Source organism: Oryctolagus cuniculus, chromosome 11, assembly GCF_051225735.1.
Source record: "Oryctolagus cuniculus isolate XC-2025 breed Fujian yellow rabbit chromosome 11, ASM5122573v1, whole genome shotgun sequence".
In the NCBI taxonomy this organism is placed as follows: domain Eukaryota; kingdom Metazoa; phylum Chordata; class Mammalia; order Lagomorpha; family Leporidae; genus Oryctolagus; species Oryctolagus cuniculus.
This window is the reverse complement of record NC_142877.1, coordinates 94,977,451-95,048,544: the sequence shown is the minus strand read 5'-3', so window position 1 is coordinate 95,048,544 and position 71,094 is coordinate 94,977,451. Positions and strand designations below refer to the sequence as shown.

The window sequence follows — 71,094 nt, the reverse complement described above, 5'->3', positions numbered from 1 at the left end:
TTTACAAGCAGCAACATTATCAAAATCTCAATTCCTGGTAAAAATTCTTCCCACCTTCTTTATCTGAGGTTGTTAGGCATTTTATTTCTTTGTAAAAATCTGGTAAATACTTCCTTTATATCAAGTTGCCTTGACTTTTGCACAAATTTTATCTTGATTTTGTTTGAGAGTTGTAATTTTTTTCATCTGAGTAAGTCCAGAGAATTACAAAAATAGCACCTCTTGGGCACTCTCTGAGCATTGGTAAGAATGCGCACTGTAGAGGGACTCAGGAGGTTCAACAAGTCCTGACTGAAATTACAGTCAGCCTCTTGTCCGTGAGTTCCACATCTGCAATTTCAACCAACCACCAATTGAAAATAGAATTAAACCTGTAATCATTGCGTGTGTCCTGAGCGTGTTCTGACTCTTTTTTCTTTGTCATGATTCCTTAAACAATACAGTATAGCAACTATTTACATAGTGTATACATGGTGTTCAGTGTTATAAGCAACCTAGAGGTAATAGAAAATGTATAGGAAGATGCATGTATATCCTGTGCAGATACCACATCATGTTATATAAGGTACTTAATATTATCTTGGATGTTGGTATCTACAGGATTCCTGAAGCCAACCCCTAGAGGGATGACTGTGTCTGGCTGGAGCATGAGGTAGAAGAGTAGAAGAGGAGCAGTGTCCTTGGAGGTACTATTTTTTTTAAGGCAATAAAATCAACTGAAGCAGGTTATCCACTGTTCATGAAATATAAATAGCATATTAATGCACTATGGCATCAACTAGGCGAAACTGCTCTCTATTCCAGAACTGCAGGGTGCAGCCTTATGTGTGGATCTAGTTTGGAATGCAAGACTTCCTAAGCCCCTTTTTGCTTCTCCAGTGTGCTGGTTCCAAATCTCTCTGCCAGGGAGAGGAGGTGAATTAAAAGAGTTCATCAGTTTAGGAGGTGGGAGAATTTAATCATAAGTATGCACTTCCTTCAGATGATTAAACAATGAGTGTTTATGAAATCAAGAAAAATAACTCTTCCCCCTAGAGTTTTCTTTTCAAAGGCTTCTCTGTGCACACTGGCTAATTTAAAAAGAGTCCCATCGGGTGCTTATTTTTATACACATATATTGCCAGAGTAGTTCCTGTTTTGGTTTAAATGTGTTCCTTCTTTTTGGTCAGATGAAAGAGAACTTTCTTTCAAAAGGACTTGTCTGCTGATCATGTTTGTGAGAATGAGCTTCTGTAAGAGCCTAACTATTTAGTTAAATCCCCCTGGCTAAATCATTGGGCAGCTCTTTGTGCTTGGACTGTGTAACTATAGCGTTCTCCTCACCCTCTTCCCAACCTGAACTGTGTGCCTCCCTTGAGGATGTCTCTCAGTGAATGTCTGGAGGAAGCAACTTTCTCTCTCATTTGATTGGCTTATTCCTTGTGCAGTGAAATGTTGGGGAGTGAGTGGATAAAATGTTGGGCACCGAAGTCAGTAAGCAATGAATTCTGCAGCAGGAAACAGGCTAGGAGAAGACTGTGTTGAGCAATGGGGAAATGGCACCTTGAAGGCTTCCGTGGAAGAATGTTAAAGGCTATGGGCAACTGAAAGGAGAGGTAGAAGCAGCCTTCCAAAGTTGGCCCAGGTCAGTTTGGCATACAACTATAAGATTGTTTTCCTAATAGGCAGCTTCCCTGCAAAGGAAATTCTGGGCAGAATAACAGGAAAAATGTAAATACACAAATAAACGATGACTTACTCATACATGTTAAATGTAGGAGTAGGCATTTGTCCTCATGGTTAAGATGTCCCTGGGGATACCTGCATCCCATATCAGAGGACCTAAGTTCCAGTTCTGGATCCACTACTCATTCTAGCTTCTCTTAAAGTGCACCTTTGGGAGCAGCAAGTGATGGCTCAAGTGATTGGGTCCCTGCCACCCACCTGGGAGACTGGGATTGAGTTCCTGGCTCAAAGCTTTAGGGCATTTGGGGGTGAACCAATGGGAGAACTCTTTCTTCCCTCTCTCTCTGTTTCTCTATTGAATCAGTAAATAATTAAATAATTTTTTAAAAAGGATGAATCTCAAAAATATTATGCTAAACAAAAGAAGTCAGACACAGAGACCACACACTGTATGGCTTTATTTGCGTGAAATGTCCACAGTAGGCAAATCTGTAGACATAGAAAGTTGATTAGGAGAGCCCTAAAGGGGATGGGAGCAGTGGGATTTTTTTTTTGAAGATGATGAAAATGTTCTAAAACAGTGATGGTGAAGGCAGCATACTCAGTTAGGTTATGAAAAACCATTGAATTATACAGTCAAAATGGGTGGATTATTTGATATGTAAAAGATATCTCAATAAAGCTCTTTTAAAAAAAGGTGAGAACATCGTCTGTTCAAAGGGACTAAGGATAGAACTTTTCTAGTATAAAGACAGAAGTATTCCTAACCATAACCGTCTCATGCCATCTAAATATTGCATAGACAGCTTTGTTTCCAACAAGAGAGAAAAACCAAGAAAAGAGCCATTCCTTGAGTACTCTAAGCGTATACCTTTTCTGTGGCTTTACTGTTTGAAATTTACTTGTGAAGTCGCCAGTAGGATCAGATATTTAACAAAATGGAGACCGTTCCTTGAGTTTGAAGATCAGCACCACAGCCAAAATTTATACCAGGTTTCAGAAGATGGGAATATTTCCTGTGTTCTGTTTTGATGAAAAAATATACAGAAAAAGCCTGTACTAAACATCTTGCAAATATGCTATGTTTTTAACACATGCATTATTGCTAATAAGAGGATTCTTTACTTTTCCATTCAACTAAACCAGGTAAGACACTAGGAGGCTAGGAATATTATCTAGGCTGAAGATGGCTTCTGCTTTGTCGCTCCCCCTTTTCATGGAGGAACGACACTAAACCCTGCCTAGGCTTCATATCCGAGTCACGGCACCATTATGTCGCTCCCTCTCTTCGTGGAGGAACGACACAGGACCCTGCGCTGTTCTTTTGTCTGCTCGGCCCTCCCCGGGTTTGCTGCTGGTTCTTCCCGGGTTGGCTACCGACCCTTCCACGGAGGTTCCCCCTGCCACTTTCCCCACTTCCGCGGGGGAGCGGCACACCGCCGGCTGGCTCTCTCGGGGGCTGCACAGGTGTTCCTTCAGATAGATGTTCCTGGTGCATGTTGTCTCTCTCCTCCTTTATAGTCCTCCTCCGCCAATCCTAACTCGGCTGCCCACACGCCGAGTACGCTGCTCTCCTCCAATCAGGAGCAGGATCAGCTCCTGCAGGTCATCACTCAAGCTGGCGAGAGGCAGCTGCATAGAAGTTTACTCCTCCTCTCCCAGCGCCATATTGTGGGAGAGCAGATGCATAGAATAAGTCTTAATTCCAGTAACTTAGTCTAGTCCGAGTTGCTCCCCACACTGCTTCACTTAGGGAAAACAATTATTTATTTACTAAACAAATGGACAGATAAGAACACAAGATAAGAAGTCTCTCACTTTGCTCCCATTAGAAAGTAAATGCAGGGGCCATGCTGTTCCATGGTGGGTAAAGCCACCACCTGCAGTGCCGGCATCCCACATGGGCACCAGTTCTAGTCTTGGCTGCTCTACTTCTGATCTAGCTCTCTACTATGACCTAGAAAGCTCCTGACTCCTGGCTTTGGATCGGCACAGCTCCAGCCGTTGCAGCCATTTGGGGAGTGAACCATCAGATGGAAGACCTCTCTCTCTCTCTCTCCCTCTGTCTCTATAACTGTGCCTTTCAAATAAATAAATAAATAAATCTTAAAAAAAAATAAAGTAAATGCAGTTGGCATAGCAGGTTAAGGCACTGGTGGTTTAAGTCCCCACTGCTTTGCTTCCAATCCAGGTTCCTGCTAATGGGCACTGAAAGGCAACAAATGATGGCCAAGATATTTGGGTTCCTGCTACCCATGTGCAAGACCTGGATGCAGGTATTGACTCAGCCTGGCCCAGGTCTGGTTATTGAAGACAGTTGGAACATCTTTCTCTGTTTCTCCTTTCTTTGATGCTCTGCCCTGCGCATGCACACACACACACAGATTCATCTTTTAAAGAAAGCAAATAAATGCAATTTGATAAGCCAGTCATACCATCTTTTTTCTTCAGAAAACCTCTCCATGGCTAGAAAACAGTTTGTTTTCAAGAATTTGGATCAGTCTACCTTGCTATGTCTCATGAAGTGAATTGCATTTTCCAATGAGGTTTCAATTCTTGAATTCCTGCTTAAGTACATCCAAGTGCCTGGTAGTTCACATCTTTTCCATAATCGTGTTGGGTACCTACATGTAAAACCTCTATATTTGCTTGCTTATTATTACTTACTTTTGCAATGTGAATGTCTTTTTTTAATTGACTACCTAGTTTCAAAGAAATGCATCACCTAATGCATTTAAATGCCAATCTACGTTTCCACAAAAAATACAAGCAACCACTTTCTTAGAAGTGAAAATAACAGCACAGACTATATCAACATTTGACTAGATGATAATTTTACCAAACTTCCTGAGGATTTCTTAAGCACAAACTGTAGACACCATGACGTGACAAGATTAGTTCTAGCTTGGTTAATGTCTCAAAGGCTGGAAAGAATGGAGTTTACCAAACTGTAGAACTTTGGGAAGCTGAATTCAACTCACTTAAAACTTAGTTGATTTTAAAGGAAGCTTTTACCTTTTAAATTGATATGCTTTTTACTTTTAGTGGAAGAAATTTCCATTTGAGATAGTATACACCCGGGGGAAAAAAGGTTTTCTTTTTAATTATATAATTGTGTCATTACTTTTTCAAAGCAATGTATCTCAAATATTAACGCCTAGACAGACCCTAGGAGTTTCTGATTCAGTATGAGGTCTAAAGGCGGGGCCAAAATTTCTTTTTGTCCAAGTACCTGGGCTGAGGCTGCTGGTTTGGGGAGCACATGTAGAGAACCATTGAAATGACCCAATCCCTGGCCTTGTTTGGTTGAGAAGGGAAAGTCCACATGCTCTATCTTCAGAAAGGCAGTTTGCATAATTCTTTCTGGCAGTTTGAATAATTCTCCAAAGATGATGATGTTCCCAAGTTGATTTTTATCATCAGCCTCTTTCTCATTCTGTTGAACCTTGGGCAATTAAAGTTGGAGACAAACCCCCTGGAAGCCTGACCCCAGGAGGTTGTTTCCAGAGTAGCTGGGGGACCTTTAGAAGAGATGAAGAGATAGTGACAGGGTTCTGCTCAAGGAAGGATGAGAAGGTTTGGAAGGGGGCTGGGTTTGAGCAACGGCCCTGAGGCTCTTCAGTAGTCAGTGGGAATTCCTAGAGGGGGCAAGTGATGAGGTTCTGTAGACCAGCTTTCCTCCCTGCCCTCCAGCCTCCTCCATGCAGCCTTCCAGGGATCACAAGTTTCCCCTCAGTCTCTGGGCAGAAGGTATTGTGGAACTGACCCACTCCCGGTTCCTCTTGCCAATTTAGGCCAAAGGGGAAGTGAGAAGTTTAAATGGTTTTGAATAGAGGGCATGTTTGCTTCTTTTTCTTGTCTGCCCCTAGGGCTATTTTTCATTCCAGTGAAATTATTTTATCTGACAGATTAACTTTTTACTATGTCCTTTCGTTCATTTTCTAGTGAGCCTTTTAATAAATGTAGCTGTATTTTTCAGAGTACATCAGTTATGTCTTTCAAATGCCTTGAGTTTTGTTTTTTTTTCCTTCTGTTGTCTCTACTAATCTCCAAGTGGTTTTCTAACTTTATAAGTTTGTTTATTTTGTTTCAAATTTATTTTTTTCATTTGAAAGTCAGAGTTACAGAGAGGGAAAGAAAGAGAGAGAGAGAAATCAATCTTCCATCTGTTGGTTCACTCCCCAAGTGGCAGCAATAGCCAGGGCTGAGCCAGGTCAGACAGAAGCCAGGAACTCCATCCAGGTGTCCCACATGGATTCAGGGAGGGGCCCAAGGACTTGGGCCTCATACCAAGCAAAGCAAGGCAGGATGCCTGGGAGAATCAACTGAAAGTGCTCTCCTCCTTTCTGTGGATAAATAAAGTAAATAAATGCACAGGTCTCTAGTTGAAGAGATAAAACTCATAAGAGACATTAAATTATTTAAAGATTTCAGTAACAGTTAGGGACAAAAATAGAAGTCATTTCAACATTACTCTGCTCCACCGCCTCAGGTCTTTCTGAAAAATAAATTTAGTCATATTACTTCAAACATCCAGACGTACCCTGTGTCCTTCTCCATCTGCTGGTGTTTTCAACAACATTTATCCTCCTTGGTGTAAGTCTTCTGGATGCTCCAAGATCAGGCCCCCTTTTTTCTTCCTTCCAAGGAGGTCTAATCATGGGTGGCCTTCCCTGGCTTAGAGACATGGTTCACTTTGTGGGCTTCCTTATCCCCCAAACACAAACAAAAATAAACACCTTGGCTCTGTTTGCCATTAACACACTGGAGAACTCCCCCACGTGACCCTGAACTTGCTGGCTAAGCTGTGTTTTAGACAGCCAGCACACTATCTGAAGGTAGACTCACAATAAATACAACTGTAGGAACTGCAGGAGGCTGACCAACACAGTGAGGCTGTCTCCAGCTCAGTGGAACTGAGTGTGCCTTCAGGGGAGGGGAGGGAACATTCAGAGGAGAAGACAATCCCTGGGCTAAGTGGAATTTTGGAGGGAGATAGGGGCAGCCTTCTGGAAAAACTTGTGACCTGCTACAAAGCCATTCCAGAAATTCTGGGAGTCTCCTCAGTATGATCTAGGAATCCTGGTGTAGACCTGGCCCACAGGGAGGGTGACTCATGAGCACTGAATGACCAGTCGGAAGTTTAAAGGATATTAGGAGAGGGCAGCAACTGGGCAGGTGACACCCACAGGTAAACTGATGTAAAACGACTATTATGCCCACACAGCAGAAGCAGAGACGAAACAAAACACATCTAAAGTGCACGCAGTGTTAACCTTACCCGGACATTCCTGAGCAGTACGTTCAAGTCACTTTTGCCTCCGTTGCATTTGCTTTGAAAATAGTCTAAAACAAAGTATATCTATAAAAACAATGATGGCCAGGATGTATGCCTATGTACTAACACATTGTTAACACCATAAATATACATATATATAATTTTTATCTGTCAAAAAATTAAATAACCAATTCCTTGTGCAGCAACCTCACTCTTACGGCAAGTAGGAAAAAAAGACCACACAGCTGAGTTACTCATCTTGTTGCCTCCAATATTGACTGTCCAATTTGCAGCAGCAAATAACTCTCTGTTTCATTTCTCACCTGACAAATTGCAAGTAATGGTTTTGATCTGATTCATTTGTGTTTTGATTTGTCTTTTCACAATCATTTATCAGCATTTACTAGGTGTCAGGCTGTTGTTGTTAGGCCTTCCGGGTGCCATTGGGAATGACATGAAATACCTGCCCTTAGAGAGCCAACAGCCTACAAAGGAAGAGAGATTAGTAACTATAGTAGGATAAATATCACAGCTTGGACAAGGGAGAGTAGAATACTATAGATAGTTGCTCAAGCCTGGAGGGTGGGGAAAGTCTTTTGGACAAAGTAACTTCATTCAGAAAGGATGAGCAGTTATTAGTGACTGAAAGGGTAGAGAAGAGCTCTCTATGGCATATAACATGAATATTATAATAGCTTAATTTAGTGCTAACATATTTATAGATTAATAATTTAAATGAGTTCTCAAATGTAGGTCCATGATGACATGTAACAAGTGATGTTAAGTGACTTTAAATCAATTCACTTAAAAATATCATGCCTTATTCTGATATTGATATCTTTCCTGCTTTGAGTGTTTAAAAAATGTCTTTTCCTCCCAAAATGATAGTAATAGCAGATGTTCATGTGACTTAAAAAAAAAGTTCAGCAAAATAAAGCGTTTTCAATCCTGTGTTCATCTCTAAATTTTACTAGTCTACAAAATACAGAAGTTTGGTCCCCTCTCTTAAATAAATATTTTTTCTCCTCCTTTTGGTGAAAAAAATACCATAATCAGTAAGGCTAACGGAAGCTCTGATTTGTTAGTCCAGAGTAAACCATCCTAGTAACATTTGGACTGAGGGGTACAGCATAAAGCCCTAGGTCTTTGAAACGCTGGCTAGCTGTCCAGTAGTTACCTCTACAGAAAATACTTTCTGAACTGGTAAATACCATCCCCAAAGGTCTGACTTAGGTGCTTTTTCCTTTTATCCAATTTACTTTGGAATCTCTTTTTGCATTTTAAATTTGTTTTGACTAATTTCTAAAATTTTTAGTGCTTTGCAAATGTTCTAGGTTTCAGAAATGATCAAAATTGCATGGTAATAATATGAGAAGCTGATGACCATGTGAGTGCTTACTTCGTGCTGGCCACAGTGCTCATTAGTCTCTGTGGTTTATCCCACTCCATGCTCACAACCACCTTCATTTTCTTTAGGAGATCACTATGCCAAGAGGGCAGATAACTTGCCTAAGGACACCGTGCCTGGTGCTGGGTTTGTAAACAGCTGAGACAGCGCTCCAGTTTAGGAGAAAGTGCCTTTATAATTCAAAGGCTGTCTGGACATTAGGGCTTCTTTCCTGGAAATGAAGGCCTTGAAAAAACTTATGGAAAGTGTAATCATACACATATATATGTCCAGAATTGAAATGTGTTGGTAATTAGCACTGCTGGCTTGCGTTTAGGGAGAGTATTTATTTCCATTTTCTTCTGACGAGCCTCTAGACCCCACAGGTCAAATAATAATTTCTTAAGTCCATATGTTTCTTAAGGAGAGGATGTAAAGTGGGATACACACATACGATGAAAAACTCAGTGGGGGGAATAACCGGCGCGTGTGTGTGTGGGTTAAGCCTTGTGTTAACCCTGTTCAATATAAAGCTCTCTAAAGCAGTCCTGCTGCTGCTTGGGAAGGCAGTTAAAAAATAGAGAAAACTTAGAGTTGGGAGAAGTCTGAGTTGTAGACTTTATTAATTCTGTTCTGCAGATGAGTCCCTTTAAACTGGAAATTATTGGGACTTGAAGTGGGAGACCAGGCACGAATGATGAAAACTTTCATTTGATTGCTAACCTGTGCTCTCATGACTGATCCTGTAAGAGCAAGGGACAGAGCATGTGACGAAGGGTGAGTGGGATTAAGAGGGACACCTAGGACTGGTACCCAGAGGGCTAAGTTTCCTCTAGGTCTATGGTGACTTCATGGATCTTTCCCCTTTTTGAGTAGTGAAAGAGGTTTCATATCCCCCCCCCCATAATGATGTTTATTTATAAGTACACTTCTGTCTGAAAAGTTCTAGAAGAGGGGAAAAGGCATCTTATTTGTCATTAGTTATGATGAGAAAGAGAAAATTAATACTTCCAACATTATCCTCAAAGCACTTAAGTTACTTCACATGTAACTACCTATTAATGAAAAATAACCTATATTCTTTCAAATCCAGTGTCACGTTCTTTCAGTTAAAAAATCCTTTTCTTTCAACTTTATAATAAGTGCTACTTTGCTCCTTTTCTATACTGTTTGATTCAGTACTAAAAAGAAAGAATTCACAGCGGTGTGTTTTGCTGTACTGATGACCAAGGAAGCTCAGACTATTTGTTTTCCATCTGGTAGAGTTCAGCTTCTGCCTCTTGTTTGCTTTCTCCATCTGGCTGCGTAGACTTCATCCTTTATTTTCCCCTCCTCCGTAATGGAGTTGCTTAACCCTGTCTAGACCTAATCGTTTTAGCAGGATCACGCCTTCTTCCCGCTCTGTTTTCCAAAGTTTTGCAAGCGGAGTTTTAAATAAATCTAGACGTCTTCATTCATAGTTCTACCAGCTTCCAGTTTTCCTTTTCTTCCGTTTTTATAAGGAGCAGCAGAACGCGAAGGCTTGAACCACATTTGCACTAGGGGGAAAAATACACGTTTTAAAAATGCATCGTGCAGTCTCCTTTTTAATCCGTAACGGGGCTCTACAGGATCCGTGTTGTTATAACTGGGTTTCCTATTCGCAGTAAACCGGGTACGGTAACACGTCCCTCTTCTCTTCGCCTCCCGAAGCAACCACAAATGGCCTTACTAACCTACTTACGCTGCGACTGAAGTTCTCCCAAACACATCCCCGGACTCCCGCCCCGGAGGGAGCGGACGAGGACCCCGGCTCGCAGAGGCTGCAGTCGGCTTCCTCCTGGCTTGCCCCCCCCCCGGACCCCGACTTTCCCAGGCGCCCGCACCCCGCCGCGCCGTACACTCCTGGGGCTGGTGATCCCGAGCTGAGACGGCGTGTGAACGCGGAGTGCGCCCGTGGCCCCGAGCTGCGGGCCTGCAGCCCGATCGCGGCGGCCGCGGAGCGCGCACACACAGCCAGCTCCGGGAGGCTCCCAGCACACCGCACTTCACCCCGCGGCGCAGAGAGGTCCGGCAGTGCGTGCTTGCTGAAGGATGCACTGGCGCCCGGCCCCGACTCGCTCCAGCGAGGCGGAGCTCGGGGTGGTGGGCGGAGCTTTCACACGCGCACCCTCGGCTCCCTCGGTTCCCCAACACGGCAAGTCGGTCTCCGGCCGCCTCTCGGGGTTTATTTGTTTACAAGCGGATTACGTCAACTCCTCCCTCTCTTCTCCGTCTCTGGACCCACCCCCCTGAGCCCTTTTCCCGCCCCCTCCGTCTCCGAATCTGCTTGCGTCACAATGGTGCGATCTCCGGATTGGCTGGAGCCGGCCGTCACGCTCCAGCTACGCCACTTCCGTTCCGCGGCGCTATAAAAAGTGCTGCACGGCGGCCGCATCTCTTCGCCCCTCGGAGCTGGAAATGCAACTGTTGGGGTTGTCGGAGGCTACGGAGCTGGAGGCGGAGGCGGCTGGGGAGGTCCGAGCGATGTGACCAGGCCGCCGTCGCTCGTCTCTTCCTCTCTCCCGCCGCCTCCTGTCTCGAAAATAACTTTTTTTACTCTTAAAAAAAAGGGGGAAAAAAAAAAGTAGCCGACTGCCCCTCACGTCCTCTCTTCCTCTCAGCCCTCTGACCTGTGAGGGAGCCCGGGGTGGCCGCTCCGCTGTCGGGGCCGCGCTGCCGAGCCCCGGCCGCCCCGGGCTGCCCCCGCCCGCCGCCCCCATGCATCCCTTCTACACTCGGGCCGCCACCATGATAGGCGAGATCGCCGCCGCCGTGTCCTTCATCTCCAAGTTCCTCCGCACCAAGGGTCTCACGAGCGAGCGACAGCTGCAGACCTTCAGCCAGAGCCTCCAGGAGCTGCTGGCAGGTGAGCGGGCGGCGAGGGGGCGCCGAGAGGGGTTCGCGGGACCCCGCACCCCGACTGCGGGAGCCGTGGCAGCAGCCGGGGGCCGGCGGCGCTCCTGTCCCTCGGCGGGACGTGGCGGACGGCAGCCGGCGGCCGCCAGCGGTGGGTCCCAGGGAGGGCTCGGGAGCCGGGCTGGTCAGCGGAGGGGAGAAGGAAACAGACTCACAACAAAGAAACTAAAGCCGCCCGAGGTGGGGGGGTGGGGGGGCCGCGGTCCGAGGACCGTCGGCGGGTTTGGGGACAAAGGAGCTGCGGGGCTGGGGTGGTTCGACGCCCCCTCCCCCCACCCCAAGCCCCTTTCCGACCGTTGCGGGGTGGGCGCCCGGGCCCCCCGGGGTGGTGCCCCGGAGCCTGCTCGGGACGGACGTGCCGTCTGGCCGCACCTCCTGCCCCTGCCTATTAATCATCAGATTTGTCACCGGTACAATTAGAGCCCTGCCCAGAGCGTGGTTTAGGGTTGCTTGTTTTTCTTCCCTTCGGGGTTCACAGTCCGGTGGCGCTTCTCTGCTCCGGAGCCATAAACTCCATTGTGTGAGGCCAGGGTGGGGTGGAGAAAGTAAACAGGTTCCCGCCTGGCCGCCGGGGCCAGCCGGCTCCCCGGCTGGCGGAGGCTGCGCGCCCGAGTCCTGTTTTGGCGGCTCGACCGGTTGGGTTCCTGGAGACGGATGTGTCCCGTGCTACTCCCATGGTCTTTCCAAAGCCCTGCCCACTCTTGCCCCATCCCCGCAACAGCCGCGAGTGCGGTCCTGGCCGTTTGCAAAAAGTTGGTAGTTTTTCACGTCCGGCTCCGCGAAGGAGCGGCGCCGACAGTCAAGATGTAAGCATTGTTTTCTCTGTTCTTTTCTCCTGTAGAACATTATAAACACCACTGGTTCCCAGAAAAGCCGTGCAAGGGATCAGGTTACCGTTGTATCCGCATCAACCATAAAATGGATCCTCTGATTGGACAGGCAGCACAGCGGATTGGACTGAGCAGTCAGGAGCTGTTCAGGCTTCTCCCAAGTGAACTCACACTCTGGGTTGACCCCTACGAAGTGTCCTACAGAATTGGAGAGGATGGCTCCATCTGCGTGCTGTACGAAGCCTCACCAGCAGGAGGTAGCACTCAAAACAGCAGCAACGTGCAAATGGTAGACAGCAGAATCAGCTGTAAGGAGGAACTTCTCTTGGGCAGAACAAGCCCCTCCAAAAACTACAATATGATGACTGTATCAGGTTAAGATATAGTCTGTGGATGGATCATCTTATGATGGATGGATAAATTTGATTTTTGCTTTGGGTGGGCTCCTCTTGGGGATGGATTATGGAATTTAAACCATGTCACAGCTGTGAAGATCTGGCACAAGATAGAGTGGTAAAAAAAAATTTTTTTAAGTGACAGTGCCATAGTTTGGACAGTACCTTTCAATGATTTAATAGCCTGTGAGTCCAAGTAAATGATCACTTTATTTGCTAGGGAGTGAAGTCCTAGGGTGGTTTCAATTTCTCCCAGACATTATATCTACAATTTTACATCAGTCCCTTTAATGAAAATCTGTATTTCAATGAACCTTTCTCTGCAGTAGATCTTGGCAGAGGAATTTGCACTATTAACACTTGGAAATTGTTATCGTTAATCTTTTTGGCAGCTCAATAGGAAAGCCCAACGTTTTAAAACATGGTAGTACTGGAAATTTTACGACAAGACTTTTACCTAGCACTTAAATATGTATAAATGTACATAAAGACAAACTAGTAAGCATGACCTGGGGAAATGGTCAGATCTTGTATTGTGTTTTTTGGCCCTGAAGGTAGCAAGTGACCGGAATCTGCCATGGCAACAGGCTTTAAAAAAAAAAGACCCTTAAAAAAAAGACACTGTCTCAACTGTGGTGTTAGCACCAGCCAGCTCTCTGTACATTTGCTAGCTTGTAGTTTTCTAAGACTGAGTAAACTTCTTATTTTTAGAAAGTGGAGGTCTGGTTTGTAACTTTCCTTGTACTTAATTGGGTAAAAGTCTTTTCCACAAACCACCATCTATTTTGTGAACTTTGTTAGTCATCTTTTATTTGGTAAATTATGAACTGGTGTAAATTTGTACAGTTCATGTATATTGATTGTGGCAAAGTTGTACAGATTTCTATATTTTGGATGAGAAATTTTTCTTCTCTCTATAATAAATTGTTTCTTATCTTGGCATTTTAATCAATCTCTTGTCATGATTATAGAGGTTCAGCTAAAAGAATATTTTTCTGGGAATATTTAGGTTCAATAAGCTATGTGAATGTCAGTTGCACACTGGTCATGGGGAGAAAACATTCGATGAGGAAGATCTGTGTGTACATATTTAGGTGTTAGAAGAAACACAGAAGTAACTTTTTTTTTTTAAGTCAAAACATGGACACATTCACAGGCTAATAGTCTCATGAAATGAGGATAAGAGACAAAGGTAACATCAATCAAAACAGTGATACTCAAAGGATTACATTTTATTGCTTCCCTGTTGAAGTGAAGATATAAAATGTCCATTCTGACCCGACCCACCTTTGAAAAACATTCTGCCCCTCGGATTCCTTGTTTGATTAGAAAATCCTGGGGCAGGTGACCCATAGTTTTAAAGAACAGGCTAATCACTGCAGAGAGATTGGTTGACTTTTGATTTCATCACCTGCAAGATTTACATAAAAATCACTTAAGCTGGGATTCAACAAAAGGTACGTCTACAAACTTTTATTCTCAAAGATTGAAATGCTTTCTCGATTCCTCATTTTCAGGCGTTGATTGCAGTTTCTGAGAACCTAAAGGGACATAGAAAATGCCAAAGTATAGTGACTTCCCTACCCCAAATAAAGATTTGCTGTAATTCTTGGGTTACAGAGGGTAACATGATTTTTCAGTGGAAATTGAAAGTGGAAAACTTTATTTTTACACAGTTAAATAACTTACAACTTAACCGTGTGTTGGCTCTTTTTTTTGGGGGGGGGGGTTGGTATACATGTAAATATGTTCATGCTAGAAATACATTATGTAATCTAAATTATATAAAGCTTAATTACTTGATATTAGTAACCACAAATTCGAGGATTTCTCTCTACCTGTAAGATTCTGATTTTGTATACCACAGGAATACACAGCTAAGCATGCAGATTTAAGAATAAAGATGTTTCTATATGAGTACTTAATTGGCAGGCCATTCTTGGGAATCTGAATTCTCAGGACCGCAAGGCGTAGACTGCTACTCCCTACCAGTTGTTGTGGTTTATTTTTCAATTGTTTCTGTTTAAAGGCCCTCAGTTTTTCAAAGTTAAGAACGATTGCTGGTAGAATTCTCATCCCAGTCAGAGCTGGCAGTGATCATGTACCAACTGCATTTCTTCTGGAAACTCCTTTGAGGCCAAGTAAATGTTGCTGAAGCTTTGCGTACTAAATCATTGAGGCAGGAAACAAGAGGAGGATGGTCTTGAGACAGGTTGGGGGGCATGTCTTCATCCCTAAAACTCTTGGCATAAAATCTTTTCTCAAATGGAAAAACTTTGGTGGGAAGAGAACAGAGTGTTTATTTTAGAATTCAGATGATGTCTGGCATATGAGGAGCTGTTTATTAAGTTCCTCTCTAAGAAGCTTGCTAACATCACTCAGACCTAGCTTCCAGCTGTTTCCTGTGACTTTAACCTTAAATTCCCCAGACAATTAAGCTGAGCCTATGCCTGCAGTACAGTAGCTGTTTGATATTTCTTGTTAACTGCTTCTGGGGAATGTTTTGCGTAGGTATTTTGACAATAGCATTTGCGTGTCTGCTGTATGCATGTGCAGGTGTGTGCCACGCCTCCATGTGTCCAACAATTGTGTATTTCTTAATGGAATAGTATAATTTTCAAAATGTTTTATACTTTATACTTTTTTATACTGAGTAAATCGTTAAATCCTTTTAAGAGAGAGTGACTGCTGATTAGTTACCAGTGGCACCAGGAATTCATAGTTAGGATTGGTAATAAGTTTGAGGAATGTTTTCCACATTTTAACAGGTAGTTTTAAAATCATTTTCTCTTCTCTAGGTATAAATAGTGTCCCTGTAATGGTGTGTGTTCTGTAATGCTGAAACCAAGGCTTGAAGTGGGTTTTACAGCTAGAGTTATTCTAATTAATGCAGGATAATGTAGCTGTTCTTTCTGTTGCCTGTAACGGGAATCATGTCTTTTCTCCTTATTTGCAATATTTCTGCAGTAGTAGACTGGAGAGGCCACCAGAAAATGGCTTTCTGGTACAATTACACAAATGGTTCCATCCCTTCAGCCACTGGGATTACTTACAATGCAAGTAATTTTGTTTTGTATAGGTGTTGTTTTGTGTGGTGTTGCAGATGATGGAATTGGCCTTCAAGTTAAAAGGAAGGAAGCAGTATTCTTGATATCTAGTGTATAATGACGAAAGGCTTCTAGGCTCCCTTTAATCTTAGGAATACATAATCTACTGTTAGACTTTTTTCCCTCAGTGATTTTTAATGTTTCTGATACTCTTCTTCCTCTTTACAGAAAGATGGTGACTAAAGCTGTATCTCACATGGTGAAGTTTAAAACTATTTGCTCTTCTTTTTTCACCACTATTTCAGATGATGTGATGATGAGATAGATGGGACTCGATAAGCTACATGGGGAGAATTTTGTCAATAGTTTTATCTGTGCAGGGGCTTCAAACAGTATCTCAGATTGCCTGAAACAGTAGATTTCGTCTTTGTCTGAAGGTATACAGACTGGAAGTAGTTTAGACATCGCTCTCAATCTGTGCAGGTGAACTTTGATGTAAAGCTGCTTGTCAAAATATAACTGGCTTCTTTTCATGTTTGGAACATAATATTAAATCTTTTACAGTAAAATAGTTTGTACTACTAATAATACTAAGTTGTTTGAGTCCATAAATCATTTGCTTTTATGTGTGGGACTGTAAATGGATTAGAGAAACCTGTTATGAGTTAGGATTGCTGGTTGTATGGAGGAGTCTATATTTTCTTGTGGGAAATAGAAGGTTAAAGGAACTTTGTTAAGATGTTAAATTTTGTATTTTTGAGGTTCTCTTAAACAAGTAAGCCTTAGATTGTATTAATATTGAGGATTGATAAGATTTTTCTTTAATAATTTTTTGAGTATAATTGATACCCAGAATTTTTTGACTGCAGTTTTAATTGGTTTATCAATTTCTTGTGTTGCTCCATATGTCAAACAGGAATAAACAATAAGACTTCCATCCATAGGATTCTAATTTTTTTTTAATGCTTCTTGTCATATCATGATTGGTTTGGAGTTCAAATTTTGACATCCTTATGAGCCTTTTCTTGATATTTATCATTGTGATGCTGAAGATACAGTGTCCTTTTGGGAATTCTGCATGGCTACAGGGAGGACTGATGTTGAAGGGTGAAATAATTTTGAGTCTAGGGTTATATAAAGAGAGTGGTGGGAGAAATGAAAAGTGGGAAGCGAGGAATGTAAAGGTTTGGTGATAATTCACTGGCTGTGGTCATAGGTGTATGTTAAGAGTGGTCTGTGCAGCAGAATGTTTGGAAATCACTACTGTAGGGATCCTGCACTTCATGAATCTGAGGCAAAGTCTGCACTCAATTTGTTTCTGTGAGCCTACAGGTCAAAGTGGTGGTACAGGTTTATTGACTGTGTGGATTCTGGGTTTGGAGGAGGTGTGGATGGGAAACATAAATAAAGCATACTCCTACAGGCTTTTTAAGGAAAGTCAAACAATGCTTATGCCCTTTTCTCTAGTATTTTATGAAGGGAGAATATGTTTTTAAGCTAAGCCACTCAGATGATAGCCTCTTTCCTTGTACTTTGAAGTTGTGTAGGCCATTTGTGACCCTGTTCCTGGGGGTGGAAGGAAGATCATAAGCTATACTTCTGCCATCACAATAGGGACTGCCAGACAGGAGAAAAGTTAAGTGGATTCCTCTGCTTGGAGAATATCACACAAAACTACTTAAAATTCCAAACTGGAAGATTGGTAGAAGACATTCACCCATGGGTACTTTACTTTTAAAAAATTTTTCAATTAATAAAAATGGTGTGTGTGTGAATGATAAACAAATGCTTAAATTGAGGATACACTAAAAATTTTATTGATAGATGTATCTATTGGAAAATGTCTAGAGACTATTTCTCTAGATTATCACTAAAGTAGGTTGAATGTTTGCTCTCTTCCAAGAATAACTCATAATTATGAAATTCCTCCTCTAAGTTGTAAGTCTCAAAATGAGAAACTGTCGTAGCAATACAAAGATAGTTGCCTTAAATAATTTTATCTGCTAACAGATTTTCAAAAGCAAGTGTTACTACCAAAGTCCTCGATTTTTTTAACTATTGCTATGCATTGAAATTCACATGTTTCTTAGAGAAATTTTATAGGATCTTTGTAATACTGATTTATTCAATTGAATTATTAGAGTTTTAGATTGATAATTATTTTAGTGGTTATGGGTTAGTTGCATGTCCCTGTATCTTATCCCTTTTGTTCTAAGCCATCTCTAAATTTTTATAAGAAAAGATGGCTAACAAACTGGACTTTGAGAAGCTTCCATAAATGAGCATAAACCTAAACTGATTAGACTTGACAATTGCATTGTAAGCAGGATTGAATACATTTTCTAGGCAAGATTTATGGCAGTTTTGTCCCCTGAAGTCAATAGACTAAATGGAATTGTATTTCCTGTAAATTATACTCGTGAGCCTTCAAGTTATCAATATACGTATCTGACCTTCCAGCAACTGGGTGAGGTTGGCAGGTAGGTCAGTGTTTTTTAATCATGCCATGTTTAGAAAGAAGAAGTAGAGCCCAAATAATTTGCCCTAAAACCAAACAGTAAATAGCTGATTACAATTTGAACTTACTCCTCTCTGACTCAGAATCCAAGCTCTTAACTATTGGTACATTTTGGTATATTACTTATTCAACTGTTTCACATTGTCAGACCCTATCTTCTAACTTCTCATTGTTAGTTGGCCATCTGTGGTCATTTGTATTCTTGAAATTTTTCCTGTTTGCCCAGGACGTGTGCAGGTGTCTACAACTAGACATCCATGAAAGGCTATTGATCTTTAGTGCAGAGAATACTAGTACTGGACTCATGCAAAAATGAGTTGGAATCCCTGGCCTGAATCAGCCTGTGACTTTGGGCCAGTTACTTAGCCTTTCTGAGCCCATTACTCAATGTATAAAAATAGGGCTAACAAGTCAAAAGAACACATGAAAACATGTAGTAGTGAATGGTTGGATTCTTGGAATTTGAGTTCTCTGTCATGATGGCACGTTTGGAGTTTCTTCTAAGTTTGCTTTGGCAAAAGCTGCAAGAAATGCGCTTGTGTTTCAGAAATAATATGTGAAAGAAAATGAACTTCTTCCTGCTTATAGATAGGCCTTATAGATTTACAGACTTTTCTGAGCTGGGTCTTTAAAATTGTGGTTTTCAGAGCCATTTTCTAGGTAAAAAGGAAGGACTCCTTCAGATCCTTTGTTTATATTGAAGACATCTTAAATTGAGAGATGGCCTAATGCTACTTAATGTGCATAACAATGTATCCTGTACAAAGCACCTTTGCATCCATTGTGGTGTTTAATCCTCACAGTAACCTTTGCTATATGTAGTAAGTTGACTTTTCCCAGGATTTGCAGGCTTCCAAGTCATTTGTATTTAGCTCAGGTTTTCCAAGAGGTTTTCAAACTTTTTTAAAGTAGAACTCCATGGTTCTCAATCTCAATCTAGAGTGGTACGAATCCTTCCTTTACCGCAAAGAAAAGCAGCCTTTTTATAAGTTATCAGCTTGGGTTTGAGTTTCTTCTTGTGATGTAACCTGGTGCAACATTTGCTTGAATCACAAATAATGTAATTGATTTCCCCTAGTTGATCATAAGGGACTCAGCGACCACAGGTTCTTTTGGTTTAAACTCAAGCCCTGTTTTCTATGTGAAGATACCCCATTGGATAGCTTGCCGCTGGCTTATGTCACACTACCGCATACCTCAGTGAAGTAGACACTCAGCAGAGCTTCATGTTAATTTATTTTGCAATAGTATAGGAAACAAAGGGCTCCATTCTTAGAGGAACCTCAAGAGACTCATTGGCCAAATTCCCTTTGACCCTTTCAGAAGTCTTGCATCTGAAAGCCCCTCTGTGGTTTAGACCCTGCTTGGAGTTGTGAATAGCCTTATAAATCAGAGTGCTCCTATCATTTTCAAGATTGTGATGTATGAAAAAGAATTTGGAACTAATTAAAACAAGGTTAGGTGACCAGTGTTGTCAGAACATTATCCCTTGGGACAGTAGTTATGGTTGCAGAGTTAGGAGTGGAGTGCTCCCGTACTATTTGATGCCATCAGATACAAGCTCTTTCCCACTAACTCCTAGATTTTTTTGCCTTTTTTCTCACTACCCTTTAAAAACCAAGTTGTCTCCTGAATGCTTTTCTGATGGTTAAAATGAGACTGCTATTTCATTCTGGGTCTGTCATCTGTCTTTCAATTATTGATTCTCACTGTGTGCCTTGCACCATGCTGAGCACTGAGGATGCAAAAATGGGCACCGCCTCTGCATTCAAGGAGCTTAGAGCCTAGTGGCAGAGAGTTACCAAGCAAATGTAAAAGTTGGACTGAACCTGAGACATGCTAAGGAAAGGAAATTGGTGATGTCCTGAGAGCTATAAAAGACAAGACTGCCATGGAAAGATTTCCCAGAGGCACTTGAGCTGAAAGCTGAGGATGCATGGGAGTTTAAGTGGAGAAGACAGGCAAGAGCCAAGAGTTTGCACAAAATCTGGCTGGAAAGTGATTGTGAATGGAGGGGTTGAACAAAGACCAGTGCCACAGGAGTGGAGGGGAATTGTGGAGTACACTAGTCATGGGAATTCACAGTAGAGTAACCATCTTTTTTTTTTTTTTTTTTTTTTTTTTAAGATTTATATATTTATTTGAAAGGCAGTGTGAGAAATAGATCTTTCATCTGCCCATGTCAGCCAGAGCTGGGCCATGCCAAAGCTAGGAGCCAGAAACTCAATCTGGGTCTCCCACATGGGTGGCAGGAACTCAAATAACCTAAGCAATCATCCTCTGGCTGTTTCCTAGACACATTAACAGAGAGTTGAATCAGAAGCAGAATATTCAGGGCTTGAACCAACTCTCTGATCTGGGATCTGGGATACAGTCATTCCATGGTGGCTTAACCCTCTTCACCACAATGCCCATCCTAAGATCATCTCATCTGTTGGATAAATTCATCGATAAAATTGAGACTGGGGAGTAAAGGAGGTACTATTAATAGTTGAGTGCATACCACAAGCATCAGCCAGGTCCTGTGCTCACCTCACTTTGATAACTGTGTTAAAAGTACAATGATCTGTTAAGGATTTGGCAACAAGCAGTGTGTCTACTTCCTGGTGAATATGTCAAGGAGTTAGAACACTGTATGCATTCCAGAAGTGACCAACAGAACCCCATGAATGTTTTGCTAGACAAGTAGTTTGTATGATTTTTTCTGGTAGAGATATAAGTATTTCATGTTTTAAACATTTGACATGAAAAGATGGCTTCTAACATGAGCTACTAGATAGGTTATTCACTTTAGAAAGATTACTTTTCTAGTGAATGAAATAATCCAATTCAAACATCTTGAATATTCTCCATATTTTTTGTTATAGCACTTGTCATTTTTTAAACTTTTTAAATATTTTTTAAAATTTTTATTAATAATTATATATTATGGGATACTTGTCATTTTTACAAGGAATGTTTTATTTAAATAAGATTAATAGATAAGTTTTATTCTAGGTTTACATTTTGAGTGTTAATATCTCTCCTGGTTGTAATTTCTTTTTTTTTTTTTTTTAAGATTTATTTATTTATTTGAAAGCCAGAGTTACACAGAGAGGCAGAGAGAGAGAGAGAGAGATTTTTCCATCTGCTGGTTCACTCCCCAATTGGCGGCAACAGCTGAAGCTGTGCTGATCTGAAGCCAGGAGCCCAGAGCTTCTTCCAGGTTTCCCAAAGCTGGTACAGGGGCCTGAGGATTTGGTCCATCTTCTACTGCTTTCTCAGGCCATAGCAGAGCGCTGGATTGGAGTGGTAAAAGCCAGGACTCAAACCTTTGCCCATATGGGATGCTGGCACTGCAGGCGACAGCTTTACCTACTATGCCACAGCACCAGCCTCAAGTTTTTTTCTTTAAATGTATATAAAACTCTTCTCTATAGCTAAATTCATAGCAATCAGGGAATTTTACACACTGTAATCCCCACCCTGATGAATATAAGGGATATTTCTTACTACCCAAGAAAATTCCTTTTTGGGCCACTTAGAATTTGATTAAGAAATATGATTGTGGGGGGCTGGCATTGTGACTCAGTGGGTAAACCCACCGCCTGCTACACTGGCATCCCATATGGGCATCAGTTTGGTTCCCAGCTGCTCCACTTCCAATCCAGCTCCCTGCTAATGTGCCTGGGGAAGCATCAGAAGATAGCCCAAGTGCTTGGGCACCTGCACCCATGTGGGAGACCAGGAAGAAGCTCCTGGCTCCTGGCCCAGCCCTGGCCATTGTGGCCTGCAGATGAAAGATCTCTGTCTTTCCCACTCTCTCTGTAACTATGATTTTCAAATAAATAAAATAAATCTTAAAAAAAAGGAAATATGATTGTAGAGCCAGGCCTCAAGTTAGAAGTGAGTTGTTTCCTTCTACTTTTATAATTTCATTTTTTTGCTTCCTAAACATGTGTCAATAGTTACTTTAAACATGAAGCAAATTGTCAGCGGAGGAAACCATTGCTTTTCAACTACTTAATGATTTAGCGGTTACTAATATAGTACATCCCTACCCAATTTGCTGGGGCTTTTTAGTCCTTTAACGTGAGTAGTAAACTCTGAGTCATATCCCCAGTTGCTGATTCACAAGCCTACTAAGGGTTGCCTGTTTATTACTAGGCCTAAATTTTAGAATCTTGATCAGCTAAAAAAGATGGAGATAATGCCAAATTTACCTCTTCCCATTCCCCCTGCCCTTTTTCCCTTTTAGCCTGATAATTTCAGTCTACCTTGAACAACTTCCTTTCAACTCAAAATTCTCAACACAAGTTACCAAAGATGGACAACAACAGTGACCTAAGTTACAGCATATTTGTTGTGTAATGGATTCAACTCAAGAGTTCTAAGTTGTTGTTAAAGAGTCTTGAATCAGAGGCAAAAAGACTTGTCCTAAAAAGACTGTTCTTAATGAGTTTGAGATCTTCTAGGGGATAGGGAGAGGAGATGATTCACTACTGCTTGAAAAAGAGGGATTATTCCTTTTTTTCCTGTAGGTTTAGAGTTCCAATTTGGAACCTGATCTGCAAATATCTTAGGTTAACTACTTTTTCTTGAGAAAGACCATGTATTCTTATCAAAACCTTTGCTGACAAAGTAGCAGTGAAGTGAATTGTGATGGTGGTGATGGTGGCTTATAGACATTTCTTCACCAGTGTAATAATACTTAACATTTCATGCCAGTAGGACAATCCATTTTAGAAAGAATGGCAGGGGCCGGTGCTGTGGCTCACTTGGTTGATCCTCCACCTGCGGCGCCAGCATCCCATATGGGCACCGGGTTCTAGTCCTGGTTGCTCCTCTTCCAGGCCAGCTCTGCTGTGGCCTGGGAAGGCAGTGGAGGATGGCCCAAGTGCTTGGGCGCCTGCACCGGTGTGGGAGACCAGGAAGAAGCACCTGGTTCCTGGCTTCGGATCGGCACAGTGCCGGCCGTAGCAGCCATTTGGGGAGTGAAGCAATGGAAGGAAGACCTTTCTTTCTGTCTCTCTCACTGTCTAACTTTATCTGTCAAAAAAAAAAAAAAAAAAAAAAAAGAAAAAGAAAGAATGGCAGATCAGTGAAGATGTAAAGGGGGCAAAGCCCGATTTGGTTAGTGAAAAGACTTTTCAAAAACTCATTTGCAGTTGGAGAAGCACCTATTCTGATCACACATTAATACTACTATGTTCATTCTTCAGTTTTAAATAGATTAATTCATTCATTCATTCATTCATTCCTGCCAATGCCAGAGTAATAGAAAAAGGAGGAGAAATAGAGTGCTTTCATCCTCTGGTTAGTACTCCCCAGTGCCTGCAACAGCTGAGGCTGAGCCAAGCTGAAGCCAGGAGCCCAGAACCCCAACTGGGTCTCCCACTTGAATGGCAGGAACCCAAGTACTTGGGTCAACACTTCTGCCTCCCAGGCTCCTTAGAGGTAGCTCGTGGGAAACTGATTAGCTGAGACTTGAACCAGCCATTCTGATAGGGAATGCAGGCATCCCAAGTGGTGACTAAATCTGCTGTGTCACATGGCCTGCCCCCATTTTTCATTTTTAAAAAGTTCTCTAGGGGCCGGCTCTTTGGCACAGCAGATTGAGCTGCCAGTAGCTGGCACCCATATGGGTGCCAGTTCGTGTCATGGCTGATCCACTTCCAGTCCAGCTCCTTGCTAATGTGCCAGGGAAAGCAGTGGAAGATGGTCCAAATGCTTGGGCCCCTGTTCTCATGTGGGATACCTGGATGAAGCTCCTGGTCCTAGCTTCTGGCTGGTTGTCACAGCTGGTTCAGGAGCCCGAGGATTTGGGCCATCTTCTACTGCTTTCTCAGGCCATAGCAGAGAGCTAGATTGGAGTAGATCAACAGATGGAAGATGTCTCTCCTCCCTCTCTCTGTCTCTCCCTCTCTTGCTGTAACTCTAACTTGCAAATAAATAAGTAATAATAATAAAAAGTTCCATGCACTCAGCACAGGAAAAGGCAGTGTGACATTTCATTGTCTGTTGAAAACAATTTTCCTTCATTCCTACCTCAGTTTTCTCCCCAGCACCACCAGGCAGCTCTTGACACCCTGTTTTGCCTCTCTACTTCTGTAAAGCTCTGTCCTGATGCTGCAGCCACTTCCTGCAGGTTTCCTGAGTGCCAGGCCTGTGCTGAGCACCTCTGTGCAACCCTTCACTGATTCCTCTGCACAAGCATCCAAGCAACAAGCATCTACTATGAGAGTAGATGTTGTTACAATCATCTTTGACTTTAGGGTTTTGTGGTACAGAAATGTTATTTAACTTGCCCAAGGTCAAACAGCTATGACCTGATTTGGAGCTAAAATCCAGGCTGACCAATATTAGCTCCCTGAGCATTGCTTTCTGATCCATTGCATTGTAATTGCTTGTATTCATAGCTGATTTTCCCACTAACTAAAATCTGTTCAATTAACAGATTGTTCATTTGTAAGTTGTTCATTTGTTGAGCACCTACTGTGTGTCCTGTGTTACCATAAACTAGAGATATAATAGTGAAGCAAGCAAAAGTCCTTGACCTCATGGAGGAAAACAAGCCAGGAGAATCTGTAGGATATCAGATGGCAACAGGTGCTAAGGAACAGAGCTTCTGTGTTGGTTATTTGAGCGAGTGTTGCCCCCTGGAGTTGTGCAATGCCATTCAGGGGCTCTGCAAAAAAGGGAGATAGGCAGTTAACTGCTAGGGTAAGGATGAGAGGGCATGTTGCTATTTTAAGTAAAATAGGGGAAGGCCTCACTGATAAGGTGACATTTGAACAGACACTTGAAGGAGACCAGAGAAAACAGTTTTAGGAGATATCTGAGAAGAGTCCATTCCACTCAAATAATTGAGTGAATTGCAAAATCCTTCCAGGTTCATCTCTCCTCAAATACATACTCATAATATAGTATTCTCAAACATTGTATCACAGGATCCACTAGCCTGTTTGTGACAATTGTTTTTGTGACCATTTTTTTCTTGTTTATTGATTATTACTAAGTATAGGAATCAGTACAACTTTCATTACTAGAGATCACAACAGTTTTTTCTTTCTTTTTTTTCTCTGCACTTTAAAATTGCAAATCATCATAAACATACAGAAAATAAGACCCGAGAAATGTCTTCCATCCAGTCCTTCACTCCTCAAACAGATCTGGACCAGGCTAACACCTGGAGCCAGGAACCCCATCCAAGTACTTGGGGACGTCATCCCCTTCCTTCCCAGGTGCATTAGCACAAAGTTGGATTAGAAGTAGAGTAGCTGAGACTCAAACCTGCACTCCGATATGGGATGCTGGTATTGTAAGTGTTGACTTAACCTGCTGCACCACAGCACTTGGTCCAAGATGCTCAATATTTTGTTAGGATGTATACACTAGATGCACTAACAGACAGATGTTGAAAACAACTGGATTACTGAAAAATTCAGTTATCTAAAATGACCTGTTCTGAGATGAGAGTGCAGACTTGCTATCATTTAGAGCCCATGACCTTTTGTGTGTGGGCCTGGAGATAAAAGCCAGGCTACATTACCTTCATACAGTCACTTCAAGATCAGGGCACACTTGCTGTATCTTAGGTGATGGCAAGTATTTGGCCTGTTATTGGGCTACAAAAAGTTCCTGGTGATAATCAGAAAAAAAAATTTCTGATTCTGTTTTACTTATCAGAGAGGAATGAAAAGGTACTTTCTCAAGTATATTTAGCCCAAGAAATGAGACAATAAATAGCTTAATTTGCTGGATCCAAACAGTATGGGTTGTCTTCCTTTTGCTGCATAAAAACTGGGGAAGTCCTTTAGGTATGTGAAGACTGCATCCAAATCATGATCAGATACCATCCACTCCCTCCTCTTGAGCTGAGCAAGGCTGAAAGGAGACGGAAACCTCTCTGGGTTTCACAGTGGATCCCTCTTGAAGCTCCCAAATAAACATCAACCAGATAATTCTGGCCATTTAGTTAAAAATGAAGGGATGGGATTGTGGGGAAAGGGAGAGGAATGAATGAAAAAAAGGTATGGAAGTACACTGCAAAGCAATAGTGATATGTTGGGTTTCATCCAGAACCAGACATTTTATTCAAAGTAAATGTTTATGAAAGGTGACTTGAGAGCTTTCTGGGAGTCATCTAAGTAGACTTGTAAACCTCCAAACTTGTTTTTGTAAATACTGATCAATTGTGTAGTCCAGTTCTCAAAATTCTCTCCCTCACACACATGTACACAGACACGCGTGCACACACACACACGCACACTTATCTAAAGATGATAGACCCACAACCAAAAGTCCCTAATGTTAAATTTGGGAACACAAGTAAAATAACTATGTTAATTTGAAACTCAGTACCATGGATACCGATAGCAATGATAGCCTTGGGAATCTGCTAATATTTATTGCAGTAATCTATGGCGTCTCTCCCAGAAGATTGCCCAGATTCATCAGAACAGATCAAAGTTCATTCTGTTATCAAAATGCTGGCTGCAATTCTCAGCTGCGGGGATGTGCTTGCCCTTGTGTTGTGCTGAGAAGTGCCCTGCCTTCATTTCTTAATGACTATCCCTTTGTTTTTCTTCTTTCCACCTACTCACTCTGAACTTGTCAACCTAGACAGGAAAATACTCTGTAGAAAGAATTGAAAACATCTAAATGTGTGGTTGGACTAACTTATTTTTAAACTTAGTCATTTGGTGTTAAACTCTGTGTTAGAAAAAAATTAAACTACAAAATGAAATGAAGTTACTTAGTTGGCTGTTTCATAATTCAAGATTTTAGGGTGCTACAGGAAAAAATAAGTTTCAGGAAAAATTTATCTATTTTGAGTACAGTTCTCTGGTCCAGAGTAGTATATTGTGTGTGTGTGTGTGTGTGTGTGTGTGTCTGCGAGAAAATTTGTACCAAAATTTATTTTTAGGAACAAAATACAGACTTGTGGGTATACGAGTGGGTGTGTTTGTTGGGAGAAGAGTAGAGTGAATAGAGTTAGAGTTTGAAAGAGAGTAAAATACAAGAAATATTGAAAAGCATTTGTGCCTTTGCCCTTCTTAAATTAGTGCAAGGAAAGAAATGTGCTGATTCATTATTAATGCACATATTTTAAAATATGGCTTATTTGTTGCCCTGGCCACTGATTTTCACAGTAGAGAAAATTACACTGAAAGAATAAACTACTTCATTTAATATTATATGTCATCACACCAGAAACGTATGGCCCTGTGTACATAACATGCAAAGCTTTATTCTTTTTTTTTTTATTTAAACTGAAGTATTTGACAATAAACGTTATGAAACAGAAGAGTAGATATTTCACATGCTTTTCTATCTACCAATGTTTAGGTACTTCCTCAACTGCACGTTGCATAGGGCCTCTCCTTGGAATTGACTTCTCTTCACGTTGGCAGCAGGCAGTAGGCAGGGAAACAAGTTGACAAAACATTCCCTGTATGTTGTTGCTAGCACCAAGAGCCACAGGACCAAGTGGCAAGTCGAGCCTTGGATTACAGACAGGAGTGATGTTAAACTCAACCCTTAACATTAGACTGAGATCAGTTTTTCCATTTCTGACCTTAGCGCTCTCAGTGTTAGTGTAGAAGCACTCACTCCAGGACAGCACACCATGATCTGAGGATGGAAGACAGACAGACATCGAAGCTGTGTGCACACTCAGGACTCTGACCTGTGGGCTCGATGTGTGTGTGTGTGTGTGTGTGTGTGTGTGAGTTGGCCACCAAGCTCAAGTTCAGCCATTAAGATTTTAATTTAAAAACACTAACAATGCATGTCAACCTTTTAACTGCATTGGTTGGTGTGCCAAAAAGCATTCACAAAACAGACACTTCATGGGCTTTTCAGGTTTTCATGTAATTCCAGGCATGCTCAGTGAGATGCCACTTCTCTCTCTGGGAAAAGCATTGTAAGATATAAGAGGGTAAGGGGCCGGCGCCGTGGCTCACTAGGCTAATCCTCTGCCTTGCGGTGCCTGCACACCGGGTTCTAGTCCCGGTCGGGGCACCGGATTCTGTCCCGGTTGCCCCTCTTCCAGGCCAGCTCTCTGCTGTGGCCAGGGAGTGCAGTGGAGGATGGCCCAAGTGCTTGGGCCCTGCACCCCATGGGAGACCAGGATAAGTACCTGGCTCCTGCCATCGGATCAGCGCGGTGCGCCGGCTGCAGCGCGCCATCCATGGCAGCCATTGGAGGGTGAACCAATGGCAAAGGAAGACCTTTCTCTGTCTCTCTCTCTCACTGTCCACTCTGCCTGTCAAAAAATAAAAGAAAAAAGAGGGTAAGGGTGAGGGCTAAAGGCCCTGATTTATGTATATGCATGCAAACAGTTAACCCTAGTTTCAGCTGGGGTCACCCTGTACCTTAAATGCTGGATTAACCAGCCTCCTAGTTCTGCCCTGATAAAGTCCTGTGCCATTCTCAAGTTTCGGCACAGTCCCAAGTGGCACACGCTCACTTCTGACCTTTGGCCTTGAGCCCCTGCCACTGTAGGATCTGGGCTGTCCTTTTGCATGCATCCACCCTAGATAGTGAAGCTGGACCTTGTTTTCATTTTGCAAAGAGTCATTTAGACTGAAGCAACCTAGACGTCTTGAATTATCAGCAAATGATGCTTTGGTCCTTTTTGGATTCCAGGGTCCAGATTCTTCCTTCTCTTTTGCCTTCCTTCTCCTCACCCCCTCATCTCCCCTTCCTTCCTTACCTTCTCAACTTTGTCTCTTGGGCACTCGAATTCCTGAGGGAATAAGAGGATCACAGCAGATGTTGTTTTCCTTTGCTATCACGGAAGAAAAACAGTGTTTTCTACTTCAACTTTCTGGGTGCGGTTACAGAGAAGACACATGAGGAACACAGAGCACATGAAGCCTTTAGGATGAACAGACTTGAGAGACGCCAGCATTTGCTTGGACACCCAGAGCCAGCCTGGGGGGAAGGAGGGTGATGGGCATGTAGGCTCAGGCTTAGGAATCGGAGATTTCCTGGTTGAATCCTGGCTCCACCACTGCTATAGGTGCCAAGAGGCAAGGCATTCCATCCTCTCTGAATCCCATCTCATTTCCTTTGTGGTAAAATGGAGTCCATGATACATCTGATCTCCAACTCCAGAATTCAGCCTGTGAAAACGTGTGTTTCCAGACTACCTGGGTTAGACAAAAACACCTTGTGTAGTATAAATACACTTTAAAAGATTCACAGAATGATGGAATTAATAGATTTATTTGGATGCCATGTGCCATTTTTTTCCATAATGAGCCTCTTCTATGAGCTGTTCCAATGGCTCTTGTAAAACTTGCCCTGCCCTGATGTGAGCTGTTTAATTCAGGCTCCCTCTTTTGCATCTGTTCACACATTTTACTACAGCATTAATGTGCTTGAGTTTTAGCTCATGGAGGGGATTCACACCACATGGTACATGTTCCATATTGTCTTTCGAAGATTTGAAAAGTGGCAAATTCTGGAAATACAGCTGACCCTAGGGTTTGGGATAAGGACAGCTATGTCAGAGGGTATTTGTGGTCCTACATGGATAAAACCTATATGGAACTAATATAGGACCAAGCACATAGATAACTCTACTGCTGTTACTGTTGTCACATTGCAGTATTTTCTTTTTTAAGATTTATTTTATTTGAAAGACAAAGATACATAGATAGGGTAAAACCACACATACACGTACACACACACACAATCTTCCATCTGCGAGTTCACTCTCCAAAACAACACAGTGACCAGACTGTGTTCAACCAAAGCCAAGAGCCTGCAACTATGGAATGTGGGAGGCAGGGGTCCAAGTACTTTGACCATCTATCTCTGCTTTCCTAGGCACATGAGTGGGGAACTGGATGTGAAGTGGAGCAGTTGGGACTGCTATTAACTGACGCTAATATGGAGTGGTTGTGTCGCGGGCATCAACCAACTCACTATGCCACAAATGTCAGAGTCATTTGGGTTGACTATTGCATTCTTGAATGGCCTCTATGTGTATCTCGTATTTCCAGGAATAGCTACAAAACTCTGTGATTGTCCTTAGAAGTACATAATACCCTGTACTTGCACATCAGCTTCTTTTCTATCAGTCAAGTAATGAAGTTGCTTCCAATGTTCTTTTTAGATGCCTTCTCAATGCCTTCTAATTTTACTTTTTTAACTGAGGGAAAATAGCACTTTTTCTTTCTCTCATCCCCCTTCTGGCATCTTCCTTCACTCTTTCTCCTCTCTCTCCAATGCCCACTTGCCCCTGATCTCAGGGAACTAGAGAAGCTGCTGATTCCGGAGACTGTAGGCCCTTTCTCTGAGAGTGGTGATTAATGCTCAGGAGATGCTAAAGGGGAATCATTCATTGAAGTTCTCAGCACATTTTCTCAGGAGCCAGGTGCTAAGAACTCAGCAGAACAATTTGGGGAGGTGGGGCGGGGGAGAGGTTGGAGATGGGAAATGAACAAACACAACATTAAACTTCAGCTATAAGTATATCATGATTTGGGGAAACTAATTTTTTTGTTTGATATTCCCTTCCTTTTAAGGCCTTATAGTCTGAGGCTGGGAAAATGATTTTCCTGCACATGAACTTAGGAAATTGAATATAAGGAAGAATAGTTAGCACTAGCCTAGAAGAGCTTGATTGAAATAAAAAAAATGGAAAATTTTTTGTCCTATGGTGATAAGATAATCAAAACATCCTTCTATTGTAAAACTTTGATGTTTAGTTTTTTAAAAAAGAAAGAAAAACTGACAGCAAGTTGTGGACTCATTTTCACTACTTGTGCCAGTTTCCCAGACTCTGGCAGAATGGAGCTTGCCTAGTGTGCATTCCTTTAAGTATGTTAAGTGGCTAGAAGTAGTTTTTGTTTTTGTTGTGTTTTATTTTGCTCTTAAGGTGGATTCTCAGAACCTAGTTTAAGATCTGAATTTCTGTGTTGTTGTCTTCATTAGAAAACCAACCAACCAACAAAACCCATGACAATGAGTGGAGTAAATCATTCTAAGTGAAAAGAAGACACAAACAGAGCATTGAATACCTAAAGTTTTAATAATATCTTGTGTTTATTTTGCCCACTCAGCCACAGGTCATTTCTTGTCGACAGTTATTTTGGAGGTCAAAGATGTTGTCTGGCTCACAGTTGGTATGAAACTTTTATAGCATCCACATTTTTCCCTCTAATTGTCCTGGCATTCAGGGTTCTATATGGCACTTGCTGCTCAATTACACTTGCTCAAGACCTAAATAGAGAATTTGTAGGAAGTTAAAACATTCACATTTGATGTTAAGAAAAAATAGAAGGAAATCACAAGAAGCACTTCTTATTCTGTAACAGAGGAGTGCAAGTATCCACATTTTTTAGCCTTCACTGAGGACACTCATGGCCAGTGGAATGCACTTGAGAATAAATCAGCAGCCCCCAGGTGTGGTGCCCCAGCAGGCAAAGTCAGTTCCCCTCCATCAATGTAGACTGTAATCTACTTCTGTTGTCTGAAATTCCTTTCTGCACCTTCTAAATCCCTTTGTTCCCTAATTTTTTTCATTTCAATTTATTTCAAAGGTCTAGCTTCTGGTGTACCCACTCTTCATACAAAAAACTTGTGCATAACAACTTTCTAAAGAACAAGGAGAAAATGGCTCTTTTGTTGAGTGATCTGTAGAAAAAGAAGTTAGGATCAACAAAAATCCTGCATATGAAAGGATCTGGAATTCCCTTGAAGGGGGACATTGAGAGAGAGAGAGAGAGAGAGAGAGTGAGTGTGTGTGTGTGTTGTAATATTTATTTATAGGAGTCAGAGCGAAGGACACAGTGAGAGCTCCCATGTACTAGTCAATTCCCTAGTGCCTTCAGTGGTGGTGGTGGTGGTGGGGGGCACTGAAGCTGGGAACTCAGTCCAGGTCTCCCATGGGACTGTGGCAGGAACCCAATTACTTGAGTCATCACTGTTCCCTCCCAGGATCTGCATTAGCAGGAAATTGGAACTGGGAGTCTGAGCTGGGACCCAATCCCAGGCATTCCAGTTTGGGACACTGACATCTTAACCATGAGACTACACACCCAACTCTGAGGCTTTATAACCTTTGTTTTAAGCTCTGCGCAAACCCATATTAGTGAGTCTGAGAACATTCATTAGACTATGCCTCTGTTCCTTTCCAGTCTTTTTATGCATTCAGTATCTTGTTTTTGTTTTGCTTTGTTTTTTTTTGTTTTTGTTTTTGTTTTGTTTTTTGTTTGTTTGTTTGTTTGTTTTTTGAGTGTCAGTCAATGTGTAGGATTTAGCTAAGCCCTAAAGGGAATTGAAAGGTGATGAAGACCTAGTTATCACCACTGGCAGTTTATAATCAAATCCAAAAAGAGATTTACAAAGTCATATTTGTAAAAAAAAAATAATAATTAAAGTAACGTTTGTGTCTTCATAAAGGTACAGTGAAATGAGTTTAGGAAAGGAAGCAAGGAAGGCTTCATGAGGAAAGTGGCACGTAGCAGAACCTGGGGCGGTTGAGGGCTGCCAGTTGTGGAAAGGGAACCGTACAAGTAGAGCTGCGTTCAGTGCATGGAGAATTCTAGTTTATCTAGAACTCAAGATATGTGAGTAAATTAAGCCCTTAAAAACAAAATCAAAACAAAACAATAAAAAAGCAAAAACCCTATAGCCCTGTTGGGAAGCAATGTAAATAAGCAAGTGAATAAGTGCATTTTGTTCCCTGGAGCTGTGCAGAAAGTGCTTTGCAGCTTAGAGGGAGAAGCCCTTGCTGTGCTGGTGGCCAAGGACTGGGGTCTGAATCCTGAAGTACTATGTTGCCCAATGGAGACAAGAAAGCCTATACAAGCTCTGCTTATCCTTTGTACTTGGACTTAAGCTGCAAGCTTTCTGGGGGCACCGTAAGGAAATTTTATTTCATGATTCTGCTGGATGGAAGTTTTCCTTTCTCTAAATTGAAATGTAAGAATGCCAAGTTCTTCTTTTTCTTTCAGTTTTTATTTATTTTCACTTTATTTGAAAAGCAGAGAGACACAGAGAGAGCCAGATGGAGAGAAATCTTCCATCCACTGGTTCATATCCCAAATGCCGGCAACAGCTTGGGCTGAGCCAGGTGGAAGCCAGGATGGTTAAATCGCCATCTGGGAATTTCAGAGTTGGCGGGGACCCAAGTACTTCAGCCATCATCTACTGCTTTCCCAAGCACATTAGCAGGGAGCTGGGTTTGAACCAGAGTAGCTGGGACTCAAACCAGGCACTCTGATCTAGGACATGGGCCTCCCATGCAGTGGCTCAACTTACTATGCCACTACACCCACCGTATTGGCTTTTTTTTCCCACTGATTTATCTTAGTATTTGTTTTCTCACCTGTACTTACCAACATGATACTTTTCCCTCCTTAGTAAAGCTGTATTTACTTTTCTCCCAGTCTGGTCTTTGTAGGAAGCACCAATGTTGTTTTAAATTTCATAGAATACTCCCAGTCTGTCTTCCTCAACGTCCCTCCAGTCTCACGAAGCAGAAATCTAGTTGTTATAAAAGCGTGGCAAGTCCCCTGCTTTGCATAGTGTGGTAGATTAACACATCCTCCTCACATTTGTACCAAGAAATGATGTTTTGAGTCGAGGCTCTGAAGTTTGAGTCTGCCCCTTGCTAACTGTTTAATCTCAAATAAATTACCCAGTCTCTCTGTACCTCAATTTCCTCCTCTATAAAAAGGAAATAACATAGTATTTACCTTACAAGGTCATTGTGAGAATCAAATAATCCACAGACAGCAGGATATAGTCAACATCTAAGTACATATTAGCTATTACTTCTAATTTTTTGGCCAGCCAGTTACCCCTTTCTCGCTTAGTATGTTGTGGGATTGCAAAAGTTAATTTTATGTGTCCACTTGACCAAACCCCAAGATACACATCTATCTGGATAAACATTATTTCTGGATGTGCCCACGGAGCTGTGTTCCAGAAGAGATTAGCATTTGAACTGGTGGACTGAGTAAAGCAGATTGCATCCCTCCCCAGTGTGGGCCTCATGCAATCTTTTGAGGGCCTGAGAAGACCAGAAAGACAGAGGCAGGCTGACTTCTGACCTGCCTGGTAGCCTGAGCTGGGACACTCATCTTCTCCTGCCCTTGGTGCTCCTCTTTCTCTGGCCTTGCATCTACCCTGCCAACTTTTGGGTCTCCAGCTTGTAAACGGATCTTGGGACTTCTTAGTCTCCATAATTGAGTGAGCCAATTCTGTATAACAAATCTCTTCATAAAGAGTCTGTGTCTCTGTTATTCTCCTTTTTTTTTTTTTATTTTTTTTATTTCCTATTCTGTTTTTCTGGAGAACCCTGACTACTGTGTGGTTTGCAGCCCTTACTAAGAATGCAAATTCTTAGGCCCTGCCCTAGCAATTTTATCAGGGTCTCTGAATGAATCCCACAGACATCAGGGCACACAATTCCCATATCCCCCATGGAAATCCCATGTTCATATGGGGTCATATTCATTGCCATGAACTAGGGAACAGCCACCATCTCATGCCACACACTAAGAATATCTGCAAATTAATGAAAATGCCCTCAGTGACAGAGTTCATACAAATCTAGGCCCATTTCAAATGGCAGGATATAATCTGTAGGACTTTTAAGAATCGTTCACAACTCTCAGGGAGGTGAGGCCTTGGGAGAGGATCCCCACTCTGCGCATAGCTTCCACATGCAGAGAAGGGAAAGTAGATGGGGGAGGGGATACTTTGAGAATCAAGAACATTGTTATTTGCCTTGCTCTTAAAGATGGAACACCCTAGAAGGAAATATGAGTCGGACAAGGCATGGAGGTGGGAGTACTGGGAGTCAGGCATCTACTGGGAAAAGTTGAAGAAACAGAAGTAAGAAGTAACTACTAGCATAAGCCTTTGAGCCGATAGCTCTCAACCTTGTGTTTTATGGAGTTGACTTTTCACCTTGAAGGAGAGAATGACTAGAATTTAGGAGATATTTTTTGTTGGTAAAATGATAGCGTCTTCCTAAGCCCAGCCTGGCTTACTAGAAATCAGGTGACCAAATGGCCCAATCACAAGCGTCAGCTCCACCCCCACCCTAACGGGATTTGCTGCTCCCACTTCCTTACCTCTGCAAAGCTATATAAGTCCTGTTCTCCTAGTATAGGCTGTTCTCTTGTGCATGGGGAGGCAGCCTGTCGGGTTTACCCCCACCCGACAATAAACCCTTTCCTTTACTCTGGTGTTTGGTGTGTTTTGTGGTGACCTTTCATTTTTTTCTCTTAAGATTGGCTGGGCTGAGAATCAAGAAGTTTATGAGGGAGGTCCCTTTAGGCACCATAACCTTACGTCGATGTAGCTACTTAACCACCTATCTCTACTGTTGCTTCCTTCCTTGGTTCTCTGAATTACTGAAGAAAATATTGTAATCTCTCAGTGTCCTGCTTTCCAGCTTGGGCTTTAAGGAATGATTCAAAGGACAATGTTTTGGTAAACATTGAATGGTATGACATTGACTGGATATGATGGTAATTCACCATTGTTGTTGGGCAAATATCAGGACCAGATAAAAGCATGCCTGACAAAAGATGAACAAGAAACAGAGAAAATGGGACTTCCTTGCAGATAATAAAAAAAAGTTAATGAAAAAGAAATAATACATGTAGAAAAAAAGCAAATAGTATGTATTGAAAAAGAATTATATCAGGAAATAAAAATAAACGGCTAAATTTCTTGTGTACTGTAAGAGAAATTAAAATCATGGTGAATGGAAAAGAGAGCTGGAAAGCTTAAGGAAGAAATTTAAGGGGAAATAGAATCAGTTTGGAAATGAAAATGGTTCTAGAAGCAGAGGGACAAAATCACTATTAGAAGTGATCAGAGATATGGCCGGCGCCGCAGCTCACTAGGCTAATCCTCCGCCTAGCGGTGCCGGAACACCGGGTTCTAGTCCCGGTTGGGGCGCCGGATTCTGTCCTGGTTGCCCCTCTTCCAGGCCAGCTCTCTGCTGTGGCCAGGGAGTGCAGTGGAGGATGGCCCAAGTGCTTGGGCCCTGCACCCCATGGGAGACCAGGAAAAGCACCTGGCTCCTGGCTCCTGCCATCGGATCAGCGCGGTGCGCAGGCCGCAGCGCGCCAGCCGTGGCGGCCATTGGAGGGTGAACCAACGGCAAAGGAAGACCTTTCTCTCTGTCTCTCTCTCTCACTGTCCACTCTGCCTGTCAAAAAAAAAAAAAAAAAAAAAAAAAAAAAAAAGGAAGTGATCAGAGATATGGAGGACAGGCATGAGAAGAAACCACAGAGAAGGCAGTGGAAAAATACGAGATAATGAAAGAAATCAACTCTGAGTTCTTGAATGTGGAGACCCAAGGCAGGGGTGATGGGTATAGTGTAAGATGAAGAATTACAATGAACTGGAGCTAAACAATGCATCAATATTTTCTGACTGTACTGTTATCCCAAACAAAACAAGGCAAGAAGCAGAAGAATGCGTTAACAGATTTACATTATTTATAGGGATCTTAAAATATGTAAACATGTCTCTGTAACACATTGTGAGAATATAGAACAATGATTGACAATTTTAGTAGAGTAACTACCTCATGGGGTTAGGGAATAGAATCTAAAATGTGTACACAGTGAACTTCAACTTCATTGATCATGAATTTTCTTCAGGTACGATAGTGGGAAGATGGCTGATCAATGTATAATTTTTTTATAGCTTTGTTTTGTTCTGGTGAAGATGTGGGAGAACAGGCTTTCTCATACTTTATAAATGGCAGTGTGAGCTCTATTGAATTATTTCTGGAGTTTTGTGGGCATCTTTCCAAGTTCATATTCAGAAGTTCCTTTATTCAGGAAATTTTTCTTCTAATATATTCTAAAATTTCGTATCATGAACTATTTAATGTACAACAAAGATTTAAAGAAATCCTTTTGAAATTCTAATTGTAGTTACATTAAATTTATGCTCTTGGGGCTGGTGCTGTGGCGCAGCGGGTTAAAGACCTAGCCTGAAGTGTTGGCATCCCATATGGGCTCCGGTTCTAGTCCCGGCTGCTCCTCTTCCAGTCCAGATCTCTGCTATGGCCTGAGATAGGTGGCCCAAGTCCTTGGGCCCCTGCACCATGTGGGAGACCCGGAGGAAGCTCCTGGCTCCTGGCTTCGGATCCGCGCAGCTCCGGCCACTGTGGCCATCTGGGGAGTAAACCAGCGGATGGAAGACCTCTCTCTCTGTCTCTACCTCTTTCTGTGACTCTGTCTTTCAAATAAAATAAATCTAAAAAAAAAAAAAAACTCATGCTCTTATTTGGGAGACAACATTTTAATGCTACCAATACTGAGTCTTGCCATCTAGGAAAGCTCCTATCTTTCATTCGTATCTTCCTTCTGTACATACAGCATAATTTTTCCCATACATGCCTTTCTTATTAAGTGTATTTCTACTTTATATCTTTATTATAAATGGAATAATTGTTTATATCTACTTCTAAATTTATAATATTAAATAAATTATTAGTTAACATTTTTATTTGTGTTTTGATGCCTTGCTAGGTTTTCCTATCCATTTTAGTCATTTTTGTTAGTTACATTTCTTGGATTTTCTGAACATATGGTAAAAGTGCTGTAAATAAACATAATTTATCTTTTATATTGTTTTCTTTTATTACCTAGGGTTTCTAAAACTAATTTTGAAAGCTATTAATGCTAATTGAAATTTGTGATTTTAATAGCATTGACTAAAATTTTATCATTTATAAAATATTTGCTACTGCTTTCATTTAAAGTTATTTAATAAAAGAGAGTACTTCTAAAAGTCCATGGAAAATGGAATTAAGAGATTATTATTTTATTGCACAAATATGAAATTTATGCCTAGTTTTTATAATACATTCATTCGTGAACTTTTTGAAGACTCATATGCATGAATTTCAAAATTTTTCACCAAAATAAGCTCATATTTTAATTCCACTTTTAAGATTTTATTTATTTATTTGATAAGTAGGGTTATAGATAGAGAAAGTCCTCCATCCACTGATTCACTCACCAAATGGCTGCAGTGGCCAGAGCTGAGCTAGAAGCTTCTTCTAGGTCTCCCAACACGGGTGTAGGGGCCGAAGGACTTGGGTCATTTTCCACTGCTTTCTCAAGCCATGAACAGAGAGATCTAAAGGAAGTACAGAAGTGTGCCATAAGAGTGTCTGGAGAAAGACTTATGCAGACAGAAAAACAGATGCTTGTAAGTGGCATATGATACACACACACACACACACACACACACGCAATGTAATATAATGCATTTTATTTATTTGAAGGACAGAGAGAGAGAATAAGAAAAAGAGGACAGAGGAAGAAAAAAAAAAAAAACAAAAAGAAAACAATGAAAAAAAAAGATTTTCAATACACTGATTCAGTACCCAAAAAGCTGCAACAGCCCTGCTGGGTCAGGGCAAAGCCAGGAGCTGGAAACTCCATGTATGTCCACTGGGTAGGTGGCAGGGACAGAATTATTTGAGTCATCACTGACTGCCTCCCTGGGTATAATTAGCAGGAAACTGAAAGACAGGCTAGAGATGGGACTTGAACCCAGGCACTTCAATATGAGAGGCAGGCATCCCAAGTAGCATCTTAATTGCTTATCCGGGGATAAGAAATGTTGATAGGTGATTCAAATTTAGTTTGTGTGATCAGGGGATCCCTATCTTAGAAACTGACTTTTTAGTTAAAATTAAGGGTCTAGCATTTAAGTAAAATTTTCACCACCCATACTACAGAGAAGACTGAATGACTTTCTAGTTACCTCTATAGTAGCATATATGACAATGGTTGTGGCATGAAAAGGCAATCAAACATGTAGGCAAAATTTGCACTAAATAAGATAAGTCAGACAGTAACCGTAGTGTGTCATTTCTTTCCTTGATTCTATGATGTTTATGGTTTTTCCAGCTTGTTAGAATCTTAAAATTTTATGATTTTTTTGTCATTCTAAATAAATGTAAACTTGCAACTAAGTTTTTAGCCTAGATTTACATGTTCTTTAAATGTGTTTCCCACTCTCAAATTATATAAGTTTTGGGGCACTTCTATGTTGGGTCTATTTCTGAACAAAGTGTGATGTTCTGCAAATCAAGTGAAGAAAGCATTTCTAAGAGGAGGGATGATCAATGATGGGGCTAAATGGTGCTCAGAGGTCAAGTACAATGAAGATGGAGAAGGGCCTGCTGAACGTAGCACTGTTTGGCCACTGGGGACATGGTCTAGAGCAGTTGCTGTCGAGGATGGCAGAGGAAACCTGACTGGAATGAGGTCATGTGAAAGTGAAAGAATTTCTTGTAGGGAGTGTGGACACCTCCATTCTAAAGGGATGAGAAAAACAGAGAGCAGCTGGTAGGGGGGTGGTATTATTATTATTATTATTTTTTTTACGCATGGGAAAGATAATATGTTTATATGGGAACGAATCAGTAGACAGGGAAATCTGATGGTGAAGAATTGCATTTTTATTTTCTCTCTGTCCTTATTTTTATCTACTTGATCTGTCAAATTTTGCTGCAGAATTCCCCACCATGACTGAATTCTAAGGAAGGTTGTATCTGTCTTTGTCAAGCGTTTTGTTTCACATATTTTGCTCATGTAGATTTTGGTGTGTAAAAACTCATTAATTGTACTTTCAAATTTCATAATATGCATCTTTTTCCTGCTTAATGGTCTTGGTCTTGAATTCTTGTTATCTGATTTCGATTTTGCTATTCCTGCTTTCTGTTGGAATCCATGTACCTGGTGTTATTTTCCACATGCCTTTATTTTCAAACTCTCTTTGTCATTGTTTGGTCATGTTTCTTGAATGAAGCATTGAGCTGGTGTGTCCATTAAGATAATTTGTGTTACAGATAACGCACATCAAATTAAAAAAGTGAAGTGGGATATATTTACGCTTATAAACTTCCAAGATGGGTCTAGTTTCGTGTATGATTTGTTTCAGTGTTGCTGCTTGATTTCTCTCCATTCTTTGAGCTCTGTGTTCTTTTGTGTGTGGGTGCTTCTCTTGCGGGAGCAAAATGATCACAAAGGTTCCACTCTAGTCACTTTAGTGAAGGGATTAGTATTATGACAGATTGTTAGTTTAAGTGAATTAAGATTTGAGACTCATTCCCATCTAAGCCAATGCACCATTACTTGGAAGGAGATAGTAAGGAGTAGCTATACTCTGAATAAACTGGCACAATTCTCACAACTAAATGATAATTCTATGTCTTCAAAAGTCATATGGATCAACTGATAAACATACCACAAATAAATTATTTGAGAGGGAGAGTTACTGACAGTGAGAAGGAGAGACAGGGAGAAAGGTCTTCCTTCTGTTGGTTCACTCTCCAAATGGCCACAACGGCCCGAGCTGTGCTGATTCGAAGCCAGGAGCCAGGTGCTTCTTCCCGGTCTCCCACACAGGTGCAGGGGCCCAAGGACTTGGGCCATCCTCCACTGCTTTCCCAGGCCATAACAGAGAGCTGGATTGGAAGAGGAGCAGCCGGGACTCGAACCAGCACCCATATGGGATGCTGGCACCTCATGCAGCGGATTAACCTACTGTGCCACGGCACAGTACCTGCCTTGCACCGTGGAAGGCAGGAGACCAAGGACCTTCGCCACTGAGATCCTGGAATATTCATGTCTGAGGGTCAGGGGTAACTGAGCTTCTGTCAAGCCAGGCCATCAGCAAAACTCCGTCATATTCCAGGCTCCAATATGGATATATTTTTAAAAACAGGCCTATGAAAAGTGGGTGAGAAAAAAAGTTGGTGGATGAAGGAAGAAATGGACAGCACACAGACAGTTTAAGTTATGTTTTTGAGATAGCCTGACTCTGTACTGAGGACTGGCACAGAATGGGATGGATGGGCCAAAGAGTGTCAAACACATGTGCTAAAACTAGAATTGGAAAAATGGGATTAAGGAAATCCTGCAGAATACTTTGAATGGATGTCGTATGTCATAGCTTTGGTTATGATTTTAGTCACTCAAAAACTGGTATTGCTGTTAGTGGTAGTGAAAATCAGAATTGAAAACTTGTCATTATCAACTCCATTAACAATTGTAGATGATTAGAATAAGTCTATTGTTGCTATAAGTGTTAAAGTTTTCAATAATAAAACACCATGTTTTCCTTAACCAATTGCAGGTAGTGTAGCAATGGCTAAAAGCTTTGGCTCTGAGAATTTGCCTGGGTATAAATTCTACCCTCAAATTCTGCATCCAGTTCTTTCTGGTTGTAAAACCATGGGCAGAAACTTTCAACCTCTCTGTGTCTTTCTTCTTTGTCTATAAAATAAGAACAATAGAGAAGAACATAACCAACAGAATAGGTGTAAGGATTAAATAAGTTAATATTCATAGTAATATGAGACTGATGAGTGGTTCATAATAAGTACCCAATAAATGGCATTATTTTATTGTTACTATGATTATAACATGGTACAGTTTTTGCTGTCTACATTAAACTTTGGGCAAATCCAAAGACATGAGCAACCTAAAACAGCCTCTTTTCTGGCCATGCTCTGTACTCAACCTTTGATTATGATCCAGGAGCTTAGCCATGTGTTATGGGGCTGGTCTCTCATGCCTGGAATATATTTGCTAAAATCCAGCAAATGATGGAGTCCTTCTTGGGCCCTGTGGTCAGCCTTGGGAATGTTCTCCAGTAAGCTCTGATACCAGGGAGTCAAGGACTTCCATGCAGTGCACGATAGCAAAGGAAGGGGGATGTATCCCAGCACAGAACGTGAAGAACGCACTTGGGAAGCAGGGAAGAAGGACAAGGATGTTTCTGTCTGACAAATGTTTCATGAGATGAGCTGGATCTTGCAAGGAGAGGCAGGAGAGGCTTTGGGGGATGAAGAATAGCATCAGCACAGAGGTGAATGGCACGGAAGTGCAGGGCATGCTTGGGAAGCAGCATGCTGTACCTTGTATCTGACCATCATGCGGATAAAATTGGAAGTGGCATTTGGGAAGCTGAATTGTGAGTGCTTTTTTTTTTAAAAGGAATTTAGAATTATTCAGTTATTTTAAAAGCAGTTTTTAAAAAGATTTACTTATTTGAAAGGCATGATAACGGAGAGAGAAGAGTTGAGGGAGAGAGAGAGACATTTTCTATCCATCGGTTTACTTCCCAAATGCATTCAACAGCCAGGGTTAGGCCAAGCTGAAGTCAGGAGCCATGAACTTCACCCAGGTCTTCCATGTGGGTGGGAGGAGTCTAAAGACTTGAGCCATCCACTTTTTCCCAGGTGCATTAGCAGGAAGCTCGGTCAGAAGTGGAATAGTCGGGAGTTGAATCCGACACTGCAATATGGGATGTGGGCATCCTAAGTGGTATTTTAAGCTGCTGTACTATAATACCCCCCTCAAGGCAAATCTTTTATAGTAAACTTTCATATGAAGTCCAGTTTACAGTAGCTATATTTTGACTTTGTGAAGAAATTCAGTATGGATGTTCTCTGAATAGTCAAATAAGTATTGATAGGAATTTGGGTGGTTTGCCTAGGTTGAAAACTGGTACTGAATTTAATATTCTGGACAATGCACAGCGGGTTTTTTTTTTTTTTAAGGTTTATTTATGTATTTGAAAGAGTTACACAGAGAAAGAAGGAGAGGCAGAAAGAGAGATGTCTTCCATCTGCTGGTTCACTCCCAAGTTAGCTGTAATGGTCAGAGCTGCACCTATCCAAAGCCAGGAGCTTCCTCCGAGTCTTCCACATGAGTGCAGGGACCCCAGGACCTGGGCCATCTTCCACTGCTTTCCCAGGCCGTAACAGAGAGCTGGGTTGGAAGTGGAGCAGCCGGGACTCAAACCAGCAACCATACAGGATGCTGGCAGTGCAGGTGATGGCTTTACCTGCTACGTCACAGTGCCAGCCCCAAAGCACAGAGTTTTAAGAAGGCTGGAACTTTTTTCTTTTGTGTCTGCTTATCCAGGCAGACTCAAAGTAAGCAATCTCATGTTTGTTGATCATTCCTCTTCCCACTCACCATATTTGCTCAAAAACAAATACCAACTCAAAGTAGTCAGCAACTTCCCACTTAGGAACACTTACCTGATTATGGGAAAAAAAGAATAAACATTTGAGATTTTCAAGCAACCTCAGGATTCAGGATGATGTTGATGGTCAATCCCTTAAAATCAGAAATTTATTCCACAGGAAAGTGATGGAGAAATAGTCAGTGTAGACAACTTAAAACTTTGTGGCTCAAAAATGTACTAAGAAAGCAACTCTTGGCAGAAACGAGTTTGTTTCAAGTTCTTAGCAACTGTGAGTCCACAATTTTCACTAAATGAGAGGAAAGGAATTATATGTAATTTTCTCATCTGAACTCGTTTCCTTTTGCCTACTCCTTTCCAAATCTTAGTTACTTAGCATGTCACCCAGATTCTGCAGTGAAATACAGTTTTTAATAATCAGAATGCGGAAAAACCACAGAGCCCCACTTCTTTAAAATTATGCACCAACAAATCCAGAATAATCAGAGGAAGCACTCTACTGATTAAGGTATAGTTAAAGGGAAATGTAAGACATGCCACAAGTAATTTGATTTGAGGACAAAGGCTTATTGGACTTTAACACATTAGCCAGTCACTGCTTTAACATTAATGCAGGAATAGGGAAGACCTTTTGTGATATAATTGACCTATTATTTTTCCTTTTTGCCACCAGATACTGCCCCCTTGATTTTTTTTTTTTTTTATTTTTTTGACAGGCAGAGTGGACAGTGAGAAAGAGAGACAGAGAGAAAGGTCTTCCTTTGCCGTTGGTTCACCCTCCAATGGTCGCCGCGGCCAGTGCGCTGCGGCCAGCGCACCGCGCTGATCCGATGGCAGGAGCCAGGAGCCAGGAGCCAGGTGCTTTTCCTGGTCTCCCATGGGGTGCAGGGCCCAAGCACTTGGGCCATCCTCCACTGCACTCCCTGGCCACAGCAGAGGGCTGGCCTGGAAGAGGGGCAACCAGGACAGAATCCGGCGCCCCAACCGGGACTAGAACCCGGTGTGCCGGCGCCACTAGGCAGAGGATTAGCCTAGTGAGCCGCGGCGCCGGTGCCCCCTTGATTTTTGTACCTGCTGCTCTCTGTGGCAATGCTTCCTTTAAGTGCCTTTACCATTCAATGGTAAGTTTCTTGGGAACAAGAGTTTCTTCTTGTTTGCCCTTATGGAAGGCATTCTCTCAATATTTGCCCCAGAGTCTGGAACATGGTAGGCTGTCACCCAATGCTTTGTGAGTGAGCACACACCACAGCAAGAGCAATACATTAGTACTTAGAAGCCCTGGATTCCGGTTCAAGCTGTCATTAATTAGTCTACTTTGAACAGTTGATTTCATGTTTCTTCAACTTCAGTTGAAATTTTCCTTGAGCAAACATTTATTTCCATAGATTTATTTCCACAGCCAGATTCGCAGCATCTTAAAAATGTGAAGTGTGAAGCACATGTGATGAATGAAAAACTCAAGGATGTAGTATCTGATTACCATGTGCTGGAAACTAGACTATCGTAGACCTTTTTTTCTTGCTTTACCAAAGATTCAATTATATTCCATTCCTGGCTTGTTTTGTCTCCTCCTCTCGCACCCCCGCCCCCCAAATTCATAGGGAAAGAAGTGAGAAAAACAGTTATTGTGTACTAAAAATAGTCAAGATTTGGTACACTTTTTTTCCTTCTTTTTCTTTTTTTAAGCAAATGTTTATTAACTTATTTAAAGAACAGAGTGATAGAAAAAGAGAGAGACAGAGACAGAGAGCTTCCGTTTGCTGGATCACTCCCCAAATGCCCAAAACATCCAGGGCTGGGCCAGGTAGAAGCCAGGAGCCAGGAATTCCACCCATGTCTTCCATGTGGGTGGCAGGGACCCATGGAGTGGAACCATCATTTGCTGCCTCCCAGCATGCAAGTTTGCAGGAAGTTGGTTCAGAAGTGAAGTACCCAGGACTTGAACCTGGCACTCTTTTATAAGCTGCCGAGCGAGTCCCAAGTCCCAAGTAGAGGCTTAACCCACTGTACCCCAACACCCTCCCCTGTTCTTTTTTTTTTTTTTTGACAGGCAGAGTGGACAGTGAGAGAGAGAGAAAGGTCTTCCTTTGCCGTTGGTTCACCCTCCAATGGCCACCGTGGCCGGTGCGCTGTGGATGGCGCACCGCGCTGATCCGATGGCAGGAGCCAGGTACTTATCCTGGTCTCCCATGGGGTGCAGGGCCCAAGCACTTGGGCCATCCTCCGCTGCACTCCCGGGCCACAGCAGAGAGCTGGCCTGGAAGAGGGGCAACCAGGACAGAATCCGGCGCCCCGACTTGGACTAGAACCCTGTGTGCCGGCGCCGCAAGGCGGAGGATTAGCCTAGTGAGCTGCAGCGCCGGCCCTCCCCTGTTCTTAATGCTGGTTGCTAGGGGCTCCTTTTCTCTGAGCTCAATTTCCATCCCAACCTAAAATTACAACCTATTCTCCTTTCTTACATGTGTTACAGTTCTACTATAATTAATGACAGGAAGAAAAAAGCAGTGGGAGAAGATGGATCAAGTTGGATTTTCCAAGGAAATTTTAAACTACAGCTTAGATGTTGGGTGCCATCTACTCACTTATTTCTAAAACCCTCTGGTCTGTGACCACTGTGTATATGTAACAATTGCTCTAGAAAATTTCATGCATTTAAAAAGCTTACATCATTGCTTATATGGCAATTTCACAATCATCACGTGACGTGTGAATCCACACCGCAGGAGGAAGTATCTTACTCAAGATTTCTACTTTCCCTCCAGCTGACTTAGAAGGGTGTGGGGCAGGGAAGGGAGGAGTTTATAAACAGATGCAGTGCACTGAGGCAAGCACAGTGGAGGCTTTGGGGAAAAAAACCATAAACCTGTTCATTTGTCCTCATTTCAGCAAGGGCGGTGATTGTCCGTTTGGGTTTTGTTCTTCTACGGTTTGGATGTGGATATTGAAATGAAAAGAATGAGCTACTCAGAGCATTTTCTTTCCTAAATTGTCAACTGAAGATCAGCTACCCAGAGAGGAACATTTTGAGTGCATTACAGATGAGTTTTTTCAAAATCTTTATTAGCTGTCACTTCAAAAATTTTTTTTCCTCCTTAATGGTAAGAGAACAATGAAGGACTGAGAAATTTGTTAACAGAAAACAGTATAAAAGTCTGATCTGGGGGAGAATTTGTGTCTGTAATCTAAAATCCAAGGAGGTGGGCAGAGGACTTATTCAAAATGATTGAAAGCAACCTATACATGGGAGAAAATATCAAGACATTCTGTGTGAGAGAGTCTAGTTGGAGGATTTTAAAGCGAACTACTTCATATTTCCTAAGAAAGTCTTGTAGCCTGGAAAAAACAAGCCTTTAAATCCTTGTCTCCTGGCACGCATGTATATGCTTGTGTGTGTGCACATATGTGTATGTGTACACACATAGGCACATATGTGTGGGGTGCCAAATAGTTAGACAAATGCAAAGACACATAAGGTCCTCTTCCTCAGATCTCCTTGATATTTTCCCCTTCAGGCAATCCCATGTACAGCCTTTGCTTTTGTCGGTTTGGGGCAGCTTGGCCTGTATAAGACAACAGATATCCAGGATAATAACAGGGCCGTTGCTCTGTGGCCTTGCCCTTTATCAGGATTAACTGTTACACCAATAAACAAAACAGGGCGGTAGGGTTTTTCCATCACTGGCCTTTGCTGTTCCTGGGTGCCAGATGGCATTATATCCATGTTAAAAAAAATGCTGCAAGTTATAATGTGGACAAGGCACTGTTACTTCCACTTGATCACACTGTTTGGGGCTCTCTTTGATGTACAAAACACTCCTAAGATAATGAAATGCGTTGGCAGCTGGCTAATGGCTGGGAAAGTGCAAACCCTGCATTGAACCCTTCCCACCAGACTATTCAAGGGCTAGGTAATGTCAAACCCAAGCTGGAGAAGGGGCAGAGAGGCTCATTGCCAGGCAGGCCCGGGACTCCTGGGCAAGCGGCTGTGGAGGGGCTGGTATTTTTCTCTCTTCAATAGAAGAGGTCTGTGCCTGTAGCAAATGAGAAATAAATCCATCAAGGCCCAGCTCAGGCTCATTTTGAGCTGGCTGCTGGAATTTGCATAAGAGCCTTGTGCACACAGGTAAACAAAGACTTCCTCCAACCACTGCTGTAGAGGTGATCTGAGAACTCTTAGTTTTCATTTGTGTACCAAGTGAAACCTCATCTTTATGCAAAGAGAAAAAAAAAAAAAAAAGAGGGTCTTCTGAATTAAATTTGACTTTGCTGCTGCTGATCTTTTCACTGGCCTGATTCACTGGGAAAGTAGAGCATGCATAATAGGATAGGGAAGCATTTTCTCACCCCTCGCTCTCTCTTGCTGCTACATGCCAACTCCACTGAGATACACCTTGGATCACAGCCCCTTTAGGAAGCCTTCTGTGTTCCTGGATCTAACGCCCCATTGCAACTCCACTCCAATCCCAGCTGAATTGCTAGACACTGAAAGTACCTGTGCTATCCAACCCCGATATGTAAGCAGAAATCTTCCCCATTTAAAAATACTTCCTTCTTCCTTCTTCTCCAGCCTGCCCTTACCTGTGTGAGAATCTAAACTGGGGTCAGAAGCCCTGCTTTTAAACTGAAAGGTCAAAGAACACTGGACCAGCCCAAGGACTGTATCCAGCCTACTGCCTGTTTTTTTGTCTGGCCAACAAACTAAGACAAGTTTTCATATTTTGGGATGATGAAGAAAAAAAATCTACAGAAGCATATTTTGTGACACATAATCCCGTGAAATTCACAAGCCATTGTCCATAACTTCAGGCCTTATGGGAACACTGTCACTCCGGCCCACTGATGGACTGTCTGTGGCTGTCTTGAGGCTCCAACAGCAGTGTTGAGGAGTTAGTTCAGAGCCTGAAATATTCACTCTCAGATGCTTTCCAGAAAAACTCTGATCTCTGCTTCAAGCTTTTCGCAGGACTTCATACTTCCTTCTTGACCATTTTTGAAAGCTTAAGGGTAAGGTTAGCAGGGTGAGAAGCTCCCTACAAACCCAGCCTTTCCAGCATGTTTCTCCTAACAAAAGTGTTTGTGCTCCTGTTTAAGACACTTGCCCTGCTTTGTAACTTAAAATGGAACCAGTTCTAGAATTTATTTCGAAAGCTTTCTTTCTGCACTCTGCCTCTCCACAAGTCAACTCCTATGTTGGCCTTTATAAACAATACTCGGGTTTGAAATGTGCTGAGGCTGTCAGTTCAGCCCAAGTGGAAATTTAAGCAGAAAAGGAAGCAAATTTGATGCTAAAGCTTCTTGATGTGACATTTTCACTTTCCAGACCCCCTCTGCGAATCCACAGTGCTAGGTTTGCAGCCCAAGGTTGCAAGCTTATCAGGACCCAAAGAAATGAATCTGCCCATCCCACAACGGGTGTCTGGGTTTGTGTCTTGAACGCTGCCTGTGTTAGTTCCTGAAGTCATGGCCTGTATTTTTGCTTCCTTCTCTTCCTGTTTGCAGGGTCCACTGGATGTGTGGTCTGTCACTTCCTTCACACACCACTTTATCTTAGGGTGCTGGAACCTTCCCTTTGGACTTCCGCTTTTGTAAGATTGTTGTCCATAACCGTCCCGAGTCTACATTGTATGGCTCTGTCTTCATCAAAAGTGAATGGGGGCTGGTTGTCAAACGTGGATGATCGCTTTCCTCTTCATGCTTTTCTATGTCTCCTAACGGGAACATGTATTCATTTTATGTCAGCAGAGAAGTTGTAAAATAATATTCTAAAACAATCAGTGTAAAATAATATTCTAAAACAATCTACTTATTGATGAGTGTCTAAATTCCTTTTTTTCATCCATCTTTTACTGAAGAGCTCATGACAGAATTTAAATCAATGAAACTAGACAGACCAATTCTATGGAATATAACGCCATTTACAAACAATTCTGTTTTGTGGATTTCAGTTCTCTCTCACACACTGGATCTCTGCTTTCTGTTCTGGCATGTAAAGACAAGTCAAAAGCTGTACAAACTAGGAAGAAAAAAAACCCCAAACTGAAGTGATGCTCAATGAATTACCGATTGTAGTTCTCTCTGTAAGGAGATGGGGGTAATGGGTACTTTTATCTTACACTAGACTATTTAGTCTTTAAGATTTTTAATTGTGACTATGTATTATATTTATAATGATAAAACTATTTTAAAATAACTTCTAAACTTCACTTTCATGTACACTGACACAAAGCCTTGAATAGCCATTGGTTCCATGGACATCTGTTCTTAATCAGCCTCCTATTCCCAGCCCTTCCACTGCAAGAAACCCTGCATCATAATCCTGTATCTCCCACCCTGAAACATTTGGAAAGCTGTGCCATTGTGGTTCATCTGGGTTGGGGAACAGCAGACAAACTTCCTTTATGGCTTCAGATTTTTGAGTTATACACAAAATATTTTTTTCTATTTCAAGATAATTTTTTAAAAATCCCTTATTTTTCTAATACTTGTATACTTTTTTATTGTTGTACAATTTCTAACCTACCTGAAGTTTATTTGTGTAAAATTGTGAGGTACCAATGTGATATAGGATATAGGATGCTTTGACCCTACCATGATATATATCAGCATAAAGTAAAGTTAGACAGTTATAAGTGCAAATAATAAAATTTATATTTTCAGTCTTTGGGTTGAGAAAAATTCAACTCGATAAAAGGGTTGTAGGAGAAAACTAAGAGTGGTAGAAGCTGTAACTGATAAGATTTGATAAGGATAAAACAATTTGAAACAATTTTCTGTGAATAATTATAAAATTTACATGAAAAGTAATAACTTCAATAACATGGAGATGATAATATTTAGAAATATCCTAATTATGTTATATAGGAAATTAGTCAAGGAACAATAAAGTTGATTTAGTCTCAGAAAATTTCTCATGGAAAATTCAGCGGTGTTGATAAATTATTATTTTTCAAAATTGCTTGTATTATTAAAAACAGACCTATAAACATCTTGGCTCCAAATCAGTGGAATCAAGATAGTGCTTTTCTGTGGAGACCGCACTTTATTTTTCTAAATGAGTTGCTCATTATTCTGTCACCATTTATGTAAACATTAGGCAATTCTTTCTCAATTTCAGATGAACTTTTTTTTTCCATTTTATTTTATTTTTTTTTTACTTGAAAGGCAGAGCTACAGGGAGGAAAGAGAGAGAGAAAGAGAAAGAGAAAGGGGTGGGGGGAGAAGGAAAGATCTTGATCTTCTCTCCACTGGTTTGCTCCCTAAATGCCTTTAACAACTGGAGCTGGTTCGGGTTGAAGCCAGGAGCCAGGAACTCCACCCACGTCTCCCACATGAGTGGTAAGGGCTCAGGGATTTGAGTCATCATTTGCTTTCTCCCTTGATGCATTAGGAGGAAACTAGATCTGAAGCAGACCACTCTGCTATGGGATGCAAGCACTCAGGTAGCAGCTTAACCCGTCGCACTACACCACCTACCCCGTGAACCTTTTTCACTTACTGAATTCCCACACTTAGGTCTGTGCTTGGACTCTGTTTCATTTTAATGATCTGTTAGCCTAATATGCACTATTTTAATTGATGTAGTTTACAGCAGTGTTAAAAGAAAAACTTCAGACAAATTAAATTTAATAGAGCAAAGAACCATTCACAAATCACACAGCCCTCAGAGCGGATTCAGAGAATTCTCTCCTGCAATGTGATCAGAACTTTATGGACAGCAAATAGAAGTGAGGTTCAGGGACAGCTCAGTTGGCTACATCTTGATTTTGCCTGGTTGAACAGAATCTGATCAGTTGGCAGGCTATGACTGGCCAAAGCTGCTGTGATTGGGTGAGACTCACCAGTCTGTTGTAAAAGTATATTGCTAATTAGGATATCAGTTACTTTGTGTACAAGTTAGGCTGCAGCTTGTTATACAAGAACTCAACTGAGGAGGCAACTGCAGACCGAATTTAGTTGAATTTAGTAGTGTTGATAGTAATTTTAGTCACTCCCCTCATTAGAATTATTTTCCAACATTTTGTTGGTTGTTCTCCAATTTACCTTTCCATGAAATTTTAGCAATAACTAAATAGACCAGATTTAAAAAAAAATATGGAATGCTTCAGAGTTTGTTTATCATCCTTGAACAGGGACCATGTTAATTTTCTCTCTAGTCTTTCTTTTTTTTTTTTTTAAAGATTTATTTATTTATTTGAAAGTCAGAGTTACACAGAGAAAGGAGGCAGAGAGAGAGATCTTCCATCCAATGGTTCACTCCCCAGTTGGCCGCAAGGGCCAGAGCTGTGCCTATTCAAAGCCAGGAGTCAGGAGCTTCTTCCGGGTCTCCCACGTGGGTGCAGGGGCCCAAGGACTTGGGTCATCCTCCACTGATATCCCAGGCCAAGCAGAGAGCTGGATTGGAAGTTGTGCAGCCAGGACTTGAACCAGTGCCCATATGGGATGCCGGCGCTTTAGGCCAGGGTGTTAACCTGCTGTACCACAGCGCCGGCCCCCTCTCTATTCTTTGAATTTTAGTACATTGCTGCCAAACAAGCACTGGATCAGATGTTTAGTAGCTTATTGGCAAGCTGTATGATATAGACATTTCAGAGTTTTTAAAATTTTTATTTATTTATTTTCATTTTATTTGAAACACAAAGAGACAGAAATGCAGAGATTGATGGCAAGAGAATTTTCATTATCTAGTTTACTCTTTAAATGTCTAAAACATCCAGGTCTGGGCCAGGCCAAAGGTAGGAGCTGGAACTGCATCTGGATCTCCCATGTGAGTGGCAGGGATTCAATTGCTTGGACCTGTTGCCTTCCAGGGTGTGCATTAGCAGGAAGCTGAATTGGAAGCAGAGTATTTGGGACTTGAACCAGTACTCCTATTTGGGATGGGAGGTTGAACAGCATTCCTATATGGGCTGTGAGGATCCTAAGCACGGACTTAACCATTGCACCAAATGCCCAATTAAAACAATTTAGTTTTAATCCCCTATTTTTAAACATCTTAGCTTGATTTTATATCTATCTATCTATAGATAATGCATATAGATGTATGTATTCTGTACTTTTTTAGTTTTTAAATTAATCATATATATTTTATTTTTGGTTTTAGATCTTGTTCTTTTTTCAAACATTTTATGACCCCTTTTGCTTATTATTTTTGATGATAATTTTTAGCTTGTGTATTATATTTTATCTATTATCTGTTTGTTTCCAAAAATGATTTGGCACAAGAGCCCTAGCACTCCTGCTGTTGCAATAAGATACAATTTTGGCACCTATTTGGAAGGAAAAAAGGCACCGAAGTTTTTATTTTCCCCTTGAAACTCAATATATCCTGTGACTGTTGAAGGGCCATAATATATAAATGGCCTTGCTGGTAGGATTTCCTGATGTCTTCTTTCTGTTATTTCAGATAAAGAGATTCTATTATTTATCCTATCCTTTGCTGTGTCCTCTAAATTCTTGATTGAAATTCACAAGGTGTATTTAAAGTCCACTACTCCCTTTGATGAGCCTTGGTGATTTTAATTTACATTATAATGGGTCTCCTAAGAAGACAGTCTTACCCTTCACAATGTTTTATTTTGTGAATTTGATATGAGATAATGACCAGTTTTTTGAACTGTCTTGTTCATATATCAGTTGTTCATGGCTTATTTTTGGAGTAACTACATTAACTTTGGTTCCCTATATTTTTGTTGTTGCAATCTACCTTTCATATACAAATCATAGTCCATAAAGACAGTACTTTGGTGTAATTTCTTTTTTTTTTTAAGATTTATTTTTGTATTTGAAAGGCAGAGAGAGAGAGAGAGTCTCCATCCGCTGGTTTGCTTACGAAATGGCCACAATGGCCAGAGGCCAGAGCTGGGCCTGTCCAAAGCCAGGAGCCTGGAGCTTCTTCCAGGTTTCCCATGCAGTGCAGGGGCCCGAGCAGTCAGGCTGTCTTCTACTGCTTTCCCAGGCCATAGCAGAGAGCTGGATCAGAAGTGTAGCAGACAGGACTTGAACTGGTATCATATGGGATGCCAGCACTGCAGGCGGCGGCTTTACCCGCTACACCACAGTGCCGGCCCCAGGTGTATTTCTAATTCTGTCTTCAGTGTATAAAATCATGCCCCCAGGGCCGGCGCCGCGGCTCACTAGGCTAATCCTCCGCCTAGCGGCGCCGGCACACCGGGTTCTAGTCCCGGTCGGGGCCCCGGATTCTGTCCCGGTTGCCCCTTTTCCAGGCCAGCTCTCTGCTGTGGCCAGGGAGTGCAGTGGAGGATGGCCCAGGTGCTTGGGCCCTGCACCCCATGGGAGACCAGGAAAAGCACCTGGCTCCTGGCTCCTGCCACCGGATCAGCGCGGTGCGCCGGCCGCAGCGCGCCTCCGCAGCGGCCATTGGAGGGTGAACCAACGGCAAAGGAAGACCTTTCTCTCTGTCTCTCTCTCTCACTGTCCACTCTGTCAAAAAAAAAAAAAAAAAAAAAAAAAAAAAATCATGTCCCCAGAACATGTCGATTGACTGACCTGTGAATCTTTGTTTGCAAGTACATCTTTTGAAGAATGTGATATTATCAGACTTAGCTACTGGCCTGTACAGATGTCATTACAGCATACCTAGAGCAGATCGCATTCAAACTTCTGACTTCTTATTCCCAATTTCTGATATTGATGTCTTTCTCATAATGTCAGGTTCAAACCTTTTTGGTCATCTGTGAACTGCCCGCACCCTCCTACCACACCTTCTTCGTGTCCAAATCCAAGTTACCATCAAATTACTGATCTCATTTTCCAGTGTCTCTGTTCCGATTCAGTTCTTTCAGTTCCCACTGCCCTACTTTGTGATCTTATTCCCTCTCACTTGGCTGTCACAATTTCCCCTAATTATTGTCCCTTCTTTCCAGACCTTTCCCTATTGTTCATCAAAGTTCCTTTTAACCTTGTTTCTAGGACAATAATTCTTCAGCAGATCTGACTCTTTCACCGTGTGCCTGTAATGATTTTCTACTGCCTAGAGAATACCATTCACACCCTGATGTCTGCTTTGCATATTCTTTGACAATGTGCAGATCCCACCCCCACCAAATTATTTCCAGTTTAATCTGTATCCTGCCATCCATGTCTTTCTCCAGCCAGCGTCCTGTCATTCCTTGGATGCACCCTACAATCTCTGTGATGGTGATCTTTGTTTCATCTCACTGTGCAATACAGGGCTCCTCGCACTTGGTTGTCCCCATAACCTCTCCCACCACAGGCTTTTCTGGCAATGCTCTTCCTAACTTGTCTCCCAGCTGTGCTCCACATTATTATCACTCCACTAGTTTACCCCAGAATCACTGCTTGGGGAAGTCTTCCATGCTGCATCACTCCCCATTTCCCACTCTTATATGAAGTCAGATGGAGGTCACTGTCATGGCTTTGGTGCCGGATAGTCACAGTCCCTGATTATACATTGTTTCGGAGATCATTTGATTAAAGATTGTGTCCCCCATTTTACTCTAAACTCTAATGAAGAGACCTAGACTGCTTTATTGTTGTATTCCCTGTATCAAATGCAAGGATATCCATTAAATACCTAGTGAGTGAATACATCATTTTCTGTTAACTTGTTGGTCCTATTCCTCACCCCATCTCTTCTCAGAAACTATTCAAGAACCTCCCCCCCTTTCAAATTCCATTTTGTTTCCTCTAATTCCACCACACTTATCTCTTCTTTAGTAGGTGGTAGTTCCTGCAGAGTGGTTAAGTCAGGATAATGGTCAACGTTGTCTTTCAGGATGAACACTAACACAAGGCTGTGTTCATAGAATCGAATGATAGGCCGGCGCCGCGGCTCACTAGGCTAATCCTCCGCCTGCGGTGCCAGCACACCGGGTTCTAGTCCCGCTCAGGACGCCGGATTCTGTCCCGGTTGCCCCTCTTCCAGACCAGCTCTCTGCTGTGGCCAGGGAGTGCAGTGGAGGATGGCCCAAGTGCTTGGGCCCTGCACCCCATGGGAGACCAGGAGGAAGCACCTGGCTCCTGGCTTTGGATCTGCACAGCGCGCTGGCCGTAGCGGCCATTTTGGGGGTGAACCAATGGAAGGAAGACCTTTCTCTCTGTCTCTCTCTCTCTCACTGTCTAACTCTGCCTGTCAAAACAACAACAACAACAACAAAAACACAAGAATTGAATGATAAAGATTTGTAAAGAGTGAAGTCTTGGTTAAATTTGAAATGTTCAGATTATTATTTCATGCTTCTAATGACACTAAAGTTTGGGTCAGAAGCAAAAGAGTGACACATTGTCCTTCAATTACACTTTAATCTTAGTTTATCCACAAATGTGTGATGGTGTTAATTAGGGGATTGGAATGAAAAGTGTGATGAATTTACTGGGAATCCACACCCACTGTAGAAACCATGCCATAGAGCTGGTAGGTTCATGATATCATCTTTTTTTGTGCTCTTATTTGGTTTTGTTTTGCACACCTAACTTGATCATCTTGTTAATAAATTGTAGCAGATAATGATAGCCAGGAAATGGCAGAAAGTAATGATTAACAAATCTCTGTTTATCCTGTCAACTGTACCCTACCTGGGAACATAAGGCTCATGGAAAAATTCGCCCTCTATTTATTTAAATCTGCTCTGACAAAACAGAGCTGGTGCACGAGTTTTAAACCAAGATTGCAGGCTTATTGCTGTTAATTAAGCTCACTGCAAAACAAGTTGTCTTTTAATCTGACTATGCCATTTCCATCTGGACTAGTAGAGGACCTATTTCTTAAAATTCTGCAGAAATTTTCATTGCACCATTAGATTTGGGCTGCCATGGGGTTTGGAGAATTTCCAGAGCCCATGTGTCAATTGGAAGTCACAGGAAAGAACATGGGAAGAAACAGGAAGAGCTGTGGGCATGCTCTCTCCTGGAGTTGCCAGGAAGGCTGATATTCATGGGGTCTTGCAGGGCTTAACTGTGGGTATTTGCTTATCTTCACCACTTAGAAAGGCACGGGGTGGGGGTAGTTTTCAATAACAGAAAGTATACTCATTTATCTTTCTTGCTGTTGAAGAATGTGAGGAAACGCCTATGAGCTGTTCTTCTGAGAGTCAGGAAAGGTGTTACTCTGATCTCTGTGGATGCTGAAGGCAACAAAGGACTCCGTCTGATGGCACAGCTCCTATTGTGTTGCATAATTATTTCCTGATAAAGAAGGGGCATCTTGAAGGTAGGTTTCTCCTCTGTCTAAAGATAAGAGCCAGAAAAGGGAAAATTCAGACTTCAATTGTCTAATAGAAAAAGAGTCAGGTAACTTTCTCAGTGGGGAGTCAGGTTCCGTAGGTCATAAAGACAATGAGATCCTTGTCAGGTTTTGGGACTTTTACAGTTTATCAGTGTTTACTATTGTGGTCTCATAAGCACTAGTAATACAATGGGTAATATAATAGATTCCTTGAATTAATTTAATTAATATATCCACCAATTTTTTTTGAGAGCCTTCTTTATACTAGGAGTTCTTCCAGAATGGTGAAATAATGGTGAATTAATGGTGAAAATAAAAAAAATATATTAATGTATTAGGCTGAGATTTTAGTGGGGAGACAGACAATGATGGAGGTAAATAAAAATAGAGTATTAGATGCTGATGAATGCTACAGAGGGCGGACAGAAAGGAAGTAGGATAAACAATGTTGAAAGTGAGAGTTACAATTTTAAATATGGTTGTCAGGAAATTTCAAATATGGTAGTCAGGAAATGTTATGTTATTGAGAATATAACATTTAAATAAAGATCTAAAGGGAGATATAAAGCTAACTATGTGGTTATCTGGGGAAAAGGATACTCAAGGCAGAGGAATAGCAAATTCAAAAGTAACTTCTTAGACTACGTTAGAAAAGGAATTTATTAGCTTAATAGATCTGAAAACTCAAGTGATGAAGGTTAGTTTCAGCAATGGCATGACAAAGAGATTAAGAAAAACATTCTAGGGGCAGCATTTAGCCTGGTGGTTAAGATACTGGTTAAGATGCCCATGTCCCATATTGGGGTTCCTGGGTTTGATTCCCTGGTCCTAACTCCAGCTCCTGCTAAATGCAGACTCTGATAGGCAGCAGTGATAGCTCTAGTAATTTGGTTCCTGTCAGCCACATGGGAGACCTGAATTGAGTTCCTGCCTCTTGGCTTTTGCCTTGGTGCAAACCTGCCCATGGAGACATCGTGAGAATGAACCAGCTGCTGAGAGCTCTGTCTTCTTGTCTCTTAAATCAATTTTTTTAAAAAAGATTTATTTATTATTTGAAAGGCAGAGTTACCCAGAGAGAGGAGAGGCAGAGAGAGAGAGAGTCTTCCATCCGATGGTTCACTCCCCAGTTGGCCGCAACAGCCGGAGCTGTGCCGATCTGAAGCCAGGAGCTTCTTCCAGGTCTCCCATGTGGGTACAGGGGCCCAAGGGCTTGGGCCATCTTCTACTGCTTTCCCAGGCCATAGCAGAGAGCTAGATCAGAAGTGGAGCAGCTGGGTCTCAAACTGGCGCCCACATGGGATGCTGGCGCTTTAAGTCAGGCATTAACCCGCTGCACCACAGTGTAGGCCCCAAATAAATGTTTGGGTTTTTTTTGTTTGTTTGTTTGTTTGTTTTTAGCACTATCTTCTTTTCCTTCCTCTATGTGTTGGTTTCATTCTCAAATAGATTAGCTTTTTGTGGCTGGGGATAGGTATACATTGAGCCCTCCCTATTTTCAGATTCCACATGCATGGATTCCACCAGCTGTGGATGGAAATATTTTCTTAATTTCTAGGAAGCTCCAAAAGACAAATTTTTAATTTCTGCACATCAAGCACTATGCTGAATCCATGTAAATGAAGAGATGTGGGGACACACCCTGCTGTGGCCTCCCCCATCTCATCTTTTCTCAGTCTCTCCAGCACTCCTTATTTGAGTATTGTTTGTTTGCAGCTTATTCATGTACTATGTAGTCCAGCCTATGATGGTTATACAATACAGTGTAAGAATTAGTTAACTGGCATTTATATCACATTAATCATTATAAGTAATCTAGGGATGATTTGAAGTATATAGGAAGATGCTTACAGGTTATGTGCCATTTTCCATAAGGAATCTGAGTATTTTTAGTTTTTGGTATCTGTGGAAGAATCAATCCCGCTAGATAAGGAATGGAAACTATATATCTCTGGTCCTTATATATTTGTAGTTCAACTCTGGACAGAATAAAAGTTTTTGTCAGCATTTTGTCTTTTTGCTCTGATTGGATCCTTGCCCATTTCTGAACCAATCCCTGTGGTCAGAGCAAATACTATGTGCTGGTGGTTTTATGCTTGTGTTACTTACTGTACTGGAATGGCAGACTAACAGAGTATGTATGTAACTATTTTGGTGGAGATGAGGGGGAGAGGGAATACTCCTGAAAAAAAGTAAGGCCCCAAGAAAAGGGTAAATGGATTTTTGGATGCATAAGCAGCAAGAGTCCATTATGCCATATCTTTCCTCCTTAATAGAGCCAGATCTATTCCAAACTTGCTGAGAAAACACCTTACATCTGTTGAACCCAGTTTCTTTTTTTCTCCAAAATGAAGAGGTAGGGCTAAGGATCTTAAAATTGCATTCTTTTTTTTTTTAAGATTTAATTATTATTTATTTGAAAGAGTTACACACAGAGAGAAAGAGAGACAGAGAGAGAAAGAGAGGTCTTCCATCTACTACTTCACTCCCCAATTGGCCGCAACAGCCGAAGCTATGCAGATCCGAAGCCAGGAGCCAGGAGCTTCTTGCGGGTCTCCCACATGGGTGCAGGGGCCCAAGGACTTGGTCTATCTTCTACTGCTTTCCCAGACCATAGCAGAGAGCTGGATTAGAAGTGGAGCAGCCAGGTCTCGAACTGGCACCCATATGGGATGCCGGCACTGCAGGCAGCAGCTTTACCTGCTGTGCCACAGCACAGGCCCCTTAAAGTTGCATTCTAATTTACCTTCTACATCCCAGTGTATTTTTTAAAATCTTAAATTTTTAAAAATCAAATTGCAAATAGAGCCTATTGAAGGAAAGTATTTGACCCTTGTGATGGCAATTGATATTTGGCATAAGAGCCAGGACAAGCCATTCAGCATAGGTCTAAAACACAAGTTTCTTAGAAGCTGGTGTGATCAGATATTCCAGATGCCTCCATGCTCTAATTTTTCTGTTTCCTCTACTTGATAAGTTATAGGAAAGAGAGACAAAGAAAAGTGCCTACCCGGGGCTCTGCTGGGTCAATGTCCAGACTAGTATGGGGAAACAGGTGTAAGGCCAGCTCGAGGAGCATGTTTAACATAGCTTTCTGTGTCTTAAACTGACAATGGAGTGTCTGCCACCTTTTTGCGTTGGCCACTGTGACATCATGGTAATGAGAGAATAGGTTTTTCAAGAAGGAAGTGTTAAACTGTGAACCCAAAGAACAGCCAAGTAAATGACCACCCCTACACACACCATCTTGAAACTTAGACCTTACTAACAGCTGGTATACCTAAGAATAAGAAGTAGCCTCTATAACTAATGCTTCTCATGTTTAGTATTAGAACTCAGCATTTTATATTTACATTCAATTTGAAAATGTGAGTGTCTAACATTCAACATTGCACAAGAGAAAGCTATCTCCTCCAAACTTCCTGATCTCCATGTGTAGTATCCACATGTCAGAAACAGTGCGTGTAGGTCGCCCAAGACTTGTTTCTGTGAATGCTCTCACAGAAATTTCCATGCTCCTCCGCATAGTGCACATAGACCACATCAGATCCCAACTATCCGTCTTCTAGGTCAGATTCAGGGAGTTTTTCACTTAGAGCCTTCGTAACCAAATCAAGATAAATTTTGATCCAGTCTCAGGAGGTCTTCAGGATCCTGTAGAGACCAGTTGCTTTTCTCCAGGCAATCTTTAGTTGAACATAGGAAGGCAAAGCTGCAGTCCTCAAAGAGGAGGGAGAGCCCCTGGAAACTCTCTCCTCTACTATCCAAAATATTCTCCTAGTCATGGCTTTCCCATGCTGATTTATCAGAATTATATTTCTCTCAAATATTTTCCTACAGTAAAAAGTATTTCAGAATCTATTATAATATATAGTGATCACATACTGTTCCCATATATCAAATGTTGTCACATGCTCTAAGCACTGACCCAAAAACCTGTACTGTGAATGTACAACCAGTGAGAACCGTTTTGTATTTCCCAAGTTGACTGTTGTTTCTCCCACTATGGTTGCTTTCTCTGTCATTTATTTGGCCTTGGCTGACAAAAAAAAAAAAAACAAAAACAAAAACAAAAACAAAAAACAATAGCAACAGCCTCTTGGAAAAAAAAAAGAAAGAGAGACATGAGAGCCATTTATAGTAGATATTATAATATAAGTTTATCAAGAGAATTAAAAGACAAATCATACACTAGGAAAAAATATTTGCAAAGAATATCTGTGATAAAGGTCTGTTATTTTTAATATACAAAGAACTAAAGCTCAAAAATAAGCAAACACATAACTCAATTAAAAATTGGCAAAAGACCTGAGTATGCACCACTCCCTAGGAGATATACAGATGACAAACAAGCATGTGTTTAGCATTATATGTCATTAGGGATTTGTAAACGAAATAATGATGAGATACTCCTATATACCTATCAGAATGGACAGAATCCCAAACACTGACATCAAATGCTGGTGAGGATATGAAGCGACAGGAATGCTCATTCATTGCTGCTGGGAATGTAAAATGGTACAGCCACTTTGGAAGAGAGGTTGCAGTTTTTACTAAACAAAACATCCTCTCACTATATGATATATTGATCCTGCCCCTTGATGTTTACTTAATGGGTGTGATATACTGATCTTGCCCCTTAAGGTTTACTTAGTAGAACTTAAAATGTGTGTCCATACAAAATCCTGCACACTTATTGATTCTTTTTTTTTTAACTTTTATTTAATGAATATAAATTTCCAAAGTACAGCTTATGGATTACAATGGCTTCCCCCTCATATCGTCTCTCCCACCCGCATCCCTCCCCTCTCCCACTCCCTCTCCCCTTCCATTCACATGAGGATTCATTTTCGATTCTCTTTATCTACAGAAGATGAGTTTAGCATACATTAAGTAAAGATTTCAACAGTTTGCTCCCACACAAACATACAGTGAAAAATAATAGATGATTTTTTAAATGATGATGAAATCAGATCAGACCTATTGTCATGTTTAATCCCAGTGAGAGTCAAGTTGGGAATTGATAATTTCTTCTTCTTTTTTTTACAGAAGATCAGTTTAGTATACATTAAGTAAAGATTTCAACAGTTTGCACCCACATAGAAACACAAAGCGAAATATACTGTTTGAGTACTCATTATAGCATTAAGTCTCAATGTACAGCACATTAAGGACAGAGATCCTACATGAGGAGTAAGTGCACAGTGACTCCTGTTGTTGACTTTACAAATTGACACTCCTGTCTATGGCATCAGTAATCTCCCTATGCACCAGTCATGAGTTTCCAAGGCTATGGAAGCCTTTTGAGTTCACTGACTCTTATCTTGTTTAGACAAGGTCATATTCAAAGTGGAGGTTCTCTCCTCCCTTCAGAGAAAGGTACCTTCTTTGAAGACCTGTTCTTTCCACTGGGATCTCACTCACAGAGATCTTTCATTTAGGGTTTGTTTGTGTGTGTGGTTTTTTTTTTTTTTTTTTTTTTTTTTTTTGCCAGAGTGTCTTGGCTTTCCATGCCTGAAATACTCTCATGGGCTTTTCAGCCAGACCGGAATGCCTTTAGGGCTGATTCTGAGGCCAGAGTGCTGTTTAGGACATCCACCATTCTATGAGTCTGCTGAGTATCTCGCTTCCCATGTTGGATCACTCTCCCCTTTATTTATTCTATCAGTTAGTATTAGCAGGTACTAGACTTGTTTATGTGCTTCCTTTGACTCTTAGAATTCTTTAATCATAATTAGCAAGACTTTGAAGCAACCAAGATGTTATTCAGTAGGTGAGTGGATAAATAAATTGTGGTACATTCAGAAAATGGAATATTAGTCAGCACCAAAAACAAGTGAATTATTGGGCCTTGAAAAAACATGGAGGACATTTCCATGCACATTACTAAGCAAAAGAAGCCAATATGAAAAGACTAGTATTATAGGATTCTGACTGTGACATCTGGAAAAGGCAAAAACAATGGAAACAGTGAAAAATCACTGGTTGCCAAAGGTTAGATGGGAAGGAGTAATGAACAAGCAGAGCATAGGGTATGTTTAGGGCAGTGAAACTATTCTGCATGATACTATAAAGGTGGGTACATGTGATTATACACTTGTTCAAACTAGAAAGTACAACATCAAGGGCAAACTGTAAAGCAAACCATGGACTTTGCGTGATAATGGTATGTAAATGTAGCTTCATCATTTGTAATGCATGTGCCTCTCTGGTGCAGGATTTTACTAGTATTTTTTCCTACTTGTTTGTTTGTTTGTTTGTTTATATTTTTTAAAGGCCTGGAAACTGAGGTGGAAAGGCAGATGGAGAGAGATCTTCCATTGCTGGTTTACTCCTCAAATGCCTACAACAGTCAGGTATAGGCCAGGCTGAAGCTGGAACTGAGAACACAGTATGGGTTTTCCTCGTGGGTGGCAGGGGCCCACGTCCTTACCTGCTACCTCCCAGGATGTGCATTTGCAGGGAGCTGCACTGAAAGCAGAATAGCTGGCATTCAAAGCAGGAGCTCTGATACGGGGCGGCTGCTTAACTGCTGTGCCAAATGCCTGCCCTGGAGCAGGATGTTGATAGTGGGGAGACCGTATATGACAGGGGGAGTTCAAGGGCTTTATGAGAATTCTCTCTACTTTCTGCTCCATTTTGCTCTAATCCCAAAATTTCACCAAGGGTCAGCATTTGGCATAGTTATTAAGACTCCTTGGTACTCACTAATTCCATATTACAGTGCCTGGGTTTAAGCCTCAGTCCTGCTTCTGATTGCAGCTGCCTGCTACTACATACCCTAGGAGGCAGCGAGTGATGACTGAAGGACATAAATCACTGCTACACACATGAGAGACCCGGATTGATTTCCTAGCTCCTGGCATTGGCTTGGTCCAGTCTCAGATGTTACAGGCTGAGCAGGTCACAGGCATACCTGGTAGAGCACCATTTTGAGGAGAACTCCCAGGGATAGCAGTGGTAGCAGGTTGTGTGAGCATCTCTCTTGCTCATAGTATTATGGGATATCACACAGCAAATTGGAAGGCCTGAATACAACACTTCAGGGGAGAGATCTCAGTTCTTCAGCTGGGAGCTACGTGGATGGATCCAGGAAAATAGCTGTAAGAGATGAAGAGCCTTCACTTGAGGGTAGTCCTCTCAGCTCAGCTTTGGTGTCTGGGGAATCACTAGAAAGTCACCAAAAGTTGGGGCCATGTCCTGCAATTGTACTGTAAATTGTAGTAAGGTAGCAGCTGGGTTAGCTATATCTATGGTTGTGAATGGGGACTCACCTGTCCCTGGTATGATGAGGACTGAGGTCCAAACTTTGGGGCATCAATCTGGGATGATGAACACTTACCTCTCACCCCAGTATCCATCCTCCACTTTGTTCAGGTTGACGATGATTTTTGGGAAAGCATTTGTCAATGCAAGAGAGAAACTTTATTTTCCAGACTCTCCTGCAGTGAGTGGAGCCATGAGATTAAGTTCTGGACAATGAGAAATAAGCAAAAGTATCATGTGGTGGCATCTGGGAGGGTGGCTTGGAAGAAACTTGGGTGTGCTTTCTGTTCTCTAACTTCACCTCCAGCCTCCTTCCAAAAACACAACTGACACCATCTTAGACAATAAGGTTGAGGATACACAGGGCTAGGTAACAAGATATAAAAGGAACAAGGGTCTCTGATACAATGGAAGATTAGGCCAGCCTAGACCCACTGTCAACCCAGACTTTTACATGAATTAAAAATCAACATCTATATTGCTTGAGGTTTTTTCTGTCACTCACATCTATAGCATTCAAACAGGCAAGCTCTATCCAGGACATAAAACACTCTCCATCTTCTTTTTTTTTTTTCTTTTTTTTTTTTTTAAGTCAAGCCCAAAGATTCAAGCCAGCTGCTCTTGGTTGGAACATTTCTCCTTACAATGGGGTTGCATGCATACAGCTATTATGACCTTTAAATATTTGCATCATAGAAAAAATTGTAGCAGTCTGATCCTTTACTTGCTCAGCAATTTAATTATAATTTGTCGTTCTGTGGAGCATGTCCACAATGAGAGCACATTCTGATCCCAAGATAAGAGGACCTGGCTCCCCTGACAGTTAAAATTCTCATTGCATATTGATAATTGTTGCTCTGGTTTTTTACTGTAGTTTCTAGGAGCTTGTCCCAGAGACACTAAGTCTCCCACTGGGCTGACCAAATTAGGCTTCTGTAGACTTGTAGATGAGTTCCCGCGCTGGGCAAACTCCTCAAGATGATGGCAACCTGTGAAGTCTGCCTCCTCTCCAACTTTGCCTCGTGCTTTCTTTTCTGAACTCTAACAATCAAATCATCATGGGATGCAATCACCTGAACTGATTAAGTGTGCATTTGTTGTGCTAGTTCTCATTAGTCAATTACATGGGGGCAAAAACACATATTCACAGTGCCCCTCTAATAGCTTTTGAAACCTTTTAGTTTTAGGAAATATTTTACAGATAAATAACTTTTTAATGGATCAATTCTGCACAACTAGATTAAAAGACTACACTGTACTCAGGCTATTTGCAGTTTAACTACTGGCTACATCACTTAGCAGCTGTGACATTGGCTAGTCGCTCAGCATCTCCAGGTCTCAGCTTCTTCCACTGTAAAACAGGAAAGATAATGGTATGATCTCCTTAGGTTCTCATGATGATTATTCCAGCATAATGTATTTGAAGCTCCGAGAACAGTGACTGGCATGCGCTAAGTGGTATGCTGAGATGAAATACTTAGTTTTCTGCCTGGCACAATGTGTGCCATCATTACATGTTGGCCATTACCATAATTATTAACCAAAGTCACTCAATATACCCATCTCCTTGTTCAGCCAGCAAGGGGCAGGGATGGAAGCAGCAGGGGACCGGAGTCTTGCTGCTGAGGCAGCTGTCCTGGTAAACACAGCTTCAGTTGTCATGGAGCCATCCTCCCCAATAAGACTGACCTTGATACTGCCCAGCCCTGATAAGGAAGGGGAATTATCTCCTAGGAAGGCCTTTTGAAAGCTCAACTGAGAGGCACTTCTCTCCACTTTCATTCCTGACTCTTTGAAAAACAGACGCGAGGGGAAGGACCAGGAAGGTTCGCTTGCTAGCCGAATGGTTCTAAACAGTCTGATAGTGCACAGTCCTCCCAAGCACTTATTGCCAAGGTTCCTCATGGCCTCTGGAGTCAGGCTTTATCACCATGGTTTCTTTGATCTCTCTTCCATGGAGTCGAATGTTAGTCCTCCCAAGCTGTGGCAATAATGGCAAAGAATTCCCACATGATGACACTGCAAAAACATGTGAAGTAGAGTGGGTATTTGACTTAGCAGTTAAGATACTGGTTAAGAAACCTGCAGCTCATATCAGAGTGCCTGGTTTCTGTCCCCAGCTGTGCTCCTGTTAATGCAGGCTCTGGGAGGCAGTGGTGATGGATGCAATAAGTGAGTTGCTGCCTCCCACTTTAGAGACCTGGATTGCATTCCTACTTCCTGACTCCAGCTCTGACCCAGCCATGGCAAGGACTGAACTGAGAGCTGGGGACTCCATCTAGTTCTCCCATGCGAATGGTAGGAACCTAATCACTTGGGTGATCACTGCTGCATCCTAGGATCTGCATTAGCAGAAAGTTGAATTCAGGAGCTGGAGCTGAGTCTTAAACCCAACACTCCCATGTCGGATGTGTGCATCTTAATCACCACACCGGACTGTTCCCATAAACATTTCTTAGAATAATTTTATTTATTTGTTTTTAAAATTTTTCATTATTTTTTAATTTATTTTATTTATTTGAAAGACAGATTTACAGAATGAGGTGGAGACAGAGAGGTCTTCCGTCCACTGGTTCACTCCCCAGATGGCCGTTATGGCTGGAGCTGAGCCAGTCTGAAGCCAGGAGCCAGGAGCTTCTTCTGGGTCTCCCACACAGGTGCAGAGGCCCAAGGACTTGGGCCATCTTCTACTGCTTTCCCAGGCCTCAGCAGAGGGCTAGATCAGAAGAAGAGCAGCCGGGACTAGAACCGGTGTCCATATGGGATGCAGGCGCTTCAGGCAAGGGCTTTAACCTGCTGCACCACAGCCCCAGCCCTTAAATTTTTTCGTTCTTTCCTTGAAAGGGAGAGAGGAAGAAAGATATTTCCATCCTCTGGTTGCTGTGGGACATCCCATAATATCATGAGCAAAAGATGCTCACACAACCTGCTACCACTGCTAGTCTCTTGAATTCTCCCTTTAAATGGTGCTCCAGCAGCTATGCCTGTGAACTGTTCAGCCATCTGCCTGTTTGCAGGACATGGGACATCTGGCTGTCTTTCCCTACACAGCATAGGGTTATTTGAATCCCTCTGATACTTTGTTTTCTCTGTGCACCTACTGCTGCTCCATATCCACTCTGTACAACATACTCCCCACTGTGTGCTGTAAGACTTCAGATTAGGAGGCTGGTGTTGTGATGCCGTGGGTTAAGCTACTGCTTCCAATGCTGACATCCAATACTGGAATGCCAGTTTGAGTCCCAACTGCTTTGCTTCCAATCCAGCTCCCTGCTAATGCATCTGGGAAGGCAGCAGAGGATGGCCCAAGTACTTGGGGCCCTGCCATTCACTTGGGCTCCAGCATGGCCCAGCCTCAGCTGTTGTGTGCATTTGGAAAGTGAAGCTAGTGGATGGAAGATCTCTCCCTCTCCTTCTCCCTCTCTCTCCCTCCATTTCTCTCTCTTCCTCTCTCTTTCCCTCCCTCCCTCCCTCCCATTCACCCTGCTTTCCAAATAAATAAATAGATCTTAAAGCAAAATACTTCGAATTAGTTATACCCTGTCTTACTGGTCTGGGGCATCCTTTCTCCATTCCATTCCCCATTTTAAGTGCCACATTTTCTTTCCAGTTTATTTTGGGTCATGTGATTATATTACTTTTATAATACTGCCCACTCACCCAAAAGAGGAATATGACAAAGAAAAATGCTAGGGAAAATATGGTTTAAGATTTTCACACTTGGAAGCAGGATGGGCAGGCCTTCCCAGCTGTTCTGTATACCTAGCGTTAGCACTGACACAACCATGGAACTTACAAGGTTTAAATCTAGCATTTATGCATGAAAGAACTATTTTCTAATTGTGCATCTGGACATATATATATACACAGGAATCATATTCAACTTTGCTTCTTGGCATAGAAAAACTAAACTCTACTTTTTAAGTATTTATTTCTCTGTGCAAATGAAAGCTTTCTATATTCCAGCAATTTCACTATGTGCCACAGCAGGAAACTAAATGGTACCTGAAAAGCTGCAATAGATAACTACAGAAATGGAAAGAAATTAAAATTAGCAAACAAAGTATTTTTCTCTGATCCTTCCTTGTACCTGTTTCACAGTCTGCTTTGAAAACGGATTTTCTTTTATTATCACATGACCTCATCCAACTACAGTACAATAAAAGAGTAAATTGCAATAGTTTTAAACAAAATTGAAGAAGAGAAATCATAATCAAGCAAGAAATGTCTTCAGAAATAATAAGGAAATCAGACCAAGTTCTGTACTTGCTGCCCTTGAAAGTTACCTTCTGAGAGAGATCTTCCTGACAATCTTTGATAGAAAAAGCAAATACTGTTTCAAAGCAAACCCTTTATAGATGTACAAAAAATGGGATATCTTCATATCCAACTATAAATGCCAAATCAGAATGCAGATATTTTCTTGTTTTAAATTTTTTTATCTTATATTTATAGAAAAATTTCTAGTAGTTTCCTGATCTTGTGACTTTAGTTTTCTTTGAAAAACAAAACCAAAATCAGCTACATAATTAGGAGTCCCATAGTGAAAGAAATAACATTTAGATGCCCTTTTGCCTGTTTTTCATATTTATTTCTTCTTGATTTATTGAATGACTTCTTTAGCTTTAAAAAAAAATCTGTTTTCTCCTTTGGTCAGTTCTGGTTTCATTTTCTGCCTGAGCTGGATTGGACTGGTGGACTCTAATTTTAGTCTAAGCTTCTTATCCCTTTATCCCAAATCACTCCATACATAATTGCCACAAGTTTCTTTTCAAGTACTAGGACATTCTATATGATAATCTTCACGGTCTGACCCAGGATTCCTTTTCTAGCTGCTCCTCTTACCTCTCCCCACCCTGTCCCTTACTGTCCCCCAACCTCACTATTCCTCCTTTGTACCACTGCACAGCTTTTTCTTCTGTCCAGAGCACTCTTGGTCCTGAAGAGATCTTTTCATAGCTAAAGTCAAGTTCCCTATCTGGGACTCCTCCAGCCCCTTCCTTTGGAATCATGGGAACCTGGACACACCTTGATCTTTGTGCAGCAGGCGCATGTTTCAACTCACGTTTTCTTCTATTGCCCAACTTAATGTACATTGTTAATCCTCATTCTACCTGCTGACACTTAAGCTGAGTACATCACCGTGCCTTTCCAGCAGGAGTTATGTTCAAACCTGTGCAGTTTATATAGTTTATAGAGACCCAAAGCCTAAAGGATAGGGAATGTGCAGGTTGTTCATCTCCCTTGATGCCCGTGTCTTCTGTGTTCTTCTGGGTTCTATGCATACAGGTGCCTACAATGCTCTCATGAGCATCCTTGAAGGACCCTCAGAGCCAACAAAGTTCTCTGATCTGCTGCCCTCTTGGGCACACAGGCATTTAAACTTTCAGATAGTGCTAGAAAAATGGGCAGTTCCAGGATGTCAAGAACTCATTCTTGATGCTCTTAGAAACACAGACAATTGTGTTCCTCCAGGGAGGCTGTCCAAAGCCTCATTCTTCTAGATACAAATGCTCATATCTCTTCCCTGGGGGTGTGAATACTCTTCTAGGGCTCCAAGGGGGAAGGAAGCACAAACTCTCCCATTCTTGAAGTTCTCCATTTCATTCAGGGATCCTGGCATTCCCACCCCCCCTGCACACACCCTTCTTGCAGACTTCCCTGCATTGAAGTTCCTTTCTGTTTACTTTCACTCTTCCTCCCCCACCCACTTGAAGAAACATTATTTAGTAGACAGATGTGTGAACGGTGAACGGTGAGGGGGGCACATGGGAAGTCTCACTCTAACCTCATCCTGTCCTCTCTGAGTTTCTGTGGGCTAGGCTTTTGAAACTCAAAAACTTTTAGCTTGCTTGTTGCTATGGCACATTTTGGGGAAAGAACCCCATAATACTCTAATGGAGTGAAAGCTGGGAGTTCTGAATAAGAAATGATGTTAATAGTTCAAAATCTCATTCTACTGTCACATGGTTTTTTTTTTTTTTTTTAAATGGTTTATTTATTTAATTGAAAGGCAGAATTACAGAGAGAGGGAGAAACAGAAAGAGAGATTCCACCTGCTGATTCACTCTCCATCTCCAAATGGATGCAATGACTGCGCCTGGGCCAGGCTGACACCAGGATCCCAGAATCCCACTGGGCCTCCAACGTGAGTGAAGGGGCCCAGGCAGTTGAGACAACCTCTGCTGCTTTCCCAGGCACATTAGCAGGGAGCTGAATCAGAAGTGGAGTAGCCAGGACTTGAACCCATGCCCATATGAAATGCCAGTGTTGCAGGTAGTGGCTTAACCCCCTATGCCATAATTCTGGCCCCATCATACTGTTTTAAAGTAAATCATTGGGGCAGGTGCTGTGGTGTAGTTGGTAAAGCTGCCACCTGCAGAGCCAATATCCCATGCAGGCACTGGTTCGAGTCCTGGCTGCTCTACTTTTTTTTTTTTTTTTTTTTTTGACAGGCAGAATGGACAGTGTGAGAGAGAGACAGAGAGAAAAGTCTTCCTTTGCCTTTGGTTCACTCTCCAATGGCCGCTGCGGCCTGTGCGCTGCAGCCGGTGCACCGCACTGATTCAAAGGCAGGAGCCAGGTGCTTCTCCTGGTCTCCCATGTGGGTGCAAGGCCCAAGCACTTGGACCATCCTCCACTGCACTTCTGGGCCACAGCAGAGAGCTGGCCTGGAAGAGGGGCAACCGGGACAGAATCCGGCGCCCTGACCGGGACTAGAACCCGGTGTGCCGGCGCCGCAGGCAGAGGATTAGCTTAGTGAGCCGCGGTGGCGCTGGCCCTGCTCTACTTCTGATCCAGCTCTCTGTTATGGCCTGGGAAAACAGTGGAAGAGGGCCCAAGTCCATGGGCCCCTGCACCTGCGTGGGAGACCTGGAGAAATCTCCAATCTTTTTTAAAAATGTATTTATTTTATTTGAAAGCAGAATTACAGAGAGGCAGAGGCAAAGGGGCAGGGTCTTCCATCCTCTGGTTCATTCCCCAGATGGTCACAATGGCTGGAGCTGTGTCGACCTGAAGCCAGGAGCTTGGAGAGTCCTCTGGGTTTCCCACACAGGTACAGGGGCCCATGGACTTGGACCGTCTTCCACTGCTTTCCCAGGCCATAGCAGAGAGCTGGATTAGAAGTGGAACACCTGGGACTTGAACAGGTGCCCATATGGGATGCTGGCACTGCAGGAGGCGGCTTTATTGGCTACGCCACAATGCCAGTCCCGTAAATCACTTATTTTTCTCCTTCACCAGACTCTGAGCTTACACTTTTTCCCCTTCTAAAAGCATATTTATTTATTTAATTAATTTGAAAGACAGATAGAGGACAGAGAGTTCTCACTGGCTGATTCAAACCTTAAATTAATGCTCACAACAGCCAGAAACCAGGAGCCTGGAACTCAATCCAGATCTCTCACGTGGGTGTTAGAAACCCAAGTACTTGAGCCATCATGGCTGTCTCTCCGAATGTCCATTAGCAGGCTGTTAGATTGGAGAATAAGGCTGGGAATCAAACCCAGGCGCTGTGATATGGGAGGTGGGTGTCAAATGACCAGCAGCTTACCTGCAGTGCCAATTGCCCACTG

The 71,094-nt window shown here is 42.0% G+C and overlaps 1 protein-coding gene, 1 long non-coding RNA gene and 1 pseudogene across 2 annotated transcripts; 1 reads left to right on the top strand and 2 right to left on the bottom strand.

Annotated features, from left to right (window-relative positions):
* The first annotated feature begins 10,752 nt into the window (after nucleotides 1–10,752).
* Nucleotides 10,753–13,440, top strand: BTG1 (BTG anti-proliferation factor 1). The gene is made up of 2 exons (XM_051845746.3): nucleotides 10,753–11,217; nucleotides 12,109–13,440. Exons 1-2 carry the CDS (start codon nucleotides 11,070–11,072, stop codon nucleotides 12,474–12,476), a joined length of 516 nt encoding a protein of 171 aa, XP_051701706.1. The 5' UTR covers nucleotides 10,753–11,069; the 3' UTR covers nucleotides 12,477–13,440.
* LOC149123570 (uncharacterized) lies at nucleotides 12,505–43,403 on the bottom strand. Its single transcript, XR_016216251.1, has 2 exons — nucleotides 33,396–43,403; nucleotides 12,505–31,275 (listed from the first exon to the last, which is right to left on the bottom strand). It is a non-coding gene; the product is annotated as an uncharacterized LOC149123570 (long non-coding RNA).
* A 7,732-nt stretch (nucleotides 43,404–51,135) lies between these two features.
* Nucleotides 51,136–51,232, bottom strand: LOC149123569 (U6 spliceosomal RNA; annotated as a pseudogene).
* Nucleotides 51,233–71,094: the final 19,862 nt, after the last annotated feature.

Coding starts and splice junctions, on each gene's coding strand:
- BTG1 (XM_051845746.3), top strand. CDS start 11,070: ATGCATCCCTTCTACACTCGGGCCGCCACCATGATAGGCGAGATCGCC. Junction 11,218..12,108: donor CCTCCAGGAGCTGCTGGCAG/GTGAGCGGGCGG, acceptor TTTCTCCTGTAG/AACATTATAAACACCACTGG.